This window comes from Triticum aestivum, chromosome 6A (assembly GCF_018294505.1).
Source record: "Triticum aestivum cultivar Chinese Spring chromosome 6A, IWGSC CS RefSeq v2.1, whole genome shotgun sequence".
Classification (NCBI taxonomy): domain Eukaryota; kingdom Viridiplantae; phylum Streptophyta; class Magnoliopsida; order Poales; family Poaceae; genus Triticum; species Triticum aestivum.
The window spans coordinates 358,087,297-358,159,385 of NC_057809.1; positions in this window are offsets into that span (position 1 = coordinate 358,087,297).

A 72,089-nucleotide genomic window follows, 5' to 3' on the forward strand; every position below is an offset into this window, starting at 1 on the left:
TAGGGGAACATGCCAGTAACGGGCTGGAAGTAATCGTGGGCCGAAAAGGAGCCCAAGAACGTATGGGCCATCAATAGGACGAAAGCTAACACGCACTGGAAACGGCCCATGTAAATCACAGGCCGTTAACGGGTATAAAGAAAATCACTGTTCATTATGGGCTAGAGTCACCGTGGGCCTGTAATGGGCTGAAAGATACGAAGGCCTCATATGGGCCGAAAGACATGATGGGCCATACATGGGCCGAAAGTGAAATGGGCTGGTATTATATTCGACGGCCCACATGATGTTGTTGGGCCGATTTCCTTTAGGGCCTAACAGGCCGTGAGTTAACGGGCCGTAAAATGGGCTATTTGCGAAGAGACCGTTAACAGGCTTTTCATGGGCCAGCCCGTTAACTTTTGACCAAGTCAAATGGGCCGTCTTTGTAAGCTAAATGGGCCACTGTTGGGCCGTGCCACGTGTTTACATATCATAGGCGCCTATCTGACCCACTGACGAGCTGACACGTGTTTCGTCCGGCCAATAAGAATTTTACATGTGGAAATTTCCCATTGGTCGGGGTTGTTAATGGGTTATCGGATCCAAAACCCGACCCGATAGCTTAACGGCGTTCCGTTATGGTGGATGCCACGCGTCGGTCACCCTTGACGAAAGCACTTCCATGACGCGTGATTTATCGTCATGGAAGTGGACACTTCCGTGATGATAATTTTGGTAATGTCATGGAACACTTCTACGACAGCACATGTATGACTATCTTGATTCTGTCATAAATTTGTCATGGATGTACATGCATGACAAAAAACGCGACCTACTGTGACAAACACGTATCATCATGGAAGTGTATTTTTTTTGTAGTGAGGGTGGCTATATCATTTAATTTAGTAAGATGTGCCACAACAGTTTCAGAATCATAGCCATGAAAAGGATCAGATTCAACTAAAGTAATTATATCAGGATCAACAGAGAATTCATAATCCTTATCAATAACACAGATAGGTGAAGTAGCAAAAGCAGGGTCAGGTCTCATCCTAGCATTTAGAGATTGCTTATTCCATTTAGCTAACAACCTTTTGAGTTCATATCTATCTTTGCAAGCTAAAATAGCTAAAGAAGCTTCTTGATCAAATAAATAACCCTCAGGAATAACAAGTGATTCTTCATCATCACTTTCATCATCATAATCAGATTCAATGTTTTCAATCTCTTTAGCCCTAGCAAGTCGTTCCTCGAGAAAATCACTAAGTGGCATAGTAGTATCAGGCATAGAGGTAGTTTCATCATAAGTATCATGTATAGCAGAAGTAGCATCATCAATAACATGTGACATATCAGAATGAATAGCAGAAGCAGGTTTAGGTGTCGCAATCTTACTCATAATAGAAGGTGAATCAAGTGCAGAGCTAGATGGCAGTTCCTTACCTCCCCTCGTAGTTGAGGGATAAATTGTTGTCTTAGCGTCTTTCAAGTTCTTCATAGTGTCCAGCAGATATAAATCCCAAGTGACTCAAAGAATAGAGCTATGCTCCCCGGCAACAGCGCCAGAAATTAGTCTTGATAACCCACAAGTATAGGGGATCGCAACAGCTTTTGAGGGTAGAGTATTCAACCCAAATTTATTGATTCAACACAAGGGGAGACAAAGAATATTCTCAAGTATTAGCAGCTGAGTTGTCAATTCAACCACACCTGGAAACTTAGTATCTGCAGCAAAGTGTTTAGTAGCAAAGTAATATGATAGTGATGGTAATGGTAACAAAAGAGTAATGAAAGAAAAGTAATGTTTTTGGTATTTTGTAGTGATTGTAACAATAGCAACGGGAAAGTAAATAAGCGTAAACCAATATATGGAAAGCTCGTAGGCATCGGATCAATGATGGATAATTATGCCGGATGCGGTTCATCATGTAACAGTCATAACATAGGGTGACACAGAACTAACTCCAATTCGTCAATGTAATGTAGGCATGTATTCCGAATATAGTCATACGTGCTTATGGAAAAGAACTTGCATGACATCTTTTGTCCTACCCTCCCGTGGCAGCCGGGTCCTAATGGAAACTAAGGGATATTAAGGCCTCCTTTTAATAGAGAACCGGAACAAAGCATTAGCACATAGTGAATACATGAACTCCTCAAACTACGGTCATCACCGGTAAGTATCCCGATTATTGTCACTTCGGGGTTAACGGATCATAAGACATAATAGGTAACTATTGACTTGCAAGATAGGATCAAGAACTCTCATATACTAATGAAAACATAATAGGTTCAGATATGAAATCATGGCACTCGGGCTCTAGTGACAAGCATTAAGCATAGCAAAGTCATAGCAACATCAATCTTAGAACATAGTGGATACTAGGGATCAAATCCTACCAAAACTAACTCGATTACATGGTAAATTTCATCCAACCCACCACCGTCCATCAAGCCTATGATGGAATTACTCACGCACGACAGTGAGCATCATGAAATTGGTGATGAAGGATGGTTGATGATGACGACGGCGACGAATCCCGCTCTCCGGAGCCCCGAACGGACTCCAGATCATCCCTCCCAAGAGGTTTTAGGGCTTGGCGGCGGCTCCGTATCGTAAAACGTGATGAAATCTTCTCTCCTATTTTTTCTCCCCGAAAGCAGATATATAGAGTTGGAGTTGGAGTCGGGAGGTCTCCAGGGGGCCCACGAGGTAGGGGGCACGCCCTAGGGGGGAGGCGCCCCCCACCCTCGTGGAAAGGGTGTGGGCCCCCTGGTCTTCATCTTTGGCGAGGATTTTTTATTTTTTATTGTAAGACATTCCGTGGAGTTTCAGGCCATTCCGAGAACTTTTGTTTTCTGCACATAAAACAACATCATGGCAATTCTGTTGAAAACAGCGTCAGTCCGGGTTAGTTCCATTCAAATCATACAAGTTAGAGTCCAAAACAAGGGCAAACGTGTTTGGAAAAGTAGATACGACGGAGACGTATCATTCATACGCATCAAGATTAATCCAAGATGATCAATGCAAAAAAGCAACTTGATTACACGGATTATGCATTAGTGAAAAACAGGGCATACATGTCAGCAGGAATAACAAGTTGACATGTTGAAGGCATGAAACAATGATGATATAGTGCAAGATCATGGCAAACAAAAGCATGGCATTAACGTACAGGTTAAACATGAAAAAACATGATTACTAAGCATCTCCATATGAGACCTAGATCAAAGTCAATCAACAAGACAAGATGCAACATGACATAAGCTGATTTTTAGACTTAGAGGAAATCTGGGAATGCAAAACAATAACATTATGATGCTGACTTTGGAGGCACATCACAGAAAGCATAACAACTTTAATAAGTATGAAAAAGACATGGGCATGTAGTAGATATGATATACTTCAAATTAGTCCATGGGCACAAGTTCATATGAAGCATGGAGTAATTACTATGATTCATGCAAAAAGGAACATGCTGTTAACAGGTTGACAGGTTTAGCATGATGGTAACTTGAGAGCAGGAAATAGACAAGCTACAGCACGTTATATGGTAACCAAGGGCATGGCTTCAAAGTGCACATAACAAGGAGCAAATAACATCAAGGCATCATAACCATATGGCTTATGGACTAGTGAGAACCAACAAGACAAGTTTGAATATCGTAACAGTTTCAGTAAGTGTAAAACAACAACATCAGCATAACATGTTTGCAAGTTTGGAACAAGGTCATATGAAGTCGCAAATTATCAAACTTGGCATGCGAACAAAGTACTAATAGCATACTTCAATTTATGTAATTGGAGCAACTCCAAAAGAGGCATAGATTAATCAATAACTAGCTCACAACATGGCATCATGAAGTTAACAGCAAACGGGAACATCATTAAGGCATGTTCATGGCAACGAAAACATATTGTACATGACATATATGAGACATCAAAAGGCATGGCCTGATAGAGCATAACATGGACATCAAAACATGTCAACTAGGCATCTCCAGAGTATGCGCGGAGTAAATGGTAGCATCAAACTAACATGGCATCACAATGTAATAGTTATAGACTTTGCAAAAATCACTAAGTCTCAGAAATCAGCAACATCAAGTAGCACACTTCACAAGCTTATGCCAGTCACCACAAGGCACATAAAAACATATGGGTTTCACCACTGTAAAGATGGCATGAAGATGCTCATAAAACATGTAGACATGATGCTCAAAAGATGAACACACAAAATGCAATGAAAAAGACAAATCAGCAAGTTATGACAATTTTCAGTAGGTTAAATCATTAGCACTCTTGCAACGATGATTAGGTCATCAAGACAAATAGTAACATGCATGCAAATGACACTAGCATGAAGATCACTCAGAGATGAATGATTTGACATATCATACATACAAATTAGAGCAACATGCACAAACTTATGGCCGGTCAAACATGCACACATGACGTGAAAAACTCAGGGACTTAGCAGATTTTCACCTCGCAGAAATCAGGACGGAGAGGAGCGGGACAAGGAGATCCGGGCGTGGATGGGGCGTTTTGTTTGGCAGTGTCATGGAATTCTCACAGCAGATGTCCTAGTGTGAGGACTTAGTCGTGGAGCCATCGTAACTAGGTTAGCTTAAAGGGGTTAAGCGAGACAAAGGACATAGGGAGTTTATACTGGTTCGGCCCCTTGCGGTGAAGGTAAAGGCCTAATCCAGTTGGAGGTGGTATTGCTTATGTCTCGATTACCAGGGAGCGAATACGCTTGACCTAGCTTTCGATATGTTATTTCTTGCCCTAAGTCACTGCCGGGTCGTCCCTTTATATACACAGGTCGACGGCCAGCGGCTTACAGAGTCCCGGCTGGCTCATAAACAATGTGTCCGGCTCGGTGACTAATTGTACATGCCTTATAATACAAGTTACACATATACGGCGGTTTACACCTGTTTGGGCCTTAAGTCGCCTTTGGGCTTCAGGCCCTCGATGAGTCTGCGTAGTAGACTAAGCATCTTCCTGGGCTTTGTCCTGATGAACCGCCAGCGGCTTAACCCGACCCCTCCTGGGCTGGTTAACCCAATAGTTATATCCCCAACATTAGGCCCCAGGTTGATTTGAACTTGTTCATTTCAATCTTGAACACTTAGGAAAAAATCCTTCCTTATTACTCTTGCGAAATGTTGTAACTCGCCATGACGTCACCTTCTAGGATCATGGTAACCCGCCGTGACATCACCTGTCATTAATATTGCACAAAGCTCAAATTTTAATAAATCTTATTTTTAATGAATCTCCGAAAATCATGGCATCTGTTCCATCATATCCGTTTTTTGGCCTCCTCGATTCTCGCGCATGTCACTTGTCCCTTTGCCTTATAAATAGGGCCGGGGGTCTCTTTCATTTCCCCCATGCCTCTTCCTTTCCGTCTTCCACCTCACGACGCCCTAGCACTCAAGCTCTGCCGCTGCCGTCGATCTCCGCCTCTACTCCGACATCGGCCGCTGCATCAACCTTTTGGACCAGATTCCATCTGCGCACCTCCACTGTAGAACAACCCTAGTTAGTTCCCATTCTTCTTCTTCTTCTTCTTCTTCTCCTCCTCCTCCTCATAGACCCGTTAGGGTTTCGACAGGTTCATCCGAGTTCATCTTCGCTTTCCACTACAGTTTGTGATTTTGACTCGAACTTGGTACCCCTCCTATGCCGTGGTAGTTGTAGCATCCCTTTTTACTATTTAAAACACATCCTTTGCATGAGAAAATCCGATCTGAACCCATGAACTGCTCGAGCACTGACATTTAGGTTTAAATATTTTTCCATTAACCAAAGTGCCGTAGATCCGAAATCATAGCATCGATTTGTGAAACCTGTTTTTCTCAACACTTAGCGATTTTTTCATCCCCAGATCTATTCTTTCAATATCTGTATGGGAGACTTAACTCAGTCATAGTAACCCGCCAGGTATCATTAGTCCCCTCTTAAGCCGCCAATGGTTCCTTGTAACTTTGTAATGCCAATGTCCGGCTTAACTCCTATGCATGCTTCATTACTGCTTTCCTTTTAGCCACCAAGTTTATTGGGCATGATTACATTAACATGCGTTGTAAACTTTAATTAACAATATGTTCAATATGAACTGGGAATTTATAGCACCAGCACTTCAAATTTTCATCTGTAGCCCCCAAGGGTCGGCTTAACAAATATGTTGAGCCGGGACTTTAACATTGCGTCCGTAGCCCCTAAGGGTCGTCTTAACAAATATGTTAAGTCAAGACTTTAACATTGCGTCCGTAGCCCCTAAGGGTCGGCTTAACAAATATGTTAAGTCGAGACTAATCATCTTCTAGAAATCCAGAATCCCACTCAAAACCTTCATAACCCGGATCACCATAATTTGTCCGGGTCAGCAAATAAAACCATGTTTGAAGAGCAATATGCATTAGCCCCCAAGTGCCAAGTATAATACTTGTATTGTGCTTGGGACTTCATAATTTTTGAAGAAGCAATAGACATTAGCCCCCAAGTGCCAAGTATAATACTTGTATTGTGCTTGGGACTTCAAATAAATTCATTGCCATCTCACTTACTGTTTACTTTTGTAGACTGAGTTTAGCAGTAAGGAATCCCAAGTCGCCGACCTTCAAGAGAACATTAAATCTCAACAAGCAGAAACCTCCAAAGCCAAGGATGAATTGACTAGTGCCTTAGCAGTGATGGAGAAATTGAGGGAAAACTTCAAGGCTGAACAAACGGGTTGGGATACAGAGAAGTCAGCCCTGCTGAAGAGAGCCGAGGATGCTGAGGCGACCCTTAAGCCGGTATCTACAGAGCATGCCGGCTTAAAACAACAAATCAATGCCACGACCACTGCCATTTTCGGTAATATAGCTTCCTCTTAATCTTTAAACATATGTTATCCAATGTGCTCTCGGCTTACAATGTCCTTAATGATACAGGATCCCGGGTTACCCATCTTGGCTCAGACATGCGGAAGAAACTGAAAGTGGCTTAGACACTCATAGAACAACTATATAGTGGCGCACAACGGGTTATCTGCGCTGCTGCTCACAACAAACCAGCCCCAACCCTTATCAAGGATACATTGGATAAACTATCAATGTTGTCTGCGCGGATCGAAGAGTTGAAAAAATCAGCTGCAAGAGCCGGTGCACTTACTGCACTAACCCGGGCCAAAGCATGGCTAATTGATCTTGAACCGACCGACTTGGCAAACGGCTACCGAGCATAAAAGAAGATGGGTCACCCTTCACTACAGATGACTTCATCGCCCTTACAAGGGAAATGCGTTCTTTGGCTAGCAAACTCGCTGAAGACACTAATCTTACACATTACCAACCGTTTTATGATGCCAACAATAAGAAGGTGAAGGCGCCGACTCATGATGCTCCGGACCTGACTCCTCCGATCCATAAGCACACTTATGCCCCTGATGTTGACCCATCCACACTTATAAGTGATGAGGCTGTATTCAGAGCTTTAACTGGGATCGATTGCTCGACCATTGACTTCCAGCCATTGGGTGAAAAGGAGGCAGATGAACTGGTGCTGGACGAGCCGCAACCTTCAACTCAGCAAGGGCAAGAGTCATAAGCCATGGGTCGGCCTAGCATCTGCTTTCTGCAAAACCACTAAGACAATTATTCCTATGGGGCATCAGATGCCTTTGTAATAGGCTTAGTTAAACTCTTGATCTGCCATGCCATCATGCATGTTTTGTTTTGCATGATACTACTGATCTGTCAAGCTTGAAGATCTACCACTTATGTTTATGATTTCATCGACTGCGTGCTCCAGTTTACTTATTGTACCCGCACACAGGCACATGACAAGGATCCTGTCGGTTTATCGCAGGACGGGTCATAATACCTCATAAAAAACATTGGTGTCTAAAGATAGTTCGTAACCAGTGCCAGTTTAATCATGACCTTTAATAAAAATATCATACATGTGATACACCGCCGGCTTAGCAGGCCAAAGCAGTAAGGATATTAACCCAAATGTGAACATCTTAGGTAGTAAGGGGTATCATCCCAAAGTTTAAAGCGAGAACTCCAAGCACATAGGCTATTATTATATGATGGCGACTTATAGTGCGGAGCCAGTCCGGGTTATCAAACTCCAGATATGCTTAAATATGATCCTTAAGGATGAAGGCTTTATGACCTGAACTGTTTGAAGCCATATGTTAATATGGCATAAATACATGACTCCAAAAAATGTTCAAAAAAGATAATGAATCAAAATCAAGAAAACGAGGCTTTCATAGGCCGCCAAGCCTAAAACTCCAAGGCTTTGATGGGCCGCCAAGCCACTGAGTTAACCTTTTACACTTGGTGAATCCAACCTCACATGACCACCGTTTTAACCATGACATGTTTAGGGTCTATGTAAGATTGACTGTCAAGAATTCGGCTTGTCATTCTGGTATTACCCCGGCGGAGTGGCAGATTCTACAAAGGAGGATAACCCGGAAAATTTTGGTGAATACACCTGGTGTTCCAACTAGTTCACGAGGGTAGTAACGCCATGTTCTCTTTGGTGAATACACCTATGTTTGAACAGGAAGCCCCCACGTGCTTTAGGGTGCATAAGCTGGACCAAGAGGGATATTCACAGCTATGCTCAATGAGCAGGAAGCCCCCAAATGGCTTGTTACATTGAGCCGACCAAGAGGGATATTCACAGCTATGCTCAATGAGCAGGAAGCCCCCAAGTGACCTGTGGCATTGAGCCGATCAAGATGGATATTCACAGCTATGCTCAATGAGAAGGAATCCCCTAAGTGACCTGTGGCATTGAGACGATCAAGAGGGATATTCACAGCTATGCTCAATGAGCAGGAAGCCCCCAAGTGACATGTGGCATTGAGTCGATCAAGAGGGATATTCACAGCTATGCTCAATGAGCAGGAAGACCCCAAGTGACCTGTGGCATTGAGCCAATCAAGAGGGATATTTACAGCTATGCTCAATGAGCAGGAAGCCCCCAAGTGACCATCTGAAGATGTGGCGTTGCGCCAGATCAAGAGGAATATTCACAGCTATGCTCAATGAGCAGGAAGCCCCCAAATGTCCATTTGTAGTGAAAAAGACTCATTATTCTTTGAGATGAAACGAACAGAGGCCCTGTATTAGCAGGGGTGCCATCTTTATTATAATCATCATAATATATACATTGTCGAGATATGTACATTGTAAGAGCCGATGGCTCAAGTGTAGTAAGGCCGAAGATGAGCAATATTCCACAGCCGACGGGTCTCCTCCTCCGACGTGCGTGAGTCCTTGTGGTCTCGAACATCGATAAGATAGTATGACCCGTTGTTTAGATTCTTGCTGACCACAAAAGGCCCTTCCCAAGGTGGGGATAGTTTATGCATATTAGTCCGATCCTGAATAAGCCGGAGCACCAAGTCACCGTCTTGAAAGGTTCTGGTCTTAACCCGGCGGCTGTGATAACGATGCAGATCTTGTTGGTAAATCGCTGATCGAGCCACCATGAGGTCACGCTCCTCATCTAATAGGTCAAGTGCATCCCGACATTCTTTTTCATTGTCAGCCTCAACATAAGCCGCCACGCGGGGTGAGTCGTGATGGATGTCACTAGGGAGAACCGCCTCTGCTCCGTAAACCATGAAGAAAGGTGTGTAACCCGTAGATCTGTTGAGGGTAGTATTGATACTCCATAACACTGAGGGTAACTCCTCCACCCAACAACCCGGCGTCCTCTGCAAGGGAACCATAAGCCGTGGCTTGATGCCTCTCAGGATCTCTTGATTGGCTCTCTCAGCTTGACCATTAGACTGGGGGGGGGGGGTGAGCTACTAATGATACATCAAGTTGGATATGCTCATGTTGACAAAATTCTTCCATAGCACCCTTGGATAAATTAGTGCCATTATCAGTTATAATGCTGTGGGGAAAACCAAAATGGGAAATCACCTTTTTGATGAATTGAACCACCGTTGCCGCGTCACATTTACTGGCCGGCTATGCCTCGACCCACTTTGTAAACTTATCAACCGCCAACAGGAGGTGCATCTTTTTGTCTTTGGACCTTTTGAAAGGCCCAACCATATCAAGCCCCCAGACTGCAAACGGCCAAGTAATTGGAATCATCCTCAATTCTTGAGCCAACACATGAGCGCGTCATGAGAACTTTTGACAACTATCACATCTACTGACTAGATCCTACGCATCATCGTTCACCGTCAGCCAATAGAACCCATGACGAAAAGCCTTGGCTACGAGAGATTTAGACCCGGCATGATGACCACAATCCCCTTCATGAATCTCTCGTAGAATCTCATTGCCTTCTTCAGGAGAAACACAATGTTGAAATGCCCCTGTGAAATTGCGATGATGCAATTCTCTATTGACAATACTCATTGACTTAGACCACCGGGTTATCTGCCTGGCCAAAGTTTCATCCTCAGGTAACTCGCCTCGGGTCATATAAGCAAAATAGGGAACTATCCAATCAGGAATAGCATGAAGAGCCACCACCAGTTGTTCCTCCGAGTCAGGAATAGCAAGATCCTCCTTTGTAGGAAATTTGACAGAAGGGTTATGTAGAATATCCAGGAAAGTGTTAGGTGGCACCGGCTTACGCTGAGACCCTAACTAGCTTAAAGCATCAGCCGCCTCATTTTTCCTGCGATCAACATGTTCAACTTGATAACCCTTGAAGTGACTTGCAATAGCATCCACTTCTCAATGATAAGACGCCATGTCTGGATCTTTAGAATCCCAAGTGCCAGAAACTTGTTGAGCTACCAGATCCGAGTCGCCGAAGCATCTCACCCAGCTTAAGTTGATTTCCTTAGCCATTCGAAGACCATGGAGCAAGGCCTCATACTCAGCTGCATTGTTAGTACAAGGGAACATCAATCGGAGAACATAAGGAAATTTATCACCTCGTGGGGAAGTCAAGACGACTCCAGCCCTCGAGCCCTCCAATTGCCTGGACCCATCAAAGTGGATAGTCCAATATGTGCTATCTGGCTTCTCCTCAGGCATCTGCAACTCTATCCAATCATTGATAAAATCCACAAGTGTTTGAGACTTGATGGCTATACGAGGCACATACTTTAAACCATGAGGTCCAAGCTCAATGGCCCGCTTGTCTATCCAACCTGTGGCTTCTCTATTTTGAATGATATCCCCTAAAGGGGCAGAACTAACCACAATGATAGGATGACCCAGAAAATACTGCTTTAGCTTCCGGCTAGCCATGAAAAACCCGTATACAAGCTTGTGCCAATGTGGATACCTTTGTTCGGACTCAATAAGGACCTCACTGATGTAATAAACCGGCCGTTGAACCGGATATTCTTTGCCTGCTTCCTTCCTTTCCACCACAATGGCTACACTAACAGCTCGGCTATTTGTAGCCACATATAACAGCAAAGGCTCCTTGTCAATGGGAGCAGCAAGAATGGGCGGCTCAATCAACTGTTTCTTCAAATCCTCAAACGCTTTATTAGCAGCATCACTCCAAACAAAGCGATCTGTCTTCTTCATCATCTAGTAAAGAGGGATAGCTTTCTCACCCAACCGGCTTACGAACCGGCTTAAGGCCGCAATATGACCCGCCAAACGCTGGACATCGTTAATACATGACGGTTTAGCCAGAGAGGTGATAGCCTTTATCTTCTCTGGGTTAGCTTCAATACCTCGTTCAGAAACCAGAAAACCTAAAAGCTTACCAGCTGGCACACCAAAGACACACTTGGTCGGGTTAAGCATCATCTTGTAGACCCGGAGATTGTCAAAGGTTTCTTTCAAATCATCAATCAGGGTCTCCTTCTTCTTGGACTTCATCACAATGTCATCCACATAAGCATGAACATTACACCCGATTCGATTGTGAAGGCAATTTTGCACACACCATTGGTAAGTCGCCTGGGTACTCTTGAGCCCAAAAAGCATGGACACATAGCAGAAGGCTCCAAAGGAGTAATGAAAGCTGTCTTCTCCTGGTCCTTGACTGCCATCTTGATCTGATGATAACCGAAGTAAGCATCCAAAAAGCTCAGATGCTTACAACCCCTCGTAGCATCAATAATTTGATCAATACGGGGGAGAGCAAAGGGATCAGCCGGACAAGCTTTGTTTAAGTCCATGTAGTCCACACACATACGCCAAGTGCTGTTCTTCTTAAGCACCAACACCAGGTTAGCCAACCATTAAGGATGAAAAACTCCAACAATAAACCCAGCCGCCAAGAGCCAGGCCACTTCTTCACCAATGGCCTCTTAAACTTTGGATCAATATTAAGAGTGTGCTCAGTGAGTTCCCTCGGTACACCTGGCATGTCAGAAGGTTTCCATGCAAATATGTCTCGGTTCTCACGGATGAACTCGATGAGCGTGCCTTCCTATTTCGGATCTAGATTAGCACTGATGCTGAACTGCTCGGATGAATCGCCAGGAATGAAATCAACTAGCTTAGTATCGTCTGTCGACTTAAACTTCAAGACCGAATCATGCTCTGTAGTTGGCTTTTTCAAAGACGTCATATCTACCGGGTCAACATTGCCCTTGTAGAACTTTAACTCCTCTGTCGCACAAACAGACTCAGCATAAGCATCATCGCCTTCTTCACACTTCAAGGCTATCTTGCGACTCCCATGTACTATTATAGTGCCCTTGTGACCTGGCATTTTGAGCTGCAGATATACATAATAAGGTCGTGCCATGAACTTGGCATAAGTCGGTCGCCTGAACAGAGTATGATAAGGGCTCTTGATTTTAACCACTTGAAAGGTCAACGTCTCAGATCTAGAATCATACTCATCTCTAAAAGGAACTTCCATAGATATCCTACCAACCGGATATGCCGACTTACCATGTACCACACCGTGAAAAACAGCGTTTGATGGTTTAAGGTTTTTATCGGTCAATCCCATACGACGGGAAGTTTCATAGTAAATGATATTAATGCTGCTGCCTCCATCCATGAGCACCTTAGTAAATTTGTATCCTCCAACCTGAGGCGCCACCACCAGCGCCAAATGACCCGGATTATCAACCAGGGGTGGGTGATCCTCACGATTCCAGACAATGGGCTGCTCAGACTACCGTAAGTACTGGGGAACCGCCAGCTCAACAGCGTTTACTACCCTTTTATGAAGCTTCTGATCCCTCTTACATAAACTTATGGTGAAGACATGGTACTACTCACTATTCAATTGCTTCGGATTACTTTGATAACTAGATTGCTGCAGCTGATTCCCCTGACCAGACTATTGATGATAACCGCCCTAATTGCCTTGATTGCTTGGGTGACCCTGGAAATCGGAATTAGAACCATCGCCTCCGTAACCCGGACAGTGAGAGCTGGAACCTGAGCTGCCACCCGGCTGTGATAGCCTGGCTTATTAGGGATGATAGACTACTCATATCAATAAGGAATTCCTTCTTTTTCGGGAGCCCATTCGGACAGAACTCCAAAGTTAAGCATGCTCAGCTTGGAGTAGTGTCAGGATGGGTGACCGACCGGGAAGTTGCTCCCGGGTGCGCATGAGTGAGGACAAAGTGCGCAGAAAAGACTAGTATTGATCTGTGGGGCCAGTCTAGATCCCGCCAGGAGTAACAAGCACCGGCGGGTGTGTATGGGGCATTATAAGTTGGTATCAGAGCCGACCCTCGCGGTTACACGGATGGTTGCAGACAGGAGCGTGGTCATGTTGTTCATGACGTTTTTGACCCGTCATGGCACACGGCATGGCACATGTACTGGACTGGAAGCACAGATGTAACTGCCAAGAGGGAACATTCCCGTGGCCCGACGAGGACGTCGGTTCCTCTGAGTGGGGGTGTATGTGATAGCCTGGCTTATTAGGGATGATAGACTACTCATATCAATAAGGAATTCCTTCTTTTTCGGGAGCCCCTTCAGACAGAACTCCAAAGTTAAGCATGCTCAGCTTGGAGTAGTGTCAGGATGGGTGACCGACTGGGAAGTTGCTCCCGGGTGCACATGAGTGAGGACAAAGTGCACAGAAAAGACTAGTATTGATTTGTGGGGCCAGTCTAGATCCCGCCAGGAGTAACGACCACCGGTGGGTGTGTCCGGGGCGTTACACTGGCCCATGATTGTTCTGGAACAAATTGGAATTTTTGAACTCCTTCATAATTTGACAGTCTTTCCAAAGGTGACCGGACGACCTTTCCCGCATACCATGCTTTGGGCAAGGCTCAATCATCAGCTGCTCAAGATTGATAGCTATCCCTCCTGCCCGAGGAGGTGGCTTTCCCTTATGACGCTGACCATTATTCTGTGTGTTGGTATTGACCACAAAATCTGAATTATCGTCGGCCTTACGCTTACCATTGCCCCCCTGATTCACCGGGTTATGATGCTGGCCCTTGATGTTGCTACTCTTCTTTCCCTTTCTCGTCTTTTCATCATCAGGCTCGGGGTCCTTGGTACTATCAGAGTCGGCATATTTAATCAGAGCTGCCATCAGCTCCCCCATGTCATTGCAGTGGCACTTGAGTCACCCTAGCTTATGTTTAAGAGGCAAAAAACGACATTTTTCTCCAACATTAGGACCGCTGAGCCGACATTAATTTTATCTGATGAGTGCAGGATGGCTTTGACCCGGTGCACCCAATGGGTCGTTGACTTGCCCTCTTTTTTGGGACTATAAACAGTAGGGTAAGACCCCACTGCAATTTTTAAATTAAGGGAGCAAAGTAACAAAAAGTCTGAAAAGGCTTGAGGTAAGCCTTAAGAAGAAAAAAGAAACTAGAAACTAGAAGAAAGAAGAAGAAAAGAAAGAAAAAACAAAAAGCCTACTAGCCTACAAACAGAGAAATTACAAAAGGCCTTCAAGCCAAACAGAGAATTTCCTCTCATGCTTCTTCTTCATCCTAAACTTTAAAAGCTTTAGTTCCTCCAGATATATGGACTTCCAGCCTTGAAATGAAGGAGCAATGTTTTCGAAAATCTTATTATTTCTGGTTATCCAGATGGCCCATGCTTTAAGAATGATGATCTCCATGTAAAATGGGTACCTTAGTTTGTCTTTAAGGTCTTCAAACGCTTCTAACACATAGGGGTTGACTCACCCTCTTCTTGGGCACAGGCATCCAATCCACAATCGACATGGGCTGCTTGCACGTATCTTTAAAATTTTGGATGAACCGGGCCTTTAACTCAGCCCACAACCCAATGGAATTGGCAGGTAGTCCCTTTAGCCAAGTACGGGCCGTCCCATCCAGCATCATGGTGAAGTACTTGGCACACGCAGCATCGCTGACCTCCAACAGCTCCATGGCCATCTCGTAACTCTCAATCCACACCTCAAGGGGTAAGTCGGCTGTATATTTAGGAACCTTACGAGGTCCTTTGAAATCCTTGGGTAAATGCTCATTCCACAGAGCCGGTACTAAACATGGTACGCCCGTGGTTCTAGAGGTCACGCCTGCCTCCACCAAAGTTGCCGCATGAGCCGCTTGTTGAACCGCTTGCTGAGCCACCAACTCAGCCTCTCGATGTGCTCTGCCCTGGTCCACCAAATTCTGAGCACCATCATGCATCGGGTCATGCCCACGAGGCTGGTTACGGTGGCTGTCACTGCTTGAAACGGCCGGCGAGTCAATGTGCGTGCTATAACTCCGTCTTGGGTGAGGGGTTGAGTGAATCCTTTGCCGATTGTAAGAATAAGCCTCCTGCTGCACCAATGCTGTCTAAAGAAGCTCTCTAGCCCTCCACATTTCAACCGCAGCTGGAGACTCGCCTTCAACTGGGAGAGCCGCCAATCATGTCACCGTAGCGATCATATTATCCAAAAGGGTTAGAATAATGACCCGGCGACATCGATATGTACTTTGGTGGGTATTATTCAGACAAGGTGGATCTATTGTGCATGGATGAGCCGACGCTCCAGTCCTAAGCATGGCTATCACCCGGTTTACCTCCGGCGGGTCATTGGTCCATGCACCAGGTGTGTTGAAGAGGTTCCTTGCCTCATAAACCGGAGGCAGACGACTCCGGTACCTTCTCCTCATGACTTTGTTTAAAGTGTTTTGATCCAAGGAGAGCCGGAAGGAATTAACCTAGATCCATTGTGCCTGAGCATCCAGTGCAGCCTGCTCCGCAGTCATCCTCGCATTGTCAACCACCAGATTTTCCTTAGCCTGAGCTATCTCATCTCGCAGTTTTGCAACTTCCGTGTTATGCTGAGTTTGATTTGCCGGGCTAAATTCTGCTGTTAACAAAGTTGTCAAGGTGCCAATAAGTCAGACAGGACCCGAGCCGGCGGGCGCGCAGGGCCTCCTGCCCCGGTCACCGCCGCCGTTGCTGACCCAGAAATCATTGCCGCTGCAATCGAAGTATACTGCCTTGGCTGTGTACCGACCATGAAAATCGCAACCCGGTTTGACGCTCATAGGGGTCCGGAATACTATCTCCATCGGAACATCCCCCAAGCCTACCGTCTTGCAGTTGATACAAAGAAGTAGTCTCGCTTGTCGACGACTCACCATCAGAATAGATGGTCGTCTCACTGCCAGACATGGATCCTTCCTCAAGTTCCACACCATGGATGAATCCAACGAAGCTGTGCTTTATGGCGGGTTGAACCCGCGCGGGTTGTGCACGCTGAGCCGTCTCGATGATGTCCGAGTAGATGTTTGACTCAGGGCCCGGTTTGTCGATCTTGCCGATGAAGACGTGAATTCCGCTGAAGGGGGCCCGGTACCCGTACTCAATTGAGCCGGCCTCGGGGCCCCAGCCTGCATCGTTGATGTAGAGCTTGCCACGGCGACTCTTGGTCATCCGGCCCATAGTGTATCCCTTGACCCCTCCGAAGTTGCCCTTCAAGAACTCAAACCACCATGCGCTGGCCCCACTATGGGCGCCAACTCTCATGGAATTGTCATGGCAGATGTCCTAGTGTGAGGACTTGGTCGTGGACCATCGCAACTAGGTTAGCTTAAAGGGGTTAAACGGGACAAAGGACATAGGGAGTTTATACTGGTTCGGCCCCTTGTGGTGAAGGTAAAGGCCTAATACAGTTTGAGGTGGTATTGCTTATGTCTTGATTACTAGGGAGCGAATATGCTTGACCTAGCTTTCGATCTTTTATTTCTTGCCCTAAGTCGCCACTAGGTCGTCCCTTTATATACACAGGTCGACGCCCAGTGGCTTACAGAGTGCCGACCCGCTCATAAACAATGTGTCCAGCTCGGTGACTAATTGTACATACCTTATAATACAAGTTACACATATACAGCAGTTTACACCTATTTGGGCCTTAAGTCGCCTTTGGGCTTCAGGCCCTCGACGAGTCTGCATAGTGGACTAAGCATCTTCCTGGGTTTTGTCCTGATGAACCGCCAGGGGCTTAACCCGACCCCTCCTGGGCGGGTTAACCCAATAGTTATATCCCCAACAGGCGGGTTGGTGGATCTCGTCCACCCGAGGTGGATCCGACAGGAGAGAGATCAGGCGATGCAGATCCGGCCAGCGGAGAGGCGCGGGCGAGTGGCGCGGCCGGACAGAGGATGGCGATGACTCTGGTGGCTCAGGGCAGCGTGCGAGGAGGCGACACGGCGAGGTGGCGGTGGCACTCCGGCGGGCGGCGGGTAGTAGCATGGCGAGCGAGGCGGCGGCGGCCGGTGCAGCATGCGGCACGGTAGGCGGCGGGACGCGTGGCGGGGCGAGCTCGGAGGCAGCGGCGGGCGGCTGGGGCGCTCGGCCCAGATCGGGCCCGGGGCAGGCCAGCCTCGGGCCCCGGTGGGCCTGGCGGTGGGGCGCGGTGGAGCGGGCAGGAAGGCCACGTGGCGACGCGCAATTGGCTGCGAGGACGTGTGGATGTGTCCGGCCGCCGATGGACATGTTCGGCGGTGCGGAGGAAGGGGAAGCTAGGGTTTCGTCCGCGGAAATGGAGGGGATGACCTATTTATAGGTAGAGGGAGCTAGGAGAGTCCAAATGAGGTGCGGTTTTTGCCCACACGATCATGATCCAACGACGGAGAGCATGGAGGGGGTTTAGATGGGCTTGTGGGCTGTTATGAAGGGGTGCTGGGCTGCAAAGAGAAGGGGGTTTCGGTTAACACGGTTAACCGTTAGGACATCAAACGACCTCCAAATGGAACAAAATTTGACATGCGGTCTACCAGTGATATACCAAGACCACTCGACAAATCTCGGCCCATTCCAACAATGTTTTTCTCCCTCTCATGAAACAAGATCTGGAAGGTGCACCGGGTGCATGTGAGCATGTCGGATGTCTAAACGGACAACAGAGAATGTGACCAGATGCAAGTTTTGAAAACATGAGGATGCAATGCACATGATGTCATGGCAAAATGCAACACACAAGAAGAATGACATGGCAAAGATAGTGAATAAATGGAAGACACCTGGCACATCGGACTCGTGGCGTTAGAATCATCCTCCTCGCCGTCTTGGCCTTCGTCTGCGAGGTCATTGTGGGCATTGCCCCTTCCATGGCCTTGCTTCACCATTTCTTCTCACTGCATCTGACCGGCGCTCGCCAGCACTCGCGGTGTGTGGCCTTCCAAGCCGTTGTGGCGACGGCCGGCTTGGGGATCGACTTTGAGCTCTCACCAGTTGTGGGTGGATTCCGGAAGCGATGTGTATTCGTGGATGCCAGTGTACTCAACCCCCTGCTCCTGCTCCCACGAACCCCAGCTGTCCCTAGTTCCGGATGGGGGCATGTGAAGCTTGTCGACCGGCGGCTCGCCCATGTCTGTCGTTGGTTAGCCATGCTGTAGGACCTCGGGGTGACGGCGCCTATGGTGGTGGAGCAGTTCGTCCAGTGCCGCATTGCGCCGCTTCAGCGCCACTCCCGGTCGATGTGGGCCTTCTCCGGCCACGGGGACCCCATGAGGCTTCATACGTCTGCTCTTCCTCCCGAGGTGCGACATACAGTGCTCGAGCTACTGACGGGCGACCTAGCGCCAGCCAATCTACCGGAGGAGGGTTGCCTCCTGTACTGCTGCTTGAACAAGGTGGAGTTCGTGAGGTAGATGCCCCCTACGATGAATGGGGACTTCGCCAGATCGACCTTGAAGGGCCCGTCAAAGCCCCGTCTTCGTGTTCCCCCTGTCTATGGCCACCTCGACACTCACCCCGAAAGTTGGCGCGGGGGGGGGGGGGGGTGAGCATCCTCGAATGCCAGCGAAGCGGCCGCCGAGGAAGAGGCATCCATCATGGTCTCCGAGGTGGCGGATCTTGGGGCTTAGGTGAGCCACTCCGAGGCGGCGGCCGTGGAGCCGCCACGGTCCGAGGCTTCTGGGTTGGAAGCCCCCGAAGCTCAGGTGAGCTATCCTGAGGCGGAGACCGAGGGGTCAACGTAGCCTGACGCTCCCGAGGCCATCCCCTCAGGAGGCCCTCCAACTGCCCCAGGCGACGGCGATCGCGCCCAGGGCTTTGGCCAGCTTCGCCTGAATTTCAGAGCACTCCATAAGAGGAAGGTGCTTCCAAGCTCATTTGCGTAATTTCCTGCATGTTGCATTGTCGGTGTCAAAACCGGTGGATCTCGGGTAGGGGGTCCCGAACTGTGCGTCTAGGCCGGATGGTAACAGGAGACAGGGGACACTTAGTTTTACCCAGGTTCGGGCCCTCTCGATGGAGGTAATACCCTACTCCTGCTTGATTAATATTGATGATATGGGTAGTACAAGAGTAGATCTACCACGAGATCAAGGAGGCTAAACCCTAGAAGCTAGCCTATGGTATGATTGTTGTGTATGGAGTTGATTGCCTACGGACTACAACCCTCCGGTTTATATAGACACCGGATAGGGTTAGGGTTACACAGAGTCGGTTACAATGGTAGGAGATCTTGAATATCCGCATCGCCAAGCTTGCCTTCCACGCCAAGGAAAGTCCCATCCGGACACGGTACGAAGTCTTCAATCTTGTATCTTCATAGTCCAGGAGTCCGGCTGAAGGTATAGTCCGGCTACCCGAACACCCCCTAATCCAGGACTCCCTCAGGAGCCCCTGAACCAGGCTTCAATGACGACGAGTCCGGCGTGCAAATTGTCTTCGACATTGCAAGGCGGGTTCCTCCTCCAAGTCCTTCATATAAGTTTTGTACACACTAAGAGTAGTGTCCGGTTCTGCAAAATAAGTTTCCACATATTGCCATAGAGAGAATAATATTGACACAAATCAAATCTGCTGACGTATTCCGCAGTGCGCTATCACACTACGGCCATGACCTTTACTCGAATCGTTTTTACTTTTCCACCTTAGCATGTTTTGCGAGGCGGTTTCCTTGGTACGTCTTGTCAAACAGAGATCGTGTACCCCTTTTTACAGGATTCTCATCAATATGGATGTGGGTAACCCTAACCGTGCCATTTACCATGGCGCTTGGGAGGCAAGCGAGTTTTATTAGGCAGGTGGGGACGCACAACCGCATTCGCGCATATAAGGGGATAAGGATCCACCTTTTTACCTACGCCTTCTTCCTCCTTTGCCTATCCATCTCCTGCGCACTTGAGCTCCAGTGCCCAAGCCCGCACTTCCCACCTCAACCTTCTCCAGCGATGTCCGGAGAGGGAGGCAAGTGGAAGGTCTCCTCCGTCACGGAGGGTGACATCAAAAAGCTTAGGAAGTCCGGATACTTGTCCAAAGACATCACGCACCGGCTTCCTGAGGAGGGGCAGCTTGTCCCCACCCCAAGGCCCCATGAGAGGGTAGTATTCCTCCCCCACTTCCTCCGCGGACTGGGTTTTCCACTTCACCCATTCGTCCGGGGGCTCATGTTCTACTACGGCCTGGATTTTCATGATCTGGCTCCGAACTTCATCCTCAACATCTCGGCGTTTATCGTCGTGTGTGGGGCCTTCCTCCGCGTCCGCCCCCATTTCGGCCTCTGGCTCAAGACCTTCAACGTCAAGCCCAAGGTGGTGCGCGGCAACCAGGCGGAGTGCGGAGGCGCCATGGCGGGCAAGATTGCCAACGTCCTGTGGTTTGAGGGCTCCTTCGTAGAGACCCTAAAGGGGTGGCAAGCCGGGTGGTTTTACATCACCGAGCCACGCGATCCGAAATGGATCGCAGCCCCCGAGTTCCGATCCGGACCCGCCACGCGGCTCACGTCCTGGAAAGAGACGGGCCTATCGTGGGGTAACGAGAAAGAGGTGACCGGACTGAAGACATGCATCCAGTCCCTGGTAAACAAGTCAATCAGGCTTGTAAATGTAGTCCAGGTCATGCTCGTTCGCCGAATCCTCCCGTGTCAACAACGGGACTTTACTCTGTGGGAGTTCGATCCGGCACAGCACCGAACCCTTAATAGGCTCTTCGACACGATGTATGAAGACGTCTGGAAGGTGCTAATCAAAGGTGGCGAGGCTCCCATATCCGCTTCCGAGGACCGCGAATACAGCTCGCAGCGTCATGCTAGTGAGGTAAGCTATTTTCACCTTTTAGAGGATGTTAAGCTTTTTTCATAGTTTAACTCTATGCGGGATCTAAACTCCCCTACCTTTGACAGGCTTGGCGGGCGGTATCCGGACCGATTAACTGTCCGGCTCCGCTGCCCGAAGACCCAACCCCAGCTCTACTAGTGAAGCTGCTGGCTCCGGCGCCTTATGTGGTGCCGGAAAAGAAGGCCAAGAAGAAGAAGACCACGAGGACTTGAAAGAGTACCCGCAACGTGGTGTTGTCGGACTCGTCATCCGACGAGTCTGAGACGCCCTCCTCCCGTGAAAACGAGGAGGAGGAAGAAGAAAGCTCTCCCCCCCATCGGAGGGAGGAAAGAAAAGGAAGGCCGCCCCAAGGGGGAAGGCCAAAGGGTCCAAGAAGAGGAAGACCCCTCCGTAGGACTACGCCCCCGACGCCGACGGGGACGAAGAGGAGTGGCCGGACAGGGCCAGGCGTCCGACGAAATCGTAAGTGTTCGGATACCAGAGTAACTCATGATATTCCTTTTGTTGCACAACTTTCCCTAATGTCAAACATAATCATGTAGCCCACCCCGAGCCGAACTCAACGAGTCGTCGAGCGGCTCCCTGGATTCATCGGACGTGAACTCAGTTCCGCCCGTTGTCTCCCCCCGCACTGCGGATGACACCGAAGTGGCGTCGCAACGAGCTCCGGGGCAGGAGGAAGTGGTCCTGGAGGAGCCGCAAGGTGACCTCCTGGACTCCAGGAGTAAAGGGGACAAGACCCCCCAGGGCTCCAAGTCCGGCCTTGAGCCGGACACCGTGCCGGAATCTTCAACGATTCCGGACCGCGGCAAGCGAACTCCTTCAAAGAGGAGCAAGCCTTCTGAGCTGGCAGCCTCCGTCCAACCGGAGGTGCCAGACAATCTGCTGGAGGTGCTTGAAGGTGCCTCCATCGACGAGGAACACCGTACTATTATAAGTACGGTGATCCAGAAGGTTCAGTCCGCCAAGAGCGGACTGAGTGAAGCTTGCGCTAGCCTCCTAACAGGCTTCGAGGTAAGTAAAAAATATGTAAAAATATTACCGCATAGATAGTAGCCCCTGATGCTCTGTTTGGCGTTCGGAAAGAAAAGCCGAATAGAGGATCTAGTAAATTTCGCAGGAGTCTAACAAAAAGAGTCAATATGCGTATGCAGGCTTCGCTGCTATCCACCGCCGCACTGACTGCGGAGCTGGGTGTCCTGAAGCAGGACCTTGAGCGGACCGAGCAAGAGCTCGGCCTTGCCAAGCGGCAGCTCGAGGAGAAAGAAGGTAAGAAATACCTTACTGAAAAGGGTGCCTATAGAGAGGCTTGATTGCAAAAAATAACAGGATTGTACTGCTTATTGTAGGGGCCACGACTGAGGTGGCGACCCTCAAGCAGGCGCTATCTGAGGCCAAAAAGAAAATGGTCGTGGAGTGCATCGAGCGAGAGAAACTTGGGGCTCAGGTCGGCGAGGTGCAGCAAGAGCTTCAGGCCCTCATGAAGAAACATGAGAGTTTGGAGCTTGAGTCAAAGACACAAGCGTCCGAGCTCGCGACGTCCCTTGAGACTGCCAAGTCTGCCAAGGCCGAAGCCCAAAAGGCCCTCCAAGAGTTGGAGGAGGTGAAAAAGATAGCAGCGGGTAAGGCATTCTTCATGCAAAGCAGAAATATAAAAGTAAACTACTTGTTACTTACCCGAATCCGGAGCTCTCTAGGGGCATTCGCAGATCTTCCCCGCAGCGTATCCGACACCACCGCATTCTACCGAGCTGAAGAGGGCAGCTCGACGGAGAAGGTGTTCTAGTCTCAGTATGCTGAGGCCGGACACCTTGTGCCTTTGAGCGACCAGCTGAAACAGCTGGTCGAGCTCCACAAGGCGGCCGAACAGGCCATGAAGGGCTTCATAGTTCGGTTGTGGCCCGGAGAGGCCCTGCCTGGGAGCTACTTCGGGCTGGTGCGGCGGCTGGTGGAGGCCTGTCCAGGGCTCGAGGTCGTCAAGCGCTCCGTCTGCATCGAAGGTGCCCGTCGGGCCCTTGCCCGTGCTAAGGTGCACTGGGGTAAGCTGGACGGTGAGAAGCTTGTGAGGGACGGGCCACCGCCGGGGAAGGAGCATCGCAAGCCTGAGAACTACTATAAGGATGTTCTTGCGGGTGCCCGCCTTGTGGCGGATGAATGTACCAAGGATGTAATTTTTGAATGAACTCGCTCGATTTTATCCTGTGCGCTGAAAACTTGTTCATATGCGCTAAGCAATGCTTATTGAATTTAAAATATTATTTTCTGTGCGGCCGTTTATCAAAACTTGAGAGATGGCCAGTCGTCGGCTTCTGCCCCCATGCCACTAGTGCTGGGGTGTTCGGTGATAAACATGTGCGCTTTTTTCCCATGTTTGGGTCCTTCGAGGGAGGCGCTCAGCACGGCGAACCAGGCAATTGGACTATAATGCTTGAACACTCTCACTTAGCCATAGAACTTTATAATTTTAAATTTCAGCGAAGCCCCTAGTTCGGAAGAACGAGTTCGGGGCGAAGCCCCTCGCTCGAAGCGGCATAAGTCTTTAGGGACTCGAAAAACCTCTCGAACAGCGACCGGTCTCTCGCCTCATCATGACAGTCAGTTTTAGCTTTCTCCACTGAGGTGCTTAACCCAGCTCAACCGGGGCACAATCGCAGTGGTTCTCCTAGTGCTACCTTAGCCGATATAGCGGAACGTAAGGCACCAAAACATAGGAGCCGGGTAAACCCAACTATTGACCCAAATCATGATTTGGAGCCGATGCATATAGTGCTATAAGTTCGGGGTGCCGCACTTGTGAAAGTGTACGGGCTTCTCACACCATATTAAAGGGTACTGAAGCCCTTGGCGTACTTGCCATACCACAGTGTACGGGTGCAACATGTCATTAATGAACATATATAAAAGAGATTATAATGCAAAAAATAGACAAAAAGCTAAGCTTTGTTTATAGAGGGGCTATTTATCAAAGCCAAACGATACAAATAGTGCGGTAAGCAAAAGATATTGGACTATTCAGTATGTCCTGACCAGGGGCAGTCCACAGAATTGTATTTAAAACAGGTATAGCGCTCGTAACAAAGACCACTTGGGATTCCATAATGCGGCATGGCTTGTCTGCCTCCTTGGATCTTGCATCGTTTGTGCGGCAGTCGAATTTGCCGAACAGGTCGTCCGAAGCATGGAGTCCTGAAAGTAAGAAAGACTAAAAAAAGAATCCGGCAGCCCCTAGTACATTTTAAGCCGTATTTTAGGTGTGCCATTATTGTGCCCCTTCCCCTGTGCCTATGGTATTCCAAGGGCGTAGTTATGTACGCGAGGTACTGGTTTCGCTATGTCGCGAGAGCTGGGGTTGGGGCCGCATTGCTATGCTTGCTTAGAGCGTGCCAAGCGGTTCTGTTGTGGATTACTCCGGGCGCGCTTGGCAGTGTCTGGCTTTTTAATGGCCGGACTGGAGAATTGCCTGAGAAGGCTACTTTGTACCTCCGCTGCGAGAGCCGCCGTATGCTCCTCTATACGGAGGGAGTGTTCGGTGTTTCCGTTGACCGTAATTACTCCTCGAGGGCCTGGCATCTTGAGCTTAAGATATGCGTAGTGCGGCACCGCATTGAATTTTGCGAATGCGGTTCGTCCGGGCAGGGCGTGATAGCCACTGCGAAACGGGACTATATCGAATATTAAGTCTTTGCTTCGGAAATTGTCCGGGGATCCGAAGACCACGTCAAGTGTTACTGAGCCTGTACAGTTGGCTTCTATACCTGGTGTAATGCCTTTCAAGGTCGTTCTTGTGGGCTTAATCCTTGAGGGATCTATGCCCATTTTCCGCACTGTATCCTAATAAAGCAGGTTCAAGCTACTGCCGCTGTCCATGAGGACTCTTGTGAGGTGAAATCCGTCGATGATTGGGTCGAGAACCAATGTGGTGAAGCCGCCATGACGGATGCTAGTGGGATGGTCCCTTCGATCAAAAGTGATCGGGCAGGAGGACCATGGGTTGAACTTTGGGGCGACGGGCTCCATCGCGTATACGTCCCATCTCCCGCTTGGGAATGTGGGTTGCGTATATCATGTTCACCGTCCGCACTTGTGGGGGAAAGCCCTTCTGTCCATTGTTGTTCGGCAGCTTGGGCTCCTCGTCGTCGCTGTGTAGCCCCTTGTCTCTGTTTTCGGCCCTTAACTTGCCTGCCTGCTTGAACACCCAACAATCCCTGTTAGTGTGATTGGCTGGCCTTTCGGGGGTGCCCTGTATCTGGCACAAGCGATCGAGTATTCAGTCCAAACTGGACGGGCCCTGAGTATTCTTTTTGTATGCATTTTTCCGCTGACCGGATTTATAGCCTTTGACTCCGGCATTGACTGCCGTGTCTTCATTGCTGTCGCTGTTAACGCGGCGTTTTTGCTTCTTCCGACATGTCCTGCCACTTTTGTCCTTGGTATCCGAATTACCAGGGTTCTTTGACAAGTTGTTACTGCGAGCTAGCCAGCTGTCTTCTCCCGCGCAAAAGCGGGTCATGAGTGTCGTGAGGGCTGCCATGGATTTCGGCTTTTCCTGTCCTAGGTGCTGAGCAAGCCACTCATCGCGGATATTATGCCTGAAGGCTACTAGGGCCTCTGCGTCCGGACAGTCGACTATCTGGTTTTTCTTTGTTAGGAACCGTGTCCAGAATTGTCTGGCCGATTCTTCTGGCTGCTGAATTATGTGGCTTAAGTAGTCGGCATCCGGCGGTCGCACGTAAGTGCCCTAGAAGTTGTCGAGGAATGCGGCTTCCAGGTCCTCCCAAGAACCGATTGAGTCTGCTGGCAGGCTGTTAAGCCAATGCCGGGCTGTTCCTTTAAGTTTGAGCGGGAGGTATTTGATGGCATGTAGATCGTCGCCGCGTGCCATGTGGATGTGAAGGAGATAATCATCGATCCATACCGCTGGGTCTGTTGTGCCATTGTATGATTCGATGTTTACGGGTTTGAAACCCTCTGGGATTTTATGATCCATTACTTCATTCGTGAAGCATAGCGGGTGTGCGGCGCCTCTGTACTAGGCTATATCACGATGCAGCTCAGAAGAGCTATGTCTGTTATGTTCGGCCCGACCGGATTTGTTGTATCCGGAGTGAAGATCATTGTCACATGCCGTAGGGCGCCTACGTGATCCGTAGATCGATCTTGTTTGTCTTGCCTTATCCTCCAGTATGTCTCGCAGGTCGGGCGCATTTTCCCGTGCCTTAGTTGAGCGGCGTCGGGGCATGGCTTGGGTGGAGGGTCGACAGGCCTCTCTATCGCGACCGCGATGTGGCAGGTCTGCCATGTCATGCGCTGGTGATGTAGGTGCTTCCTCCTCTGATCGGGGTAGCGGCCTACGCTTCGGGTAACTCTTGGAGGGGCGTTCGAGTTCATACTCTTTGGCCGCAAGGTCTTCAGTCCATCTGTCAGCTAGCAATTCTTGGGCAGCTCTAAGCTGTTGCTGCTTTTTCTTGAGGCTTCTTGCCGTGGCTAAAAGCCTGCGTTTAAAACGCTCTTGTTCGGCGGAGTCTGATGGTATGACGAATTCATCGTCATCGAGGCTAGCCTCGTCTTCGGAGGGAGGCGTATAGTCATCCTCGACCTCTCGGTCTGCCACCCTTTCATGAGGGCTGGTTTCTCCATCTTCCTGTGCCGAATTTTGCTGAGGTGGGTGTCCTTCGGTGCTATCCGGGGTAGTATTATCTCCCGTGCCGGAATCACCATTTTTGCTTTGGCAGGATTTAGAGCAGCGCCGCTGACGCTGACGCTTTTGCTGTTTCTTGGGGGCATCATCCCCCACTGTTCCATCGCCATCTCCATCTTTTGGAGTATCCACCATATATATGTCATATGACGAGGTGGCCTTCCAGCGCCCTACAGGTGCTGGTTCTTGTTTGTCTCCTGCATCGTTGTCCATGCCGTCGATGTCTTCAGAGTCGAAGTCCAGCGTGTCGGTTAAGTCGTCGACAGTAGCTATGAAGTGGGTGGTGGGTGGGCTTTGAATTTCTTCGTCCTCCGTATCCCAACCTTGCTGACCGTAGTCCGGCCAAGGCTCTCTTGATAAAGAGAGAGACTTTAGAGAATTCAGGATATCGCCGAAGGGCGAGTGCTGAAAGATGTCCGCGGCGGTGAACTCCATGATCGGCGCCCAATCGGATTCGATCGGCAGGGGCGCGGGGGGCTCGGAGCTCGGAGAGGAATCTGGCTCCTCGGAGTCACGGGCCATGCGGAGTGCGGGGCTGGAGTTCAGCTCAATCGCCTCTGAGATCACAGCCCCTGAGGCAGCGTCCAACCGCTGATCCTCGATCGGTGCAGTGGGTTCCGAATCAATGGTCGGAACCGATGCGTGTGCAGCCTCCAAGGCGCTGTTCGGTGGCAGAGCTATATCACGCCCATCGAGACAGTGCGGCACGCTTGGCTGTGGCTCGAATCCGTCGAAGATCAAGTCCCAGCGGATGTCAGCCGTGTAGTTTAGGCTTCCAAACCTGACCTGATGGCCAGGGGCGTAGCTTTCGATCTTCTCAAGGTGGCCAAGCGAATTGGCCCGCAGTGCGAAGCCGCCGAAGACGAAGATCTATTCGGGGAGAAAAGTCTCACCCTGGACTGCATCGTTGTTGATGATCGAAGGAGCCATCGGGCCTAAAAGCGACGACACAGAGGAACTCTCAATGAAAGCACCAATGTCGGTGTCAAAACCGGCGGATCTCGGGTAGGGGGTCCTGAACTGTGCGTCTAGGCCGGATGGTAACAGGAGACAGGGGACACTTTGTTTTACCCAGGTTCGGGCCCTCTTGATGGAGGTAATACCCTACTCCTGCTTGATTAATATTGATGATATGGGTAGTACAAGAGTAGATCTACCATGAGATCAAGGAGGCTAAACCCTAGAAGCTAGCCTATGGTATGATTGTTGTGTATGGAGTTGATTGCCTACGGACTACAACCCTCCGGTTTATATAGACACCGGATAGGGTTAGGGTTACACAGAGTCGGTTACAATGGTAGGAGATCTTGAATATCCGCATCGCCAAGCTTGCCTTCCACGCCAAGGAAAGTCCCATCCGGACACGAGACGAAGTCTTCAATCTTGTATCTTCATAGTCCAGGAGTCCGGCTGAAGGTATAGTCCGGCTACCCGAACACCCCCTAATCCAGGACTCCCTCATGCATCCTCTTAGGACCAAGGCTCTCCAGGATCCCTTCGGCTGGAGCGGCAAGATCTCTTGAGGGGCGACCCTCAGCGGCCATTGACCCGCCATTGACCCTGTGCTCTGCTGGCCGAGCCTAAGGCATGCTTCTGAGGCAGACACGCCGACCTGGGGCCTTGATCCTGCTTTCCTGGCATCACTTCTTCGCGCCCCGGCCTGGGGCGTAGCCGGCGTGCCAAGGGCTCCTCTGTTGGTCATCGCCGGCGGTTGGTGGTCCCAAGCACTGGCCTTGTCTTTGGGTGGCGAGGCCGCATGACCTAGCACCTTTGCCAAGGACTGTGAGGCGGCGAGGAAGGCGCCGATGTCGAGCTCCCTGCCGGGGGCAAGCAGGCCAGCTCGAACTTCCTCAGCAACCCTAGGCGCGGAGGACGGACTTGGCCGCGCCCTGGAGCTTGTGCACGGATGAGGTGTTGTACGCCATGAGCTCTTGCATGAGGCGATGGTTGCGCTGAGCTGCCTCAGAGGAGAGCTCATGGTGGTTGACGCTCGCCTCAAGACACCTCCGCCTGGCTCGTGAGTGGTACCAGTTGAAGGTTGCCATTAACCTTGGGTAGCTTCAGCACGAGCATGACAAAGCAAAGGCCGCAATGGATCTTGCGGCCTCCCACGAAGCCAGCTCTCGAGCCTTGGAGGAGGCGAAGGAGGCCGACCACCATCGTGAGGGCGCCGAGAAGCAGGAACGCGAGCTCCTCGCCTTGAACACTGCCCTGGAGCAGCAAATCGATGCGCGTAGGGCCGCCTTGGCGTCGATGAATGGAGTTCCTTCCGAAGAGGAGGACGTCTTGATGCGCGAGGAGGCGTTGCTGGTGGAGGCCTCGGAGCACAGCCTCGAGCTTGAACGGTTGGAGACGAGGGAGCGCCAGGTGGCCCTGGCCGAGGACGCCGTCACCACGCGCAAAGCCAGGATCCAGGAGGAGGTCGACCGTAGGGTGGCGAAGGCTCACGCAGATCTTGCCAATGAGCATGACCTGAAGTTGAAGCTCCTGGAGGCCAAAGTTGATGGCAGGGCCACCGCCCTCAGTTCAAGGCTGGACAAGGCGGAGCAGCGCGACAGGACCGCAGCGGTGGCCCTGACCTCTGCCTAGGCCAACCTAACCTCCGCTCGTGCTGAATCGCTCTCGCTTCAGTAGTAGGTTGAAGCTGCCGCGTCCCTCGCGCAGAAGAACAGGAAAGAGGCGTGTCGTCGACAGACGTTGCAGCACGAGCATGCTCCCATGCTCCAGGCTCTCAGGGTGAGGGCTAACCTGGCCCTGGGCACCATCTGCGAAGAGCGCGCCCCTCATCCCCACGCAGAAGACTATGCCGGCCATCTCTGTTTCTTCACCGAAGATGTGACATGCCTGGAAGACCGGGCCGCAAGGGCCCGCGAGCTTGTTGAGGAAAGGAGCCGAAGCCTCCTTGGGCGTGCGTTCTCCCGCGTCTTCAGCCATCTTCAGAACCTCGACCACAACTTCGACTATGACGCTGCTATCACCCTAGTGCCCGGGGCTGTTCAAGATAACCTGGCGCGTTGGGTGGACGACAACGTGGACACCCGGGTCAGGGTGTTCACCTCCGAGGACAACACAATGGTGGTCGTGGCGGATGAAGAAGGCGCGGTTGACAATGGCGAAAGGGACGCCAGCGACAGCGTCAGCAGCGCATACGAGAGCGATCAGGACGACGCTGCAAGTGACATATGCAATTGAGCCCGCGACCTTGGCATGAATCTGCACACAGTGACTTGGGCACGGCCCAGCAAGGCACAAGAGCATTTTGGAGGGGGAGCCCCATGTGTATGTGAATTATCGTTCTATCCTTCTTGCTTTAGAGTCGAACCTGGAACGCACTCTTGCGAGCCCTTGGGTAGGGTCGTCGCTGCGACTTGTCCTGATTTCAGCTAGCCTTGAGTGGGTAGTGAGGTTGTTGGCGCGCCTTTCTCCTGAGGCAAGTACCTAAGGGCTCGCGGGACCTGGGCCTCCTGAGGATCCTGCAGATCTGTCCGAGAGCCACGCCAGGAGCGCCCTGCAGACCGCGATAGGATGCGTACACGGCAACCTTGCGGCACGTACGCTCTTGCCCCGAGGGGGTCCTACCAAGATCGCCTAGACATGCCTAGAGTAACCGCCCGTCCGACTCTTGAGCTGGAGGGTCGGGGACAGGAGCCCCGAAAATAGTGCACCCAACGAAAATATGATAAAACCGGCAGAGACCAAAGAAAACCCCCCACACTTGGCGACAAAAAAGGACTTCAAGCTCAATCCAAAAGGGCAGCGAATCGAGTTACAGAAAAGTGAAGGAAAGCAAAAGGCCGCATCTGGCACCTAGCTAGTCTTCTTGTCTTCCACCAGCGCGGAGCTAAGTGCTTTCACTGGCTGTGAGCATAGTCATTGGGGGACAGTGTTGACGGCCAGCGCGGAGCATGGTGCCTCCACTAAGATGTGGGCGGGAGCCCCCGAGGCTCGAGGGCGGCACTCTGGGGACTCCGGGGCATGTACAGCCCCACTCATTATTACTTGAGAGTGTCACGATCCGAGACCATCACAGGCGTGAGCCTTTCTTCATATCTCCAGATGAGGTCCCCGCCCTGTGCCACCCTCGACCACCGTTGGGGCGTCCGAAAACCAGGACGAGGCCAAGGGGCAAAGGGGACGCTGGCAGCACCCTCGGCGACCACGGGCCCTCTGCCCGGGTGAAGGGCTTGCCGGCGCCTCCCCCGATAGAGGACCTACCTACGTGCAGCGCCTTGCTTCGTGCGGCACGGGGGAGGCCCCTACTCCAGGCCCCCCCACGCAGCCCCCAGTGCACCACCCCCATCGGGGGTGGTGCCACCACCCTGGTGTCTGTGGCTGCGGCCTGGTTCACCCGCAGCTCATGGTTAGCGTAAACTTGCTCATGAGATATTTGCTGCATCTCGCTTTCATCGTCGTTGAAGGGGTCGGCGAAGCCTCCGGGCGACCCGTGGAAGGCCCCGGTCTCGTGCGCTCCGCCTTCCCATCTCGGTTCAGGGAATGAGTTGGGGCCTTCTCCTGATGTGTACTCTAGGTTCATCATGTGGGGGACGTAGGCGTCCTCAGTTGCCTCGCTAGGGTCATCGCCTGGATGCCCCGCTCGTTGAGCTACGAGATGGGGCACCTGGCCCTGGTGGCCGCTGGGTGGCATCCCGACGCGTCCTCGTGCAGGACTGCCAGCACTTGTCCCTCCTGGTGGTGGAGCTATCGAGGGAGGACGGCCTGCGCCAAGGCCTGAGTTGGTGTCGCCAGGTCCCCCTGGCGCCCCAGAGGGCGTGCGAGCTTGCCGGGGTCTTGCGCGTGCTTCCGCCACTACCTGAGGCATGGTCAAGGAGCAGAAGGGCGGCATACCTCTGTAAGAAGTGTCTAACAGTTTGGCGATGCGCTCCAGCAGTGCATCGTGGACGCTCTCCGCCAGCCTGCATCGTAGCAGCTCTCGCGCCATGATGAGCGCGGCTCGCATGTTCGCCTACTCCCGTCGGGTGTGCTTTGCCGTTGCTGCAGTGTAGCCCGAAGATCGCATGGTGGCACGCGTGCGCCGCGGCGCGAGGGCGGAGAGCGCCGGTCCGCGCCGCCCGTGGCCGGCGGTGTTCGGCGGCACGCGGGCCGCTTGGAGTGCGCAGCTGAGGTCTTCTTGGGTGGTTGGCGGCGCCTAGGCAGGCCAGGCAGCCCGGTGGTAGGTGTCGGCGTGGGTCCTCGGATCGTCAGACGTCGTGGCCACGCGCCATGGGAGGTCGATCAGTGGAAGAAAAAACTTCGGCGCACCCCCTACCTCGCGCGCTAAATGTCGGATTGTGGGTTCCGGCTAACCCTTGAGGTTCGAACTCTAGGGTGTGCATGAAGAACACTATCTCCCTAGTTTGCTCACTCAATGATCTCACGGCCTAGCTCGACGAACCCGAGGAACAAGAGACACAAGGGTTTATACTGGTTCGGGCTACCTTGCAGTGTAATACCCTACTCCAGTGTGGTGTTGGTGGATTGCCTCGTGGGCTAAGGATGAACTAGTACAATGGATGAACAGCCTCAGGAGGAGAGGTGTGCTTGATCTCGGTGAGCTGTGGATGTGAGGATGGAATGGATTCGATCCAAGATGAGTCGATCCCTCCCCCGGTGGTGGCTAGTCCTATTTATAGTGGCCTTGATCCTCTTCCCATATGCAAGGCAGGAAGGGATCCCACAATGGCCAAATTTGAAGGGGGACAACTAGTACAATCTATCTTGACAAAAGGTGGTCTTCGCCTGCCAAAGGCTCTGGTGGTGACGCTGCTGTGGGCTCCGTGGTGACCTCTGTCCTGGCGTCCTACTGGTCCTAGTCTTGTTGCACCGATATGGAAACCTTTGCTTGATGCCTCGGGACTCCTCGCCTGCGCCTGCCTCTTTAGCACGAAAGAGGAAACTGGTATACTGCACCCGCTGGTGCCTGCCAGGCCTTGGTCGTCATGGCTCACGTCACGTGAACCTCGCGAGGTGCCCCTTGCATAGAGATCTTTGCTCCTCAGGAGCCAGCCTAGTAAGGCTGCCCCCAGGGAGGTCTTGGTGTCATCCGCCTTGCGAGGCTTGGCCCCTCGCGAGGGTCTTGAGTGGCTGCTACTGAAGATGGGCCGTACCAGGCCATTGGTGGAGCCACGCTGAAGCCCGCAAGCAGGCAAGTCTAGGCACCCCCGGGCCCAGAACGCCGACACATGCTTCGGGAATCACAAACCTTAACACAAGTATTTCTACCAATCCACAATTACTCACTAGCATGACTCTAATATCACCATCTTTATATCGCAAAACTATTGCAAGGAATCAAACATATCAGATTCAGTGATCTACAAGTTTTATGTACTATTTTATGACTAACCATGTGAATGACCAATTCCCGTCGACTCTCTAAATAGATATAAGTGAAGCATGAGAGTTTAATTCTTTCTACAAAAATATGCCCATGCTCTAACAAATATAAGTGAAGCAAAATAGCATTATACAAATGGTGAATTTTTATGTGTAGAGAAACAAGAAATCCAATCTTCAAATGATATAAGTGAAGCACATGAAGCATTTTATAAAGCCATACTCAAAAGATATAAGTGAAGTGCAAAGAGCATTCTATAGATCAACCAAGAAATATCTCATACCAGCATGGTGCATTAAATAAAAAGGAAAAATAAACACAAAAGACGCTCCAAGAATTTACGCATATCATGTGACGAATAAAAATATAGTTCCAAGTAAAATACCTATGGTCCTTAGAAGAAAGAGGAGATGCCTTCCGGGGCATCCCCCAGCTTAGTTTATTGGGAGTCCTTGTATATTACCTTGGGGTGCCTCGGGTATCCCCAAGCTTAGGCTTTACCACTCCTTATTCCTTCATCCATCGTGATCTCACCCAAAACTTGAAAACTTCAATCACACAAAACTTAACAAATCCTCGTGAGATCCGTTAGTATAATAAAACAAATCACCACTTTAAGTACTATTGCAAACCCATTCATATTTTGTTTTTGCATTGTAGCTACTGTATTATAACTTATCCATGGCTTATACCACCAATAAAATCGACAGTTTCATCAAAACTAGCAAAACAATGCATCAAAAACAGAATCTGTCTTAAACAGGACAGTCTATAGTAATATGAACATTCACCATACTTCTGTAACTCCAAAAATTCTGAAAACTTAGGACAAAAATAAAAAAATTGTATAGCAGTACTATGTAGAAAATTTTGACATTCCAGTAAAAAATGTAAATTCACGCACTACATCGAAAGTTTCTGTTTTTCCACTGCACATACCAAACAAGCAATCTAATCATACTAAAGGCAAATCTTGGCACATTTTTTATAAGACAATGTATTTGTACAAGGGGATAATTATTTTTGTTGAAAAGTTTCTGTAGTTCATGATTTGCAAAGTTTCCATGGGCATGAACAAAGTTCATGGAGCCCCGCCCCACTTCAACGGTGCTCGTCTTTCTTACTTTCACTTTTATTTTTGAAAAAGTTTTAGGTTACCCTCTATTTTTTTGTTTTTAAACTTTATAAAAGCACGCAACAGACTAAAACGACTCTCTAAAACTTCCGTGTTGTCTCCCTGGCAGCGCTTTCTTTAAAGCCATTAAGCTAGGCATATAGTGCTCAAGTAATGGATCCACACAGATCCCAAGGTATATCAGAGCCAATTTTAATTAAAATGATTTGTAATTTAGTAGTGATCACAAAGCAACATATATCATGCAATGACGAAGTCTAACTCTCTCCCTATGCATCGGCATGTCATAAAAACAACAATTCATGCACATTACATAAAGGCCAATACATAACATAAGCAATTTCTTGCAATTTTATCGTATTGAAAACATAGAGGGCAGAGATGTAGTTCCTATCTCATAATAATTGCAAGTAGGAGCAGCAGGCACATGCATATTATGTTTATCAAAATCATCATGTGCAATAGTAGAACGCAAACCATTAATATAGTCCTTAATAAGCACAAACTTCTACGATATAGTGTAGTTGGGAGAATTCAAAAAGATAATGGGACTATCATGCATGGGTGCAATAGCAAAAATTTCATTCTTAACATAAGGAACTATAGCAAGTTAATCTCCATAAGCATCGTTCATATTGGCATATGGCCATAAGCATAGCAAGCATCAAGTTCATCAAAAAGGGAAATTTCAAACGAATTCAAGGGATCATAGCAATCATCGTAGCATTCATCCTTCGATAAGCATGAAGGGAACCTAAACAATGTATGGGAAAAAGAGTTACTCTCATTAGAAGGTGGGCACGGGTGATCAATCCGCTCTTCCTCCATTTGTTCTCCGCTCTCCTCCTCATCTTTTTCATCTAATGAGCTCACAATGTCATCAATTTCTTCTTCCATAGATTCCTGCAAAATATTGATCTCTTCTTGGACAGCGGAGACTTTCTTAATAAACTCATTAATATCGGCATTATATTCATAATTCTCATAGCAATATTAATGTATAGAAAAAAATTTAGGTCTGTAAACAACATCGTCATAATTTTCAGACTTTTCAAACAAAGATTCAATTTCATAAGCACCCTTAAAAGAAATAAATTCTTCTATTTGTCCCACATCATAGTAATCATATATACCATTAGCATAAGAAGCCAAGATTTCATTATCATTAAATTTACATGAAAAGGGAAGGTGTGGAGTCTTCATCCTAGAGCAACAAGTATAATCATATCTCCGGCATAAATTCCAAGCATACAAATGCAACATATGAATTTGATCCCATAATAGTTTCTCTTTTATAGTCAAGCGATAATCCCTAAAGTATTCATGTTGATCCAACGTGTCTCCCATTATCAAGTTGAACGGGGTTTTCTCAGGATTATCAAAGTAGTGTTTAATATTTCCACATAGCTAGCATCGAGTGTTTTAGGAGGTTTCCCATCTCCATGAGTAGCAAGTACACCTATTTTTTTGGTATTTCATGTTCCATATCCATAACTAAAGATAGAGAACAACTTAGAACAGAAAATAAAAACTACTTAGTGATAAAGTAAACAAGCACACATGAGAATATTCACCCCATACTATTGCTCCCCGACAACGGCGCTAGAAAAAGGTCTTGATAACCCACACACATAGGGGATCAGTTGTAGCCTCTTTCTATAAGTAAGAGTGTCAAACCCAATGAGGAGCTAAAGGTAGAACATGTATTCCCTCAGGTTCTATCGACCACCGATACAACTCTGCGCACGCTTAGCGTTCGCTTTACCTAGAACAAGTATGAAACTAGAAGTACTTTGTAGGTGTTGTAGGATAGGTTTTCAAGATAATAAAGAGCATGTAAATAAAAACTAGGGGCTGTTTAGATAAATAAACAATTAAGTTAGTATAGCGAGTGTGGAAAAGTGGTAGTAGGAGTTGCGGAATTTCCCCTAAGCAATTGACTATGCTACTAGACCGATAGCAAGTTCTATGTGGGAGAGTGTCGGTGTTAAAACTGGCGGATCTCGGGTAGGGGGTCCCGAACTGTGCGTCTAGGCTGGATGGTAATAGGAGGCAGGGGAAATGATGTTTTACCCAGGTTCGGGCCCTCTTGATGGAGGTAAAACCCTACGTCCTGCTTGATTAATATTGATGATATGGGTAGTACAAGAGTGGATCTACCACGAGATCGGAGAGGCTAAACCCTAGAAGCTAGCCTATGGTATGATTGTATGTTGTGGTTGTTGTCCTACGGACTAAAACCCTTCGGTTTATATAGACACCGGAGAGGGTTAGGATTACACAAGGTCGGTTACAAAGGAGGAGATATGCACATCCGTATTTCCTAGCTTGCCTTCCATGCCAAGTAGAGTCCCGCCCGGACACGAGACGAAGTCTTCAATCTTGTATCTTCATAGTCTAACAGTCCGGCCAATAGAGATAGTTCGGCTGTCCGGAGACCCCCTAATCCAAGACTCCCTCAGTAGCCCCTGAACCAGGCTTCAATGACGATGAGTCCGGCGCGTAGTATTGTCTTCAGCATTGCAAGGCGGGTTCCTTCTCCGAATACATCACAGAAGAATTTGAATACGAGGATAGTGTTCGACCCTGCAAAATAAGTTCCACATTCCACCGTAGAGAGAATAATATTTTTGCAGAACTAATTTGCTGGCTTGTTTTGGCAGCATGACGTTATGTCATGGCCCGGTGATTATTCGAACCATTTCCTTTAACCAGCCCCGCACATAATGCGAGGCAGCTTTTCGACACGTCTTGTCAAAGCAGAGATCGTGTCCCCTTATTACGAGATTCTCATCAATACGGGCGTGGGTAACCCAACCGCGCCATCAATTACGACGCTTGGGGGATAAGCGAGTTTTACCAGGAAAGTGGGGACGCTTAGTTTTGTCCGCCCATATAAAGGGATAAGGACTCACCTTTCCATCCACGCCTTCTTCCTCATTTGCTCATCCGTTTTCGCACCCTCAAGCTCTAGCGCCCAAGTCCACACTTCCCACCTCAGCCTTCTCCAACCATGTCCGAAGCGGGAGGCAGGTGGATGGTCTCCTCCGTCACGGAGGGAGACATCAAGAAGCTGCGCGGAGCCGGATACTTAGCCGCGAATATCGCGCATCGGCTGCCCGCTGCGGGGCAGATCGTCCCTACCCCAGAACCTCACGAGAGGGTAGTTTTCCTCCACCACTTCCTCCGCAGACTGGGGTTTCCCCTCCATCCATTCGTCCGTGGTCTCATGTTCTACTATGGGCTCGACTTTCATGATCTGACCCCGAACTTCGTCCTCAACGTTTCAGCATTCATCATCGTGTGTGAGGCTTTCCTCCGCATCTGGCCCCACTTCGGCCTGTGGTTAAAGACCTTCAATATCAAGCCGAAGGTGGTACGAGGACAACAAGCAGAATGCGGCGGAGCCATGGTGGGAAAGATGCCCAACGTTATATGGCTTGAAGGCTCCTTCTTTGAGACAATAAAGGGATGGCAATCGGTGTGGTTCTACATCACCGAGCTACGCAACGCCGAATGGGCGGCAGCCCCCGAGTTTCGATCTGGATTCCCTACACGGCTCACTTCCTGGAAAGAGAAGGGCTTGTCGTGGGGTTCATCGGTGGAGCTGGATGGACCCCAGAAATGTATCCGGAGTATGGCGAGAAAGAAGCTCAAGCTTGTCAACATAGTCCAAGTTATGCTCATCCGCCGGATCCTCCCGTGCCAACAACGGGATTTTACCTTGTGGGAGTTCGACCTGGCCCAGCACTAGACTCTGAGCGAGCTCTTTGATACGACACACAAGGACGTCTGGAAGGTGCTGTTCAAGGGCGCCAAGGTCCCTCCCTCTCTCGCCGAGGACCACGGACTAAGCGCAAAGCGCCTAGCGCGTTTCGTGAGTTCAATACGTCCTGTAGGACATTTATTTTCCCTAGCATAATTATGTGCAGGGTCTAATCTTCATGCCTTTGACAGGACTGGGTGGAGATGTCGGGGCAGATTAACTGTCCGGCCCCTTTGCCCGAAGATACTGTGGGTGCTCTCCTGACGGAGATGCTGACTCCGGATCCTTACAAGGTGCTGGAGAAGACCAAGAAGGCCAAGGGAACCCAAAAGAGTTCCTGACGCTAGGTGTTATCGGACTCATCGTCCGATAACTCTGCGGCACACTTCTCCCCCGAAGATGAGGAGGAAGAAGAAGATGCCCCACCTCCAGGCGGGGGAGACAAGAAAAGGAAGGCCGCCTCGACTGGGGAGGCCAAAGGGTCCAAGAAGGGGAGAACTCTCCTTCCGGACTACTCTACCACCGCCACTGACGGTGAAGACGAGTGGTTGCCCAGGGCCAAGCCCCCGGGGAGATCGTAAGTATTCGGATTCCAGAGTAACTCATAGAATTCCTTTGTCGCACCGTTTTCCCTAACGCCGAACATAATTATGCAGGCTGCCACGAGCTAGTATCGATGTATCACCGGACGGCTCCCTGGGCTCGTCGGACATGGATAGCGACCCAGTCCTGACCGCCACCTCCCCTCATCCTGCCGATGATGCCGAGGTGTTGTCTCAAGAGGCACCGGACCGAGGGGAGACAGTCCTGGAGGCGCCTCAAGGCGACCTTCCGGACTCCGGGAGCCGAGGGGACGGGGCCCCTGAGAGCTCCGAGTTCGGCCCTCAGCTGAACACCACGCCGGAACCTCCAGCGGTTCCAGGCTCGGGTAGGCGGCTTCCTTCTAAGAGGGGCAAGACGCCTGTGCCGGTGACCTCTGTCCATCCAGAGGTGCCGGACAATCTGCTGGAAGTGCTTCGCAGCGCTTCCATCAACGAGGAGCACCATACTGTTATGAGTGTGGTGGTCCAGAAGGTTCAGTCCGCCAAGAGCGGGTTGACTGAAGCCTGTGCCAGCCTTCTAACAGGCTTCGAGGTAAGTGTTTTAAAATGTAGTAGAAATATTACCGCATAGACAGTAGCCCCTGATGCTTTGTTCGGTGTTCACAAAGAAAAGCCGAACAGAGGATCAAATAATATCGCAGGAGTCTAATATAAGTATGTCAATATGCATAAGCAGGCTTCGCTGCTGGCGTCCGCCGCACTGACTGGGGAGGTCGTCGTACTGAAGCACGACCTCGAGGGGTCCAGGAAAGAGCTCGGCCTTGCCAAGAGGTAGCTCGAGGAGAACAAGGGTAAGTAATACCCTGTCTATGGATATGTATATATAAATGAAGACGCGATTGCAAACTGACAGGATCATCGTATATTTGCCAGGGGCCACGACCGAGGTGGCGACCCTGAAGCAAGCGCTAACCAAGGCCGAAGATAAAGCAGCCAAGGAGCGCACCGAGCGAGAGAAGCACGAGGCTCGGGTGGGCGAGGTGCAGCAAGAGCTCCAGGCTCTCGTGGCGAAGCACGAGGCGTTGGAGCTTGACTCAAAGACACGAGAGTCTGAGCTTGCCGCGGCCCTCGAGAGCACAAAAAGTGCCAAGGCCGAAGCCCAAAAGGCCCTCCAGGAGATCGACACAATGAAGAATATAGCGGCGGGTAAGGCTTTCTATATGCAAAGAAAGCATGTAAAAGTAAATTACCGATTACTTACCCGAATCCGGAGCTCTCCAGGAGCATTCGCAGATTTGCCCCGCAGCGTGTCCGATGCCGCATAGTTTTACCAGGCCGAGGATGGAAGCTCAACGGAGAAGTTGTTTTGGTCTCAGTATGCTGAGGCCGAACACCCGGTGCCAATGAGCGACCAGCTGAAGCAGATGGTCGAGCTACATAAGGCGGCCGATCGGGCCATGAAGAGCTTTATAGTCCGGCTGTGGCCTGGCGACGCCCTTCCGAATAGCTTCTTTGGCCTGGTGAGGCGGCTTGTGGATGCCTGCCCGCGGCTGGAGGTCGTCAAGCGATCTATCTGCATTGAAGGTGCACGCCGGGCTTTCGCCCATGTGAAATTGCAATGGGTCAAGCTAGACGCCGTGAAACTGATCAAGGAGGGGCCGCCGGAGGGCAAGGAGCACCGCCACCCCGAGATGTACTACGAGGGTGTTCTGCCAGGTGCCCGTCTCATCGCGGATGAGTGTTCAAAATATGTAATATTTGAATGAGACTTGCTCGTTTTATCCTTTATTTATGAAAACTTGTTTCATATGCGCTATGCAACGCTTGTTTGAATTTAAAATATTATCTTCTGTCTGGCTGTTTATCCAATCTGAAAGATTGCTAGTCCTCGGCTTCTGCCCCCATGCCACGAGTGCTGGGGTGTTCGGGATAAACCTGAGCACTCTTGTTCCCATGTTTGGGTCCTTCGAGGGAGGTGCTCAGCACAACAAACAAGGCAACCAGACTAATAATGCTTTATCACTCTCACTTAGCCATAGAATTCTATAATTTTAAATTTCGGCGAAGCCCCTGGTATTCGGAAGGCCGAATTCGGGGCGCGATACACGCCTTTAAGCCGGACAGGGCCGGCCCCTCGCTCTAAGCGGCATAAGTCTTTAGGGACTTGGAAACCTCGCCGAACAGCGACCAGTCTCTCGCCTTATCATGACAGTCAGATTTAGCTTTCTCTACTCAGGTGCTGAACCCAGCAGAACCAGGGCACAATCGCAGTAGTTCTCCTAGTGCTATCTTAGCCGATAGAGCGAAACGTAAGGTACCAAAACATAGGAGACGGGCAAACCCAACATTTGACCAAAGACATGATTCGGAGCTGATGCATATAATGTTATAAGTTCGGGGTGCCGCACTTGTGAAAGTGTTCGGACTTTTCACACCGCATTGTGGGGTACGTAAGCCCCTGGTATATTGGCCGTACCAAAGTGTACGGTTGCAAGGCGTCATTAATGAACACAAAGATATATATATATATATATATATATATATATATATAACAAGAATGCAATAATAGTCGTAATGTCATGCATTGTTTATTCAAAAAATTGTGTTAAAGCAGAGTGATACAGATAGTGCGATAAGCAAAGAGTAGGACTATGTCCCTTCCAAGGGCAAGCTGAGGAATGATATTAAATCGAATATTTCGCTCGTTACTGTAATCCACCTGGGAATTCCGTGGTATGACGTAGCTGTCTGCCTCCTTGGTTGCTGCATCATGTGTTCGGCAATAGTGCTGCCGGACAGTGTTTCCAGAAATTAAGGTCCTGAAGAAAAAGAGAAAAATAACCAAGCGAGAAGCCTCTAGTGCGGTTTAAGCCGCGTCTTGGGGCGTGCCGCAGTTGTGCCCCCCTCCCCACCTATGCCCATGGTATTTTTAATGCGTAATTATGTATGCACGGCACGAGTTTCACCGTTGGGCTGGGATTGGGGTGGCCGCCGTATTGCTACGCGAGCTCAGATCGCGCCAGGTGGTCTATTTGCCGATTTCTTCGAGCGCGCTTGACGGTGTCCGGGCCTTGAAGCACCGAATTGGTTGATTGCCTTGAGAGGCTGCTTTGCGCTTCTGCTGCGAGGGCCGCGGTGTGCTCCTCTGTTCGGAGAGAGCGCTCTATGTTTCCATTGACTGTAATAACTCCGCGAGGTCCTGGCATCTTGTGATTGAGGTATGCATAATGCGGTACCGCATTGAATCTAGCAAATGCGGTTCGCCCGAGCAGCGTGTGATAACCACTGCGGAACGAGACTATATCGAAGATTAACTCTTCGCTGCGGAAATTATCCGGGGATCCGAAGACCACTTCCAGTGTAATTGAGCCTGTGCAATGGGCCTCCACGCCTGGAATGACGCCTTTAAAGGTCATTCTGTGGGTTTGATCCTTGAGGGGTCTATACCCATTTTGCGCACTGTGTCCTGATAAAGAAGGTTCAGGCTGCTGCCGCCATCCAAAAGGACTCGAGTGAGGTGTAATCCGTCAATGATTGGGTCTAGGACCAGTGCGGCAAATCCGCCATGACGGATACTAGTGGGGTGGTCCCTGCGATCGAAGGTGATCGAACAGGAGGACCAAGGGTTGAACTTTGGGGCGACTGGCTCCAACGCATATACGTCCCTGAGCGCACGCTTCCGCTCCCTCTTGGGGATGTGGGTTGCGTATATCATGTTCACCGTCCGCACTTGCGGGGGAAACCTCTTCTGTCCTCCGGTGTGCGGCTGCCGGGGCTCCTCCTCGTCATCGCTATGCGGCCCCTTGTCCTTTTTTCGGCAATTAACTTGCCGTCCTGCTTGAACACCCAACAATCCCTGTTGGTATGATTGGCTGGCTTGTCTGGGGTTCCGTGTATTTGACACGAGCGATCGAGTATGCGGTCCAAGCTGGACGGACCCGGCATACTTTGTTTGAATGGCTTTTTCCGCTGACCGGGTTTAGAGCCTTTGAATCCGGCATTGACTGTCGTATCCTCGGTATTTTCGCTGTTAATACGGCGCTTATGTTTGTTGCGACGTGACCTACTATAGCCGTCCTTGGTATCCGGGGTACCATGGTTCTTTGATATGTTATTACTGCGAGCCAACCGGCTGTCTTCTCCCGCACAAAAGCGGGTCATGAGCGTCGTGAGAGCTGCCATAGGTTTCGGCTTTTCCTGACCAAGGTGCCGGGCTAGCCACTCGTCTCGGATGTTATGTTTGAAAGCCGCTAAGGCCTCTGCATCCAAACAGTCGATGATCTGATTTTTCTTTGTAAGGAACCGAGTCCAGAATTGCTTGGCCGACTCTTCTGGCTGCTGAATTATGTGGCTCAAGTCATCGGCGTCTGGTGGTCGCACATAAGTGCCCTGAAAGTTGTCGAGGAATGAGGCTTCCAGATCTTCCCAATAGCTAATGGAGTCCGCTGGCAAGCTATTAAGCCAATGCCGTGCTGGTCCTTTGAGCTTTAGTGGGAGGTATTTGATGGCGCGTAAGTCATCACCGCGGGCCATGTGGATGTGGAGGAGGAAATCCTTAATCCATACTGCAGGATCTGTTGTGCTGTCGTATGATTTAATATTTACAGGTTTGAAACCTTCTGGGAATTGATGTTCCATTACTTCGTCTGTGAAGCATAAGGGGTGTGCGGCGCCTCTGTATTGGGCTATATCGCGACGCAGCTCGAATGGGTCTTGCCCGCTGTGTTCGGCCCGGCCGGATTTGCTTTTACTATATCCTGTGTGACGTTTATCGTCTTGTAGAGTGGTGCGCCCTCGTGATCCGTACATCGATCTTGCATGCTTTGCTTTGTCCTCCAATATGTCTTGCAGGTCTGGCGTATCTCCACATGCCTTTTTATTTGAATGGCGTCGGGGCGGAGGCTGAGCTTTTGGCTGGAATGCCTCTCTATCGCGGCCACGAGGTGGCCGATCGGCCGTATCATATGCTTCTTCCTCCAGTTGGGGTAGTAACCTACACTTTGGGTAATTCTTGGAGGGGCACTCGAGTTTATATTCCTCGGCCACGAGGACTTTAGTCCATCTGTCAGCTAGCAGATCTTGATCAGCTTGAAGCTGATGCTGCTTTTTCTTCAGGCTATTTGTCGTGGCCATGAGCCGGCGCTTGAAGCGCTCTTGTTCGACGGGATCCTCTGGTACGGCGAATTCATCGCCACCGAGGCATGCCTCGTCTTCGGAGGGGGGCATGTAATTGTCATCCTCCTCTTCATCTGCCGCTCTCTTAGGAGAGCTGGCTCCTCCATCCTCCTGCTCTAAATCTTGCTGGAGGGGATTGTTGTTGACTTCGGCACTATCCGGAGTGTTGTTATCTCCTATGCCGGTATCACCACTTTTGCTTTGGCGGGACTTAGAGTGGCGCCGCTGACGTCGGCACTTGGGTTGTTTCTTGGAGGGGTCATCCTCCGCTATCTCGTCGCCATTGCCTTCTTTGGGTGCATCCACCATGTATATGTCATATGACGAGGTGGCTTTCCAGTGCCCTATAGGAACTGGTTCATGTTCGTCTCCTACATCGTCGTCCATATCGTCGATGTCTTCGGAGTCGAAGTCGAGCAAGTCGGTTAAATCATCGACAGTGGCTACGAAGTGGGTGGTGGGTGGGCATCGAATTTCGTCGTCCGCATCCCAATCCTATTGGCCATAGTCCGTCCAGGGCTCTCCTGACAAAGAGAGAGACCTTAGTGAATTCAGAATGTCGCCGAAGGGCGAGTGTCGAAAGACATCCGCGACAGTGAATTCCATGATCGGCGCCCAATCGGATTCAATTGGCAGGGGCGTGGATGGTTCGGAGTCCGGAAAAGAGTCCGGCACCTTGGAGTCACGGGCTGCGCAGAGTATTAGGCTGGTGTTCGGCTCGATCGGCGTTGAGACTACAGCCCCTGAGGCGGTGTCTAGCCACCCGTCCTCGATTGGTGCAGTTGGCTTCGAGCTAAGGGTCGGAGCTGATGCGGGCGCGACCTCTGGGGTACTGTTCGGAGGTAGAGCTAGGTCATACCCATCGTGACAGTGCGGCGCGCCCGGCTGTGGCTTGAATTCATCAAAGATCAAGTCTCCGCAGATGTTGGCCGTGTAGTTCAAACTTCCAAATCTGACCTGATGGCCAGGGGCGTAGCTTTCAATCTGCTCCAGATGGCCAAGCGAATTAGCCCGCAGTGCAAAGCCGCCGAATACGAAGATCTGTCCGGGGAGAAAAGTCTCACCCTGGACCACATCGCTATCGAAGATAGTAGGAGCCATCAAGCCTAACGGCGACGACACAGAGGAACTCTCAATGAAAGCACCAATGTCGGTGTCAAAACCGGCGGATCTCGGGTAGGGGGTCCCAAACTGTGCGTCTAGGCCGGATGGTAACAGGAGGTAGGGGACACGATGTTTTACCTAGGTTCAGGCCCTCTTGATGGAGGTAAAACCCTACGTCCTGCTTGATTAATATTGATGATATGAGTAGTACAAGAGTAGATCTACCACGAGATCGGAGAGGCTAAACCCTAGAAGCTAGCCTATGGTATGATTGTATGTTGTGGTTGTTGTCCTACGGACTAAAACCCTTCGGTTTATATAGACACTGGAGAGGGTTAGGGTTACACAAGGTCGGTTACAAAGGAGGAGATATGCACATCCGTATTTCCTAGCTTGCCTTCCACGCCAAGTAGAGTCTCGCCCGGACACGAGACGAAGTCTTCAATCCTGTATCTTCATAGCCTAACAGTTTGGCCAATAGAGATAGGTTGGCTATCCGGAGACCCCCTAATCCAGGACTCCCTCTTAGAGGACACTGCTAGCATGTCATCCCTTACTTGGAATTCTATGCACTTATGATTGGAACTATTAGCAAGCATCCGCAACTACTAATGTTCATTAAGGTAAAACCCAACCATAGCATTACGATATATATTGGCCCCCCTTCAATCCCATATGCATCGATTTCTATGCTAGGCAGAAGCTGCTATCACCCTTTCCCTCCAATACATAGTCCTATCAACATACAACTAACCCTATGGTGTGATCCACACACGCGCTCATATGATTGGCTCCAAAGTACAACAACATAACCACAAGCAAATTAAACCAATCATAGCAATTCACCAATCACCGATAGGACAACAAAAATCTACTCAAACATCATAGGATGGCAACACATCATTGGATAATAATATGAAGCATAAAGCACCATGCTCAAGAAGAGGGTACATCGGGTTCCGGGAGAGTGGACCGCTGAATATAGATGGGGGAAGGTGATGAAGATGTTGGGGAAGATGACTGAGGTGTTGGTGTAGATTGTCGTCACATGGTGATTGCCCCGGCTGTTGGGGAACGTAGCATGCAATTTCAAAAATTTCCTATGATCACGCAAGATATCTAGGAGATGCATAGCAATGAGAGGGTGAGAGTGTTTCCATGTACCCTCGTAGACCAAAAGCGGAAGCATTAGGTTAACATGGTTGATATAGTTGGACGTCTTCATGATCCAACCGACCTAAGTATCGAACATACGACACCTCCGTGTTCAGCACACGTTCAGCTCGATGACGTCCCTAGAACTCTTGATCTAGTAGAGGGTCGAGGGAGAGTTCCGACAGCACGATGGCGCGGTGATCGTGATGGTGATGTGATCCGCGCAGGGCTTCGCCTAAGCACTACGACGCTATGACCGGAGGAGTAAACTATGGAGGGGCACCACACACGGCTAAGAGAACAACTGTTGTGCCTTTGGGGTGCCCCTTGCCCATGTATATAAAGGAGGGGAGGAGAGGCCGGCCGGCCCCTAGGGGCGCACGAAGTGGGGTAGTCCCACTAGGACTCCTAGTCCTAGTCGGCTCCCGCTTCCTTCCAACAGAGAGGGGAAATGGGAAATAGGAGGAGAGGGAGAAGGAAAGGGGGGTCAAGCCCCACCCCTTGTCCAATTCAGATTGGGCTTGGGGGCGGGGGTGCCATCTCCTATGGATGCCTCCTCCTCTCCATTATGGCCCATTAACTTTCCCGGGGGGTTCCGGTAGCCTCCCGACACTCTGATAAATCCCCGAACCTCTTGGGAACCATTCCGGTGTCTGTACACAACCTTCCAATATATGAATCTTTACCTCTAAACCATTTCGAGAATCCTCGTCATGTCCGTGATCTCATCTGGGACTTCGAACAAACTTCCATCACCAAAACACATAACTCATAATACAGATCATCATCGAACGTTAAGCGTGTGGACCCTATGGGTTCAAGAACTATGTAGACATGACCGAGACACATCTTCCGTCAATAACCAATAGTGGAACCTAGATGCTCATATTGGTTCCTACATATTCTACAAAGATCTTTATCGATCAAACTGCATAACAGCATACATTATTCCCTTTGTCATCTGTATGTTACTTTCCCGAGATTCGATCGTAGGTGTCATCATACCTAGTTCAATCTCGTTACTGGCAAGTCTCTTTACTCGTTTTGTAATACATCATCCCACAACTAACTCATTAGTCACATTGCTTGCAAGGCTTATAGTGATGTGCATAACAGAGTGGGCCTAAAGATACCTCTCCGATACTCGGAGTGACAAATCCTAATATTGATCTATGCTAACTCAACAAACACCTTCGGAGACACCTGTAGAGCATCTTTATAATCACCCAATAATGTTGTAACGTTTGATAGCACACAAGGTGTTCCTCTGGTATTCGGGAGTTGCATAATCTCATAGTGAGAGGAATATGTGTAAGTCATGAAGAAAGCAATAGCAATAAAACTAAATGATCATTATGCTAAGCTAACAGATGGGTCTTGTCCATCACATCATTCTCTAATGATGTGATCCCATTCATCAAATGACAACACATGCATATGGTCAGGAAACTTAACCATCTTTGATTAACGAGCTAGTCAAGTAGAGGCATACTAGGGACACTCTGTTTTGTCTATGTATTCACACATGTACTAAGTTTCCGGTTAATACAGTTTTAGCATGAATAATAAACATTTATCATGATAGAAGGAAATATGAATAACAACTTTATTATTGCCTCTAGGGCATATTTCCTTCAGTCTCCCACTTGCACTAGAGTCAATAATCTAGATTACGTAGTAATGATTCTAACGGGCATGGAGTCTTGGTGCTGATCATGCTTTGCTCGTGAAAGAGGCTTAGTCAACGGGTCTGCAACATTCAAATCCGTATGTATTTTGCAAATCTCTATGTCTCCCTCCTTGACTTGATCGCGGATGGAATTGAAGCGTCTCTTGATGTGTTTGTGTAACATCCCAAAATTCTAAATCTTGGAATGTTATATTAAATAAATAGTTTTGATTTTTTGTTTGATTGTGGTGTGGTTTCTTGTGTGAAATTGAGTGAAATTTGAAACTTTTTGAAAGTTGAATGAGAGGGAATGAAATGACTTTCGCAAACTTTCACCTTGCATTTATGTTCTCTAGGAATTCATATTCATTTCATCACAAAACCCTAGAGGGAAGATGATATGACTTCTTCCATTTAAATAAATGAAAAGTGTTTTGAAAAGATTTGAATTCCATTTGGAAATATTTCAAATTCGGAAACTTTATGAAACTCAATGAGTTTCATGAGAGAAGATAAAATGACTTCTTCAAATGCTTAGAAAGAGAGTTGGAAGTTTCAAAGAATCAAATTGAAAGTCCCTTTGAAGTTATTTTGAAACCCACTTTCAATTTGGAGTTATTTGGTTTTATTCAAATTATTTTTATCCAAACATAGAATATATGGAAAATAGGCTAAAATGATTCCCTATAGTAGAAAAGTAGAGAAAAATGAGTTTGAAATCATTTTGGTATTTTAAAATATTTTTATTTGATTTTTAGATGAACCACTAGTACTATTCGCTTTATTTAATTTTTTGAGGAATTTATTTGCCGCTAAAAATATGTTCATCATTTAGGAAATCTTTTTATGAAATTTTTGATATATAATATGCCAATGTACAATTTTATTTTTATTTTCGTTATTCAGTTTTCCTTTTCTGTTTCTATTTAAAAAAACTGCGCGTGCGCCTGGAACTAACTATCACCCACGTGCGCAACATAGTGGCATCGGGCGCCCCATAATTTTTTTGCTTATCTCCTACATGGGCGAGGCCCAACCAACCTTTTTTTCTTCTTTTTTTACTTTGTCCGAATTTTGTTTTAAAAAAAGTACAGCGTGCGCGGCCGGCCAAACACTTTTCGACCCATGCGAGCGCCTCTCTTTTCACCTCTATTTCTTTTCTTTTCGTCTACGTTTAGTCTCACATTGCCTAGCCTTTGACTCCTAAGCCTCTCTTCCACCTATAAATATAGAAGCATAGAACTCCAAAAATCATCCACTCCGGGTTAAATCAAATTTTTTGTTTGACTAGCTTCAGAAAAGAAATATATATTTCTTCTCCGAGCGGGACTTCTGGAAGTTGTCTCCTCTCTTTGAAGTCGTCTTTTCTCTATCTTATAAAGGTATCTTTCTTCGTATTTTTTATATACTTCCATAGCTTATTATTTTTGGACTAGTGTATGGAAGAATAATTAGATTTATAAATTAGTCCATTTTTTACATTTTAAGACTAGAATTTTTTTAGCCATAGCTCTTTTTCTTCCGTAAAATAGCTTGACCTTGATTTTTCAAATAGCCATAAATTTTTACTCGTTCATCCAAATAAGATAAAACCAATGCCAATATTTTTGTCTTGATTACACCTATCTAGTGAATATATCAAATAAACTTTTTGCAACTTCCAAGTTTCGAAATTTGTTCAGAGTCATACTAAAATTTCTTTTGATCATACGTTTTTATCCTTACCTCCATTTGGGATGAACCCAACTGCATCGGATTCGTATTGAAGTAATCTTTCCATTTGCACAATTACTGTCTTCTTTCCAACATATAATTTTGATCTTAGCCAATATCTACTAGTCCACCAAAGAGTTGTTACACAACATTCTAAGCAGATTCAATGCTTTGCTGAATTACTTGATCCGTTATTTTCAATCTAGTAATTCTTTTTCCTACATTTTCATATCGACTTCCTACATCCAGTAGCATCATTAGTTTCAACTTTTGATCATTTCAAATTTGAATGATTCAAATTTGAACTCGAAGCTTCACTTGTTCATATCTTGTAAATTGTAGCGCCTTTTTCAATTGATTCCTTTTTCAAATTGAATCCCTAGGCATAATCTAACATCTTGAGCCATCACCACACTTTTTGACCGGAATTAGGATCTGATCTTGCAAAATAACTTGATTTGGTTCTTTTGGAGTTTTTGCAATCTTCCTTTGCATTTTTGGGGTCTTTGAGTGATTGGTTATGTGTGGATAAAATTGCTTACTTACAATAGATTGATCGGAGTGTGACGATTAGAACTACCACAATTATGAGTGCGAAGAATCTTCATCAATAGTATAAGGCAAGTTCACACTTTGATCATACTTTTCAATACCCAGTTTTTACTATGCATTAGTTTCACCCTCAAAGGTTGCATTATTAGGATTGGGGACATGTGGCCTTGCTATGTAGTTCATGAGGTAGGAACCTATTACCTTTGATCAGCCCAGGAATATACATTATGTTCATAAATTTCTTAGACATGCTCATAGACGGGGATTGGTATGTGAGATTCATGCAAGTTGTGAGAGATAATAATTAAGGGTAACTTAAGGTGGCAACATTAACACACATCTGGGTGGATTGTTTGGGGCACCTGGAGAAACCAGTACTTGTCCAAGGGAATCCTAGAGTACCCTTGTGATTACCCTAGGTCCACCACCCAGGCTCAAAGGGATCATATGATATTTCATGCCTAGAAACTTCTGTGTGCAGCCACAAGCCATTATGGGCTCTGACATAGTTGAGTAAGTTATGTGACCTCTTTCAGTGGTAGACTAGCTGGTGTAGGGGAAAGTAGGTGTACCGGTCTACCCAGAGTAAAGTGTAAATGCTTCAGAAAGCGTATGTCTCGATCTTCCGATCATGGATGCGGTCGAGTCTTGTGGGGAAAGTGCACAAACCTCTGCAGAGTGTACAAACTAATCATGATTAGCCGTGTCCCCCGTTACAGACATCTTGAGTATCTGGTATTTGAATTATTGGTTGATCTCATCACTCTATTTAATAATGTATTGGGTTATTAATAATTTGGGAATTTTGGGATTGAGTTGGAGGAACCTTCTCAATATTGGCATAAACTTGGTAGTAAAATAAAATTTATTCCTTTGTTGTAGGGAAAAATTAGCTTTATGCAAAAAATTAAACTTAGAGCCTCCACCAGCCAAATATGCATGTAATGATAGATATTGTTCATCATTATTCCGTGGTGTAAATTTGCCAGTACATTCAACGTACTGACCTACACGGCTGCAAAGTCTCATGTTGTAGGAATTATTCGACGAGGAAGTGATATGTTATGGTTGCGATGACTACACTCAACTTTGCCGTTGGTGTTGTTAGGACTCCACAACCTTGTTGTTACTTCCATTATATTATTTGAGGTAATAGTATTTATGTTATTTTATACATGTGATTTACCTCTGTTATAAATCCTCGAGTACTGTGTGTGTCAGCATACCGATCCAGGGATGGCACTTAAGCACAAAGACTTCGATCCATCCGAGTCGGGTCGCTACAAGATGGTATTAGAGCACATGTTGACTGTAGGACATGACCCCTAGAAACCGGCAAGCCCATAGGAAAGGATTTCTCTAAAACTTTATTTTCAAAAGAGATCCATTAACCCTCATCTTTTCTAAGCTTTACCAAGTATTTTCCCCTCACCTCAAGTAGCTAGACTATACCCTTTTCCCTTTTGACCACACAAAGGTTCAACTGATAAGACCACACCAAGAAGGATCCGATATCAGACAACTGATGACCACTTCAGAGTAAAGAGGATTTCACCATGCATTAGAAGTGTTCAAGCTACAACAGTTGAATACTCTGAAGACTTGAAGAGTTTGCCGACTTTGAAGATTTATTGACCTTTAGAAGACCAAACCCCTGTTTATATACTTACGTTAGATGTGACGATTAGCTGTCATTTGTTTGATGTTTTTCCGACGACCACAAAATAAAACCCATCTCTTCAAAACTATTGTTTGTATGGTTGTATCCCTCTCTATCTCTCTCATCTCACCCCAAAACCCTTGGAACCAATATAGGATGAATGAAGATGAACTTGTATTCTCTGGACCGATGACCCAGCCAGAGGCAGAGCTATGGACACAAAACATTGGGGATCACTTCAGGAAAAAAATTGATTGCAAGGAAGTATGAGGTTCAATACACTCTTCACTACCTTACAAAAAGTGATGCAAAATGGTGGAAAATGCATCAAGCCATACAAGGATGTGATGGAGCAAAAAGTTGGGAGGAATTCAAGAAGACTCTGTTAAATCCCATCTCATCCGAATGTGTGGTGCCGAAGAAGAAACCTTGTGCCTGCAAGATTTGTGAAGAGATAGGACACACCCAGGAGGAGCACAAGGATGAATTCCCTCATTGTGAAGAAAGTCACCCAGCTGAAGAATGCCCAAATAGGCAGGTTACTTGTTTAGTGTGTGAAGGGACTACCCACTACCCTGCTCAGTGTCACATTTACCCCATGGTACAACGGCCTATCCAGTAGAAGAAAGAAGAAATGAAAGAAGCCCTCGTGGAAATTTTAGAAGAACATGTGATGAAGGAAGATGTTGAGGGCACACCCGAAGAAGATCAAATTAAACTTTAGACCAAGTCATGCTATTCATGTGGAGAAGAAGGACACTGGTGGGGAACGTAGTATTTCAAAAAAATTCGTACGATCACGCAAGATCTATCTAGGAGAAGCATAGAAACGAGCGGGGAGAGTGTGTCCATGTACCCTCATAGACCGAAAACGGAAGCGTTTAGTAACGCGGTTGATGTAGTCGAACGTCTTTGCGATCCAACCGATGCAAGCAACGAACATATGACACCTCCGCGTTCAGCACATGTTCAACACGATGACGTCCCTCGATCTCTTGATCCAGTTGAGGATGAGGGAGAGTTCCGTTAGCACGACGGCGTGGCGATGGTGATGATGAAGTTACCGGTGCAGGGCTTCGCCTAAGCACTATGACGATATAACTGGGGTGTGTAATTGTGGAGGAGGGCACCGCACACGGCTAAGAGAAGGCTTGGTGTGTCTTTGGGGTGCCCCCCTCCCATGTATATAAATGGGGGAGGAGAGGTGGCCGGCCCAAGGGGGGCGCGCCGGGTGTGGGGAGTCCTACTAGGACTCCCTAGTCCAAGTAGGATTCCCCTCTCCTTTTTCCTTTTTCGGAATAGCAAAGAGGGAAAGAGAGGAGGAGTAGGAGAGGGAAATGGGGGGCGCCGCCCCCACCCCTTGTCCAATTCGGATTGGCAAGGAGGGCACTCTTCACCTCCCTGGCCGGCCCTCTCTCCTCCAGTAAGGCCCACGTATGGCCCATTAACTTCCAGGGGGGTTCCGGTAACCCCCGGTACTCCGAAACTTATCCGGTACTTCCTGAAACCATTCCAGTGTCCAAATATAACCTTCCAATATATGATTCTTCACCTCTAGACCATTTCGAGACTCCTCTGTGATCTCATCCGGGACTCCGAACTATGTAGACATGATCGAGAGACATCTCCGGTCAATAACCAATAGCGGAACCTGGATGGTCATATTGGCTCCTACATATTCTACGAAGATCTTTATCGATCAAACCGCATAACAACATACGTTGTTCCCTTTGTCGCTGGTATGTTACTTGACCGAGATTCGATCATCGGTATCCTCATACCTAGTTCAATCTCATTACCGGAAAGTCTCTTTACTCGTTCTGTAATGCATCATCCTGTGAATAACTCTTTAGACACTATGCTTGCAAGGCTCATAGTGATGTGCATTACCGAGAGGGCCCAGAGATACCTCTCCAATACACAGAGTGACAAATCCTAATTTGGATCTGTGCCAACTCAGAGAACACATGTAGAGCATCTTTATAATCGCCCAATTACGTTGTAATGTTTGATAGCACACAAGGTGTTCCTCCGGTATTCGGGAGTTGCATAGCTCATAGTCATAGGAACATGTATAAGTCATGAAGAAAGCAAGAGCAATAAAACTAAACGATCATTATGCTAAGCTAACGGATGGGTCTTGTCCATCACATCATTCTCTAATGATGTGATCATGTTCATCAAATGACAACACATGTCTATGGTTAGGAAACTTAACCATCTTTGATTAACGAGCTAGTCTAGTAGAGGCGTACTAGGGACACTTCGTTTGTCTATGTATGCACACATGTACTAAGTTTCCGTTTAATACAATTCTAGCATGAATAATAAACATTTATCATGATATAAGGAAATATAAATAACAACTTTATTATTGCCTCTAGGGCATATTTCCTTCAGTCTCCCACTTGCACTAGAGTCAATAATCTAGATTACATAGTAATGATTCTAACACCTATGGAGTCTTGGTGCTGATCATGTTTTGCTTGTGAGAGAGGCTTAGTCAACGGGTATGCAACATTAAGATCCGTATGTTTCTTGAAAATCTCTATGTCTCCCTCCTTGACTTGATCGCGGATGGAATTGAAGCGTCTCTTGATGTGTTTGATTCTCTTGTGAAATACGGATTCCTTCACCAAGGCAATTGCTCTAGTATTGTCTCAAAAGATTCTCATTGGACCTGATGCACTTGGTATGACACCTAGATCGGATATGAACTCCTTCATCCAGACTCCTTCATTTGGTGCTTCCGAAGCAGCTATGTACTCTGCTTCACACGTAGATCCCACCGCAACGCTCTGCTTTGAACTGCACCAACTGACAGCTCCACCATTCAATATAAATATGTATCCAGTTTGTGACTTAGAGTCATCCGGATTAGTGTCAAAGCTTGCATCGATGTAACCATTTATGATGAGCTCTTTGTCACCTCCATAAACGAGAAACATATCCTTAGTCCTTTTCAGGTATTTCAGGATGTTCTTGACTGCTGTCCAGTGATCCACTCCTGGATTACTTTGGTACCTCCCTGCTAAACTAATAGCAAGGCACACATCAGGTCTGGTACATAGCATTGCATACATGATATAACCTATGGCTGAGGCATAGTGTCGTGGTTTTGTCACGACAGATGTCCTAGCAAAAGGACTTAGTCGTGGAGCCATCGCTACGGGTTAGCTTGAAGGGGTTAAAGTGGACGTAGGGACACAAGAGAGTTTATACTAGTTCGGCCCCTTCAATGAAGGTAAAAGCCTACATCTAGTTGTGATGGAATTGATGGGGTTTCGATGACTAGGGAGCAAACAAGCTTCGCCTATGTCTCGAGTTGTTGTCTGTTGTCCCTGAACCGCCGCCGGGTCGTCCCCTTATATACACAGGTGACTCCCGTCGGCTTACGGAGTCCCAATACCGGCTCATAGATGTGTCCGGTTTGGTCTCTACTTATTCCTAACTTATAATACAAGTTAACTACTAACGCCGGTTTACGGCTACAGGCCTTGAACCGACCATGGGCCTTGAGCCCTCCTCTGTCTTCTTGGGTTTTAACATACTTAACTACTGACGAAGTTAACCCGGCCCAGATAGGCCGGTTTACGCCCAGTAGTAATATCCCCAACATTAGGCCCCAGATTGATTTGAACGGGTTCATGTCAATCCTTTAACAAAAACTTCATCTTCAACATCTTCTCATAAATTGGTAAACCGCCATGATGTCATCTTCTCTGATTAATGTAAACCGGAGTGACATCACCTGTCATAACGAAGATATCCATTATGCTTCTTTATTTAATATATCTGCAGAAATCAAGGCGACAGCTCCGTTTCGTGGCCCCTTGATTATCGCGCCTGACACATGTCTTTTTGCCTTATAAATAGGACCGAGTGGTCATTTCCTTTCTCTTTCCCTTCTTCCCCTTCTGCTTCATCTTCCTCGCATCGCCCGGCTTCAGAGCTCTGCCCCCACCGTCGACCTCTGCCTCAACCTTGGCCGCTGTATCAACCTGGGCGCACCAGAGCATCGCCGCAACCTTCCGCGCCTTCCTTAGCTCGGGTAAACCTTCTATCCTTTCCCCTGCAGATCTGTTTTAGGGTTTCACAGTTCTTCAGTGTTCATCGTCTGCTCTTGCTCATACGATAGATCTTTAGATGAATCCGCAAATCTTTACTCTGTGCAATGATAGTTGTTTGACCTTTGCCTTCACTTATGCATCTCAAAACCATAGATCTATATGAACGTTTTGCTCATTGGTTCGGTACTGCTCCTTTGAACCTCTAAGTATTTATTTCTTTTCTGAACTTGCTTCAGATCCAATGCTATAAGGAAATCTTGTGAAACCTATTTCTGCGTACTTGTCCATCCACAATGCTTAGATCAGGCGGTTTAACCTTATAGAAATTTTTTCCAAACCGGTATATGCCATTAGTCCCCTTATTGAATCGCCAGATGCTCGTTGCTTCATAAAACTCCGGTTCAGATAATTCTGTCTCCGGTTTAACAGTGCCCATACCAATGTATCTTGATCAAATGCATTTTTGAACCGGGATCTTCTACCTTGTAGATTCCATCATGGCCAAGCAAGTGTATGAGTGCAATTGGGTTCCTTCTCGCATCACAGAGGCTCAACTGGACGATTTAGTCCTGATTGGCGCTTTAGGCAGCAAAGATACCATCCATTGGAGGGCTCCTGGCAAAGAATGCCCTCCCACACCTCGAGAAGGAGAGGTTGTTGTTTTCGTAGATCACTTAGCCTGGGGCTTTAAGCCGCCCGGTTCCAAATTTTACCGGGATGTTTTAGCCGATTTCCAGCTCCATCCACAAGATATTGGCCCCAACTCTGTTACAAATATGTGTCACTTCCAAGTGCTCTATGAAGCGTTCTTTCAAGAGGAGCCCACAGTGGAATTGTTCAGAGACCTTTTCCATCTAAACCACCGTACTGAGTTTACTGACGGCTCCAATACAGAGTTGGGTGGCGTGGCGATTCAGAAAAGGAAGGAGGTCACATACCCTCACGCCAAACTGCATAGCCACCCCAAAGAATGGAATCAGACATGGTTCTACTGCAAAGACACCTCCCCTGTTGGTGAGAATCCCTTGCCTGGCTTTCGTCCGGAGCGGCTCAGCAATACACACCCTTTTCCACAAAGATTGACTGCACAGGAGAGAAGCAAATATGCTCCTCAACTGTCAAAGCTCAGAGCCTTTATGGCCAACGGTTTAACAAGGGTTGATCTCGCTCGCTGTTGGATATCATGGAGCATACTGCCCCTTAGTCAGCACTCCGGTTTGATGTGCGAGTATACTGGCAGTGTTGATGACCCACTGCGACATTCCAAAATCCAGCTCACCGATGAAGAAATCACAGAGGCTATGAATAAGATGCTGAATGAACCGGAACACGTCTGTGCTAGAAACGGCATGCTTCCCTTCTGTGCCACCAGCAAACCGTCAGCTGTAAGACTTTGATTTTTCTTTTTGCTGAATCTGTTAATGATATATCTGGTCTTTGTTTAATATCAGTGTCTGTGTAATCAGGGCAATGATCTGTTTTGTAGCAAGAAACTGCCGCAAGAGAAACCAGAAAAACCAGACAAACCGGAAAGAGCAACTCGGCGAAAGACTAAAGCTGTGAAGAAGACTGCCCACAGGAAAAGAACTACTGCATCTTCTAATCCGGCCCCTGATGATGATGTGGATAATCCGGACCTTGAGGTAGATCTTGACTCACTTGGCTTATTTTTCATGCGTATTATTGATGATGATATTTGTCAGGATGATGCCGAAGCCAGCCACGCTAATGCTGCAGAGGTAATTATTCTCTCTTCTGATTCAGAACCTTTGCCTTCGCTGAAAATCCGTCAGGAAAACCGGAAAGTTAAATTTTCTCATCCTCTTGCTTATTTGGATCCCAAATTTCCTATGAAGACCCAACAGCACGAAGCTCATCGCACAACCCGGCACAACGGCCAGGTAGTTACCTCCGCCGGTTTACCGAACAGTCTGGTTCGGAAACGCCGTTCAGAGGTCTCTAATTTGCTTGTCAGTGATTGTCCTAAAGTGGGCTGCTTTCGCCAACCTCTTAATCCATCTGACTCCGATTACCAGGTTACTTCCCACTCATCCTCTGGCGAGTCATCGGCTACTCAGCTACCACCGCTCAAGACGGTGCTTGGGTAAGCTATACTTATTATGATACTTATAGTACATTGCCTTAGAACATATGCTGTATTTGATTTTGTTATTCTTTCCAGGGCCAAACCTAGACCAAGCAAGAAGGCCCACCTGGACAAAGCGGCCGAAGAAGATGCCGTTCTTGAGCCAGGCAAGACACCCGATCTTGAAGCGGCTATTCCTGATGATATACCCAACGATCCACCGCAGCAAGATGACGATCTTATTGCTGAGGAGAGACCTACTGATGCCTCAGGTCCTGTCAATCAGCCCACAGGCTCCATCCGGATTGAGAGATCCACCGGTCCAGCAAAACCTACTGACAAGCCAACAACCCCAGTGCAAACCGGCGATACTCAGGAGGATGAGGTTGTCATTACTGGCACTGGCCATACCGAGCCAAACAATCCTGTTGCCTTGTCCAAACATTCTTCCAAGGAAGAATTTGTTGCCTTTGGTAAAGGCAAGTGGAATGCTGATCTGGCAACCTACGTTGCTCTGAACGCCCAAGATATCCATTCCGGCTACCTGAACCGGCTGTATGCCAGCCGTGACTATGAAGCCAGTCTGATTAATATGATGAAGGATAAATACGAGGTAACTTCCATATGCTCTTTCTTGCTTGTATGCTTCAATATTTACTGACTCTCCTTAGCCCCCAAGGGCCGGTTTGTAATCTTCTTTCAAACCGGGACTTACTAACATAAATCTTAATACTTTGAACTTTTGCCGATGTAGCCCCCAAGGGCCGGTTCAACTTAGCGTAGTTAAACCGGTACTTTAAGTAATTGAGATTGTCGCATCATAATATATATACGAGCAAATAACCATTAGCCCCCAATTGCCAAGTTGAATACTTGTATTGATCTTGGGACTTTGCAAGCAATTGAAAGATGAAGATCGAATATGCATTAGCCCCCAAGTGCTAAGTGCATAACTTGTTATGTGATTGGTACTTGAATCCTTATACCGATTTGTTGAAGCATATATCTATATGCATGCAGGCGGAGCTGAAGACGAAAGAAAACCAAGTCACCGATCTCCAAGAAAACCTGAAAACCCAACAGGCTGAAACCTCCAAAGCAAAAGAGGAATTGGCCAGTGCTTTAAGCGCCATGGAATAGCTGAAGGAGAGCTTCAAGAAGAAGCGGGCGGATTGGGCCACTAAAAAGTCCGCTTTGATCAAACGAGCAGAGGATGCCGAGGCTGCACTAAAACCAGTGGCGGATGAACTGACCAGCATAAAGAGGCACGTGCATGCCATGACTACTGCTATCTTTGGTAAGCCAGTTTGTCTTCTGAATTGGCTCTGCCTTCTTACAGAGTCGCTGGTTTATTAACCCTTTATGGTATTTCAGGGACACGCATTGGTCACTTGGGGTCAGATGTGCGGAAGAAACTGAAAGCTGCCTATACATTGGTTGAACAATTGTATACTGGTGCCCAGTGGATCATCTGTACCGCATCTCATAACAAACTGGCGCCCACTTTGATTCAAGATACTCTGATGAAACTGTCGGTGCTTCCTGCCCGGGTTGAAGAGATGAAGAAATCTGCTGCTTGAACCGGTGCAATCAATGCCTTAATCCGGGCAAAAGCCTGGGTGCCGGATTTTGATCCTATTGAAGCGGCTCAGGGCTATCCCAGCTTGAAGGAAGACGGGTCAGAATTTGGTGAAGCGGATCTGCGAGCAATAAACTGGGAGGTACGTCTGCTAGCTTGTCAAATTAGCTGAAGAAGCAGACTTGTCTCATTATCAAGCCCAATATGACAGTCAGAACTAAGGAATAGCTGCACCAATCAATGAATCGGAAAATCTGATCCCTCCAATCCGTAAGCATACTTACGCTCCCGATATTGACCCGTCATTGCTGATCCATGATGAAGCTATTTTTCAAGCATTAATGGGAATCGACTGGACAACTGTGGATTTCCAGCCACTGGGTAGAGAAACGGAGACTGGAGCGGCACAGGATGACCCACAACTATCAGGCCAGGCTGGTGGCCAAGCTTGAACCGGAAGCCGGTTTTAAAACTACCTCTCCTTTGCGTAAAACAATTATATTATTATGGGCACCATGTTGCCTTGTAATAGGCTAGGTGATACTTTTGATGTTGATATGCCTTCGTGCATAATTTGTTCTTCCTGTGGTGATGAACTTTCCAAAGCACTTTCTGAAATGAGAAATTCGTCAAGTGCCACCGCGGTTGTACCGTCAGGCGGAATATGATGTCTGCATATATGAAATCAAAACATCCAAAACAAAATTTTAAGTATATGATCAAATTTTTGAGATACATAATACCTGCCATCGTTGAGCGTGAAGTTGGCTTGGCCAATCTTGAAGCGGAGTTTTGCAAACCCACACTATTGAGGAGATAACAACTCCTGTATATATATGACTCTGGTTTACCATGTAAACCGTGCCGGGTTATAATAAACATCGTGTTACTCCGTAAGAGGATGTTAACAACAAGGATCAAACCGGGCAAATATTCTCCGGATTGACGTGAACTGTGTTCCTTCAATGGATTGGTTAAAAAACTTTGTCGGTTTAAAAAACGCAATAAAAAGCAAAAAACCCCTTCAAAGAAAAGTGTAAATCAAGTGCAATGACAAAACGTTGCAAAAAAGGTTTATTTGAGCTGATCAGATGGTGTTACCATGGCCGAACACGACCAAGCTCCCCTTAGGTGTAACTATGGTTCTAGTCAGCCAGGTCCCCAAATGAAACCGTGGCATTTATGCCGATCAAGTGGCATGGTCATGGTTCGGGTTCGACCAAGCCCCCAAGTGATTCTGTGGCCTTAAGCCGATCAAGAGGCATGACTGGTTCAGACATGACCAAGTCCCCAAGTGATCTGGTGGCTCTCGCCTATCAAGAGGCATGGTATTGGTTCGGACACGACCAAACCCCCAAGTGATATAACATGATTCTTTTAAAAAGCGAACTCAAGGGGTAAACCGGAGGCCGCTTTAGAGCAACTCCGTGTAACCTCACATGATGTAAAAGAACAGATACCCCGCTTTAGCTGAGGTTCCAGTTTATTATATTTAATCATAATATATACATTGTCGTAATATGTACATAAGTATAGCCAATGGCTCAGGTATAGTAAGGCCGAAGATGAGCTATGTTCCACGGCCTGTTAGTCTCCTCCTCTGATGTACGTGAGTCTTTATGCTCTCGAATATCGATCAGATAGTACGACCCGTTGTGCAGATTCTTGCTGACCACGAAAGGCCCCTCCCAAGGTGGGGATAACTTATGCATATCAGTCTGATCTTGGATGATCCGAAGCACCAAATCTCCTTCCTGAAAGGTTCTGGTTCTGACTTGGCGACTGTGATAACGACGAAGATCCTGCTGGTAAATCGCTGATCGGGCGGCTGCGATGTCACGCTCTTCATCCAACCGGTCCAAAGCATCTTGACGTGTTGTCTCGTTGTCCGCTTCAATATAAGCCGTTACACGAAGTGAATCATGACGGATATCACTGGGGAGAACCGCCTCCGCTCCATAAACCATGAAGAACGGTGTGCATCCTGTTGATCTATTGGGTGTTGTATTGATGCTCCATAACACAGATGGTAATTCTTCTACCCAACAACCCGGCGTTCTCTGCAAAGGAACCATGAGTCGGGGCTTGATGCCTCTCAAGATCTCTTGATTAGCTCTTTCTGCTTGACCATTGGACTGTGGATGTGCCACTGATGAAACATCGAGCCAGATGTGCTCCCGTTCGCAGAACTCCTTCATAGCACCTTTGGACAAATTGGTACCATTATCTGTGATAATACTGTGCGGAAAGCCAAACCGGAAAATCACCTTTTTGATGAACTGAACCGCCGTGGCCGCATCACACTTTCTAACAGGTTCTGCCTCCACCCACTTTGTAAACTTGTCAACCGCCACTAGGAGGTGGGTCTTCTTATCTTTGGACCTTTTGAAAGGCCCAACCATATCCAGCCCCCAGGTCACAAACGGCCAAGTAATTGGAATCATTCTCAATTCTTGAGCTGGTACATGAGCACGTCTTGAAAACCTTTGGCAACCATCACATCGTCTGACTGGATCCTCCGCATCAGCATGAGCAGTTAACCAACAGAAGCCATGGCGAAACGCTTTAGCCACCAGAGATTTGAACCGACGTGGTGACCACAATCTCCTTCGTGGATCTCACGCAAAATTTCACGGCCTTCTTCAGGAGACACGCAACATTGAAAAGCTCCTGATACACTGCAATGATGCAACTCGCCGTTGATGATAGTCATGGACTTGGATCGCCGGTTTATCTGCCGGGCCAGAATCTCATCCTCTGGCAACTCGCCCCGGTTCTTGTACGCCAGGTAAGGAAGCGTCCAATCCGGAATAACATGAAGAGATGCCACCAATTGAGCCTCCGGATCAGGAATAGCCAAATCCTCTTCACCAGGGATCTTGACCGACGGGTTGTGCAGCACATCCAGAAAAACATTGGGCGGGACCGGTTTGCGCTGAGAGCCTAGCCGGCTTAAAGCGTCTGCCGCTTCATTTTTCCGCCGGTCCACGTGGTCCACCTGATAGCCTTTGAAATAACCTGCAACAGTATCCACCCCCCGACGATACGCTACCATGAGTGGGTCCTTGGAGTCCCAAGTACCAGACACTTGCTGAGCCACAAGGTCCGAGTCACCGAAGCACTTAACTCGACTTAGATTCATCTCCTTAGCCATCCGGAGACCATGGAGCAAGGCTTCATATTCAGCTGCATTGTTAGTACAAGGGAACATTAAGCGGAGAACATAACAAAACTTATCACCTCGTTGGGAAGTTAATACGACTCCAGCCCCCGAGCCTTCCAACTGCCTGGATCCGTCAAAATGGATGGTCCAATACGTGTGATCCGGCTTTTCTTCAGGTGCTTGCATTTCCGTCCAATCATTGATGAAATCAACAAGTGCTTGAGACTTAACCGCCGTCCGAGGCACATACTTCAAACCGTACGACCCCAGCTCTATGGCCCACTTTGTAATCCGGCCAGTTGCTTCCCGGTTCTGGATGATATCTCTCAAAGGAGCAGAACTGACCACCGTAATTGGGTGCCCTTGGAAATATTGTTTAAGCTTCCGGCTTGCCATAAAAACTCCATACACCAGCTTCTGCCAATGCGGATACCTTTGCTTGGACTCGATTAGCACCTCACTGATATAATAGACCGGTTGTTGAACCGGATGCTCCTTGCCTGCGTCATCTCGCTCCACCACAATAGCCACTCTGACCGCCCGAGCGTTAGCAGCAACATATAGCAGTAACGGCTCCTTGTCAATGGGAGCGGCGAGCACAGGTGGATTGGCCAACTGCCGCTTTAAGTCCTCAAATGCTTCATTAGCGGCGGAGCTCCAAACAAACTGATCAGTTTTTTTCAACATCTGATACAAAGGGATTGCCTTCTCACCAAGACGACTGATAAACCGGCTTAACGCGGCAATCCGGCCTGCCAGGCGTTGAACATCGTTGATACACTTCGGTTTAGCCAGGTAGGTGATAGCTGTGATCTTCTCCGGATTAGGCTCAATTCCCCTGTTGGACACCAGAAAACCCAATAGCTTGCCCGCCGGTACACCAAAGACACACTTGTCCGGATTAATCATCATCTTGTATGTTCTTAGGCTATCAAAGGTTTCCTTCAAATCATCAATCAGAGTCTCCTTCTCCCTGGACTTAACCATGATATCATCCATGTAAGCATGTACATTACAGCCAATCTGCTTGTGAAGACAATTTTGTACACACCGTTGGTAAGTTGCTTGGGCACTCTTGAGCCCGAAGGGCATAGACACATAGCAGAAGGCTCCAAAGGGAGTTATAAATGTTGTCTTCTCCTGGTCCTTAACTGCCATTTTGATCTGATGATAGCCAGAATACGCATCCAAAAAACTTAAATGCTCACAACCCGCCGTAGCATCAATAATTTGATCAATACGGGGGAGGGCAAAAGGATCTGTTGGACAAGCCTTATTAAGATCTGTGTAATCCACACACATGCGCCAGGTGCCGTTTTTCTTGAGGACCAGCACCGAATTGGCAAGCCACTCAGGGTGAAAAACTTCAACAATAAAGCCAGCTGCTAAGAGCCTGGCTACCTCTTCTCCAATCACCTTGCGTCTTTCTTCGTTAAACTGGCGGAGGAACTGTTTCACCGGTTTATATTTAGGATCCGTATTAAGTGTGTGCTTAGCGAGTTGCCTCGGTACACCTGGCATGTTAGAGGGCTTCCATGCAAAAATGTCCCGATTCTCACGGATGAACTCGATGAGCGCGCTTTCCTATTTCGGATCCAAGTTGGCACTGATGCTGAACTGCTTGGACGAATCGCCAGGTACGAAGTCAACAAGCTTAGTTTCTGCTGCCAATTTGAACTTCAGGGCCGGATCATGCTCCGTAGTTGGCTTCTTCAACGGAGTCATGTCCACCGGATCAACATTGTCTTTATAGTACTTCAACTCCTTGGTGGCACAAACCGACTCTGCATAAGCCGCATCTCCTTCCTCGCATTCCAAAGCAATTTTGCAGCTTCCGTGAATCGTTATTGTCCCCCTGTGACCCGGCATCTTGAGCTGCAAATACACATAACAGGGCCGTGCCATAAACTTGGCATAAGCCGGTCGCCCAAACAGGGCGTGATATGGACTCTGGATTTTCACCACTTCAAACGTCAATGTCTCCGACCTGGAATCATGGTCATCTCCAAAGGCCACTTCCAGAGCTATCTTGCCAACAGGATATGCTGATCTACTAGGTACTACACCGTGGAACACCGTATTAGATGGTTTAAGATTTTTATCTGTCAGTGCCATACGACGGAAGGTCTCATAGTACAAGATATTAATGCTGCTACCTCCATCCATGAGCACCTTGGTGAACTTATAACCTCCCACCTGAGGCGCCACCACCAGAGCCAACTGACCCGGATTATCGACCTGGGGTGGGTGATCCTCTCTGCTCCATATGATTGGCTGTTCAGACCAATGTAGATAACGGGGTATGGCCGGTTCAACAGAGTTGACCGCCCGCCTCTGAACCTTCCGGTCTCGCTTGTCCAAGCTAGTGGTGAAGACATGGTACTGCCCACTACTCAACTGCTTTGGGTTGCTCTGGTAACCTGACTGTTGCTGCTGTTGGTTGTAACCACCATGGTTGTTCTGACTATTTTGACCATTATGTCCGCCCGGATTACCATTGAATCCTGAACCAGAACTTCCTCCACCGTAACCCGACCCGGATCCTGAGCCACCGCCAGATTCATGATCATACCAGAAATTATTAGAATTCTTGAACTCCTGCATAATAAAGCAATCCTTCCAAAGGTGGTTTGCTGGCGCCTCCTTTGTCCCATGTCTTGGACAGGGCTGGCTTAGCAGATAGTTTAGGCGGTTTGGGTTACGGTTGGGTGCTCCATTACAATTTCGGTCTACCCTTGCATCGCTGGCCATTGTCCTGTGCGTTGATATTAGCCACAAAGTCCATGTTACCCTCCGCTTTACGCTTGCCTCCACCACCATTGCGTGCCCAGCGATGCTGCTGACCTTTGGAGCTGCTGTTCTTCTTCCCTTTCCCTGTCTTGTCATCATCAGATTCGGGATCCTTGGTACTATCAGAATCAGCATATTTCACCAAAGCGGCCATGAGGGTCCCCATGTCGGTGCAATGATGCTTCATCCGTCCCAACTTCAGCTTCAGGGGCCCAAACCGGCAGTTGCCTTCTAGGGTTAATACTGCGGTGTCAGTGTTGATGCGGTCTGAGGAGTGCAACACTTGTGAAACCCAGTGCACCCAATGAGTCGTTGATTCTCCTTCCTCCTAGACGCATGCAGCTAAGTCCACTATCGACAGAGGCTGTTTACAAGTATCCTTGAAATTGCTGATAAACTGGGCTCGTAATTGGGCCCATGAACTGATAGAATTAGCCGGCAAGCTTTTTAACCAAGTACGGGCCGTTCCTTCAAGCATCATGGTGAAGTATTTCGCACACGCTGCGTCATCCACATCAAGCATCTCCATGGCCATCTCATAGCTCTCCACCCATGTCTCTGGAGGTTGATCCGCCGTGTAATTTGGTACCTTGCACGGGCCTTTGAAATCCTTGGGCAGGCGCACGTTGCGTAAAGCGGGGATAAGGCAAGGCACCCCCAAAGAACTAGAAGTAACACCAGGTTCGGTCAAGGTGGTTGGACGAACCGGCGTGAGCTGCCGAGCCTGATGCTGTGTGGCTAACTCGGCCTCCTTGCGCGCGGGCCCGCTCCACCACTCCCTGAGCGTTATCAGCACCACCCGCCGGGTTTTTGTCACGGGGTGCCCCACGTCGTTCATTACTCGACACTGCTGGTTCATCCATATGTCTGCTATAGCTCCGGCTTGGACGGGGGGTTGAGTGGATCCAGTCGCGGCTGTACGAGTACGCTTCCTGTTGGGCCAAAGCTGTCCTCAGAAGTTCCTTGACCCGTCGCGTCTCTACTGCTTGTGGCGAGTCACCTTCAATTGGAATGGCTTCCAGCCATGCAGCAGCGGCAACAAGATTGTCCATTGGGTTGGAGTAGTGACCCGGAGGTGTTAAAGCAGCCTGAGGTATAACGGTGTTTTGACGAGGCGGGTCCATCTGACGAGGCTGAACCGGTGCACCAGTCCCAGGGGCTTCTGCTTGGTTTCCCTCCAGCGGATTGCCGGCTCTTGGTCCTAGAGTGTTGAAAAGGTCTCTGGCTCCAAAAAACCGGAGGTAAACGAGATCGGTGCTTCCTCCTCATGACTTCATGCGACGCGCTCTGGTCCAACATAAGCCTGTAGGCCTGTGCGTCTAAAGCGGCCCGCTCTGCGGCCATCCTGGTGTCCTCAGCCGCCAGATCCGCCTTGGCCTGGGTGATCTGTTCCTTTACCTTTGCAATCTCTGCGTTGTGAACGTCCTGATCCGGCGAATTAACTTCCGCAATAAGCACAACCAACGCATCAAATAGTTCTGACAGAACCTGAGCCGGCGGGCGCACAGGGCCTCCTGCCCTGGCAGCCGTCGCTGCTGCTGAACCGGAGATTGTTGCCGCAGCTGTCGAAGAATTAAGCGCTGCTTGTGTTCCGGCCATGAATATTCCAACCCAGTTGGGCAGATCAGAGGGGTCCGGGGTACTGTCGCCATCGGAACAGCTCCCAATCCGGCCATCTTGTAGCGGATAAAGAGATTCGGTTTCTCCGGTCAAAGATTCGTCACCGGAAACGACGGTCGCACCGCGAAATTCCGATCTGTCCTCATAACTTCCTCCATGGATGACTCCCACGAAGGCACGCTTCATGGCCGGTTTAACCCGGGCGGATCGCGCACGCTGAGCCGTCTCGACGAGGTCGGTGTAGATGTCCGGCTTAGGGCCCGGTTCACCGATCTTGCCAATGGAAACGTGAATGCTACCAAAGGGGACCCGGTACCCGTACTCAATTGAGCCGGCCTCGGGGCCCCAGCCTGCGTCGTCAATGTAGAGCTTGCCGCGACGACTCTTAGTCATCCGGCCTACATCATAGCCCTTGAGTCCTTCAAAGCGGCCCTCCAAGAACCGGAAACCATCGTGCGATTGCCCCACGGTGGGCGCCAACTGTCGTGGTTTTGTCACGGCAGATGTCCTAGCAAAAGGACTTAGTCGTGGAGACATCGCTACGGGTTAGCTTGAAGGGGTTAAAGCGGACGCAGGGACGCAAGAGAGTTTATACTAGTTCGGCCCCTTCAATGAAGGTAAAAGCCTACGTCTAGTTGTGATGGAATTGATGGGGTTTCGATGACTAGGGAGCAAACAAGCTTCGCCTATGTCTCGAGTTGTTGTCTGTTGTCCCTAAACCACCGCCGGGTCGTCCCCTTATATACACGGGTGACTCCCATCGGCTTACGGAGTCCCAATACCGGCTCATCGATGTGTCCGGTTTGGTCTCTACTTATTCCTAACTTATAATACAAGTTAACTACTAACGCCGGTTTACGGCTATAGGCCTTGAACCGACCATGGGCCTTGAGCCCTCCTCTGTCTTCTTGAGTTTTAACATACTTAACTACTGATGAAGTTAACCCGGCCCAGATAGGCCGGTTTACGCCCAGTAGTAATATCCCCAACACATAGGGAATGACTTTCATTTTCTCTCTATCTTCTGCAGTGGTCGGGCATTGAGTTTGACTCAACTTCACACCTTGTAACACAGGCAAGAACCCTTTCTTTGACTAATCCTTTGAACTTCTTCAAAACTTTGTCAAGGTATGTGCTTTGTGAAAGTCCAATTAAGCTTCTTGATCTATCTCTATAGATCTTGATGCCCAACACATAAGCAGCTTCACCGAGATCTTTCATTGAAAAATTCTTATTCAAGTATCCTTTTATGCTATTCAGAAATTCAGTATCATTTCCGATTAGCAATATGTCATCCACATATAATATTAGAAATGCTACAGAGCTCCTACTCACTTTCTTGTAAATATAGGCTTCTCCAAAAGTCTGTATAAAGCCATATGCTTTGATCACACTATCAAAGCGTATATTCCAACTCCGAGAGGCTTGCACCAGTCCATAAATGGATCGCTGGAGCTTGAACACTTTGTTAGCACCTTTTGGATCGACAAAACCTTCTGGTTGCATCATATACAACTCTTGTTTAAGATATCCATCAATGAATGCAGTTTTGACATCCATTTGCCAAATTTCATAATCAAAAAATGCGGCAATTGCTAACATGATTCGGACAGACTTAAGCATCGTTACGGGTGAGAAGGTCTCATCGTAGTTAACTCCTTGAACTTGTCAAAAACCTTTCACAACAAGTCAAGCTTTGTAGACAGTAACATTACCATGAGCGTAGTCTTCTTCTTGAAGATCCATTTATTCTCTATTGCTTGCCGATCATCGGGCAAGTGAACCAAAGTCCACACTTTGTTCTCATACATGGATCCCATCTCAGATTTCATGGCCTCAAGCCATTTCACGGAATCTGGGCTCGTCATTGCTTCCTCATAGTTTGTAGGTTCATCATGGTCAAGTAACATGACCTCCAGAATAGGATTACAGTACCAGTCTAGTGCGGATCTTACTCTGGTTGACCTACGAGGTTCGGTAGTAACTTGATCAGAAGTTTCATGATCATCATCATTAGCTTCCTCGCTAATTGGTGTAGGAATCACTGGAACTGATTTATGTGAAGAACTACTTTCCAATTCGGGAGATGGTACAATTACCTCATCAAGTACTACTTTCCTCCCACTCACTTCTTTCAAGAGAAACTCCTTCTCTAGAAAGGATCCATTCTAAGCAACGAATATCTTGCCTTTGGATCTGTGATAGAAGGTGTACTCAACAGTTTCCTTTGGGTATCCTATGCATACACATTTCTCCGATTTGGGTTCGAGCTAATCAGGTTGATGCTTTTTCACATAAGCATCGCAACCCCAAACTTTAAGAAACGACAGATTAGGTTTCTTGCTAAACCATAGTTCATATAGTGTTGCCTCAATAGATTTAGATGGTGCCCTATTTAACGTGAATGCAACCGTCTCTAAAGCATAACCCCAAAATGATAGCGGTAAATCGGTAAGAGACATCATAGGTCGCACCATATCTGATAAAGTATGGTTACGGCGTTTGGACATACCATTACGCTGTGGTGTTCCAGGTGGCGTGAGTTGTGAAACTATTCCACATTGTTTCAAATGAAGACCAAACTCATAACTCAAATATTCACCTCCACAATAAGATCGTAGAAAATTTATTTTCTTGTTATGATGATTTTCCACTTCACTCAGAAATTCTTTGAACTTTTCAAATATTTCAGACTTATGTTTCATTAAGTAGATATACCCATATCTGCTCAAATCATCCATGAAGGTTAGAAAATAAAGATACCCGCCGTGAGCCTCAACACTCATCGGACCACATACATCAGTATGTATTATTTCCAATAAGTCAGTGGCTCGCTCCATTGTTCCAGAGAATGGAGTCTTAGTCATCTTGCCCATGAGGCATGGTTCGCAAGCATCAAGTGATTCCAAAAGTCCATCAGCTTGGAGTTTCTTGATGTGCTTTACACCAACATGACCTAAATGGCAGTGCCACAAATAAGTTGCACTATCATTATGAACTTTGCATCGGCTTCAATATTATGAATATGTGTATCACTACAATCGAGATTCAACAAAAATACACCACTCATCAAGGGTGCATGACCATAAAAGATATTACTCATATAAATAGAACAACCATTATTCTTTGATTTAAATGAATAACCGTCTCGCATCAAACAAGATCCAGATATAATGTTCATGCTCAACGTTGACACCAAATAACAATTAATCAGGTCTAAAACTAACCCCGACTGTAGATGTAGAGGTAGCATGCCGACGGCGATCACATCAACTTTGGAACCTTTTCCGATGCGCATCGTTACCTTGTCCTTAGCCAATCTTCATATAATTCGTAGCCCCTGCAAATATGAGCAACAGAACCAGTATCAAATACCCAGGCGCTAGTACGAGCATTAGTAAGGTACACATCAATAACATGTATATCAAATATACCTTTCACTATGTCGTCCTTCTTATCCGCCAAATACTTGGGGTAGATCCGCTTCCAGTGACCAGTCCCTTTGCAGTAGAAGCACCCAGTCTCAGGCTTAGGTCCAGACTTGGGATTCTTCCCTTGAGTAGAAACTTGCTTTATATTCTTCTTGAAGTTACCCTTCTTCCCTTTGCCCTTTTTCTTGAAACTAGTGGTCTTGTTAACCATCAACACTTGATGCTCCTTCTTGATTTCTATCTCCGTAACCTTTAGCATGGCAAGAGCTCGGGAATTGTCTTTTCCATCCCTTGCATACTATAGGTCATTGTGAAGCCTTTATAGCTTGGTGTTATTGATTGAAGAACTCTGTCAATGACACTATCATCAGGAAGATTAACTCCCAGCCGAGTCAAGTGGTTATGGTACCCATATATTCTGAGTATGTGTTCACTGACAAAACTATTCTCCTCCATTTTGAAGCTGTATAACTTGTTCGAGACTTCATATCTCTCAATTCGGGCATTTGCTTGAAATATTAACTTCAACTCCTAGAACATCTCATATGCTCTGTGATGTTCAAAATGACTTTGAAGTCCTGATTCTAAGCCATAAAGCATGGCACACTGAACTATCGAGTAGTCATCAGCTTTGCTCTGCCAGACGTTATGAACATCTGGAGTTGCTCCTAGAGCGGGTCTTGCACCTAGCGGTGCTTCCAAGACGTAATTCTTCTGTGCAGCAATGAGGATAATCCTCAAGTTATGGACCCAGTCCGTGTAATTGCTACCATCATCTTTCAACTTTGCTTTCTCAAGGAACGCATTAAAATTCAATGGAACAACAACACGGGCCATTTATCTACAATCATACATAAACAAGAAAGATACTATCAGGTACTAAGTTCATGATAAATTTAGGTTCAATTAATCATATTACTTAAAGAACTCCCACTTAGATAGACATCCCTCTAATCCTCTAAGTGATTACGTGATCCAAATCAACTAAACCATGTCCGATCATCACGTGGGATGGAGTAGTTTCATTGGTGAACATCACTATGTTGATCATATCTACTATATGATTCACGCTCGACCTTTCGGTCTCTGTGTTCCGAGGCCATATCTGTATATGCTTGGCTCGTCAAGTATAACCTGAGTATTCCGCGTGTGCAACTGTTTTGCACCCGTTGTATTTGAACGTAGAGCCTATCACACCCGATCATCACGTGGTGTCTCAGCACGAAGAACTTTTGCAACGGTGCATACTCAAGGAGAACACTTCTTGATAATTAGTGAGAGATCATCTTATAATGCTACCGTCAATCAAAGCAAGATAAGATGCATAAAAGATAAACATCACATGCAATAAATATAAGTGATATGATATGGCCATCATCATCCTTGTGCTTGTGATCTCCATCTCCGAAGCACCGTCATCATCACCAT